The sequence below is a fragment of the Schistocerca nitens genome, chromosome 2 (assembly GCF_023898315.1).
Source record: "Schistocerca nitens isolate TAMUIC-IGC-003100 chromosome 2, iqSchNite1.1, whole genome shotgun sequence".
Lineage (NCBI taxonomy): Eukaryota > Metazoa > Arthropoda > Insecta > Orthoptera > Acrididae > Schistocerca > Schistocerca nitens.
In genome coordinates, this window is record NC_064615.1 from 705,005,408 (window position 1) to 705,077,496 (window position 72,089).

At 42.2% G+C, this 72,089-nt stretch overlaps 1 protein-coding gene across 1 annotated transcript; it reads left to right on the plus strand.

The window, feature by feature from the left end:
• The first annotated feature begins 20,438 nt into the window (after window positions 1–20,438).
• On the plus strand, window positions 20,439–55,024 carry LOC126236866 (lysozyme-like). Its single transcript, XM_049946486.1, has 4 exons — window positions 20,439–20,547; window positions 41,267–41,464; window positions 46,032–46,105; window positions 54,613–55,024. The coding sequence occupies exons 1-4, from the start codon at window positions 20,472–20,474 to the stop codon at window positions 54,769–54,771; spliced, it is 507 nt and encodes a 168-aa protein (XP_049802443.1). The 5' UTR covers window positions 20,439–20,471; the 3' UTR covers window positions 54,772–55,024.
• The last annotated feature ends 17,065 nt before the right edge of the window (window positions 55,025–72,089 follow it).

The window sequence follows — 72,089 nt, forward strand, 5'->3', positions numbered from 1 at the left end:
TCCATGTCACGTCGTGTTGCGGCACTTCTGCGTGCTGGCGGGGCCCTATGTGATATTAGGTAGGTGTGATAGTTTCTTTGGCTCTTCAGTGTATAACTGTAAATATCATTTTGATATAAAGCGTGCCGGCCGAAATGGCCGTGCGGTTAAAGGCGCTGCAGTCTGGAACCGCAAGACCGCTGCGGTCGCAGGTTCGAATCCTGCCTCGGGCATGGATGTTTGTGATGTCCTTAGGTTAGTTAGGTTTAACTAGTTCTAAGTTCTAGGGGACTAATGACCTCAGAAGTTGAGTCCCATAGTGCTCAGAGCCATTTGAACCATTTTTTTTTATATAAAGCGTCATTGACCTACTTTGTTATGTATTTTAATGGGCATACTTGGTATTATTAAAGAAAAGTGCATGTCTAAAAGGATTTTAGCTTTTTCCGTTGTTATGAAGGAAAACATTCCTCATTACATTTTATTGCATTTCATTGCACACTGAGGGGACAAAAGTAATGGGATACCTTCCAGTATCGTGTTGGACCTTCTTGTGCCCGGCGTGGTGTATCAGCCCGACATGGCATTGTATCAAAAAGTAGTTGGAAGCCCCCTGCAGGAATATTGAACCATGCTCTCTGTATAGCCGTCGACAACTGCGAAATTTTTGCCAATACAGCATTTTATGTCCCATAAATGTTTGATGGGGTTCATGCTGGGCGAGCTGGGTGGCCAGATCATTCGCCTGAATTGTCCAAAATGTTCTTCAAACTAATTACGAATAATTGTGACTTGGTGACATGCAGCATAGTCCTCCGTAAAAATTCCATCGTTGTTTGGGAAAATAACCTTTCCAGTCAACGATCGGTTCGGTTGGATCACAGGACCCAATCCATTGCCCATCAACACAGCCCACAACCGTTGTGGAGCGTGGCTTGTTGACAGTTTGGGTCCATCGCTTTGTGGGATGTGCGCCTCACTCGGACCTTACCGTCAGTTCTTACCAACTGAAATCGGGACTCATCTCACCAGGTCACGGTTCTCCAGCCGTCTAGTGTCCGAGGGATACGATCACTAGCTCAGGAAAGGCGCTGTAGGCGCTATCGTGCTATTAACAAAAGGCCCTCTCATTGGTCGTCGGGGGCCATAGCCCGTTAACGCCATATTTCCCCTCACTGTCCTAACGGACACGCTTGTCGTACGTCCGACAGTGACTTCTGCGGTTATTTCATCCAGTGTTGCTTGTGTGTTAGCACTGACAACTCTACTCAAGCACCTCTGCCAGCTATCGGTCGTTAAGTGAAGGTCGTCGGCCACTTTGACACTGTGGATCCCGGAATACTGAATCCCCTTACGATTTCCGAAAGGGATTGTTCCATGCGTCTAGCTCCAACTACCATTCCGGGGGCCAAAGCCTGTTAATTCCCGTCTTGCGGCCATAATGTCGGGAACCTTTTCACATGAATCACCTGACTGCAAATGATATCTCTGCTTTTTCTATTGTTTGACATCGTTGTCTACAATTCACAATAGTCATTGAAAACTATCTTTAAATGACAACTAGGAGCGTCAAAATGTATAAGTATAAAGCACCGAACCGAGCGAAGAGATGCATTAGCAGGGCACTTGATTCACATTCGGGAGGAGCAGAGTCCAGATCCCTGTATGACAGTACAGATTACTGTCGTTTTGCTATATTGCTTACAGCGAATCCAGCGTGGCTTCCTTTGAATACACCACACCCGGTTTCTTCTAGAAAACCACCACCAACACCAACAACAATAATAATAATAACAATAATAATAATAACATTTCTTCAATATAATGAGTTACTTCATTTTCCAAAGCTTAGTACGACCCTACGACAGAGTGTGGTGAGAGCCGTGGCGTATGAAAGAAAACCATCCTGGTATCCTTCTGGGTGTAACAATAAGTTTCTCTACATTAATTCCAGGATGCTAACTGTGGTTAAAGTGAGAAATAAGCCTTGATTATTTGAAAAGATATTTTGCGGGGAAGAATCTCAGCAGAAACTGGTGTGAGACCATGCAAGGCCCCCCTGCCGGATATGTGTGGTTGGAACATGCGGAAATCCAGGTGTTACTTGGTCATCGGTTTCCCCGCCACTGTACAGCTACACCGCACGGATGAGTTCTTCCAGAGGTCACGGCATTCGTATTACATAAGGAAGAACGCAAGCGAGTCGCCGCGATTACACACGCAATGCCTCGGTGTGGAAGAAGCAAGTGCGCCGCTGCTATGATTGTGAGTTGCTGATTACCCTGAAGAGCGGTGGCACGATATACAGCTGCTGAAATGCGGCACGCCACCACTGCGTCAGCATAATTAGCTGCCGGATGCTAGGGCCAGGCCACAAAAAGTAATCAAAAATTATATTTCAAGCATAATTCACAATTAAATATGGGGACAGTTGGCCTTTCTAATCTGGTCCCTTCAACCCTCACAAACCAAACAACCAATTAAATATCAAATGGCTCTGAGCACGATGGGACTTAACATCTGAGGTCATCAGTCCCCTAGACTTATGGTTCAAATGGCTCTGAGCACTATGGGACTCAACTGCTGTGGTCATCAGTCCCCTAGAACTTAGAACTACTTAAACCTAACTAACCTAAGGACATCACACACAGCCATGCCCGAGGCAGGATTCGAACCTGCGACCGTAGCAGTCGCACTGTTCCCCCTAGACTTAGAACTATTTAAACCTAACTAACCTAAGGACATCACACACATCCATGCCCGAGGCAGGATTCGAACCTGCTACCGTAGCAGTTGCGCGGTTCCGGACTGAAGCCCCTAGAACCGCTCGGTCACAGCGGCCGGCTAAATATCAAAATTCATTAAACATTCATTATAAAGAATTAATACACAAGTCACTGGTAATGAAATTATTTTAATCTTGATTTTAAACTACTTACAGACAGTAAAAATTCGGATAAGAAACTTTAGAAGGAAGGCTTTGACTATAGGGCAACCGGCGGACCCAGTCGTCGTAAGAGGATCACCTCACAGGCTCGGGTAGAAAGGCAGTTACAATCAATCACCGCAACAGACTCAAAATTAAGATTACATTTCAATTATAAACCGAGCCCCAATAATATTTTCTTTTTTTAACAAAGCTAAAACACGTTAAAATCTTAAATCATGGCACGTTAGGCAGATAATGTAAATATGGAAAAATGTTGGACAGTGAACCTGGGTAAGTATAAATGTCCACAAGTCATTTTAACCCGTTGAACGTTCAATTTCTTTAAGAAAATTTCAATATGCTTACAGGAGACTTACTGTTTCAACAGCACGGATCGTAATGAAATGTATGACAGTTATTTAAAAATGAGTAACTGAAGAAGAAATAATTGCTTGGGACATTTTTTAATTTTTTTATTTCGGAACTGCCACGGTCAGATATGCATTTAAAGTTGTATTTACTCGGTTAACCCCAATGAAATTAAAAGAAAAACGTCCGTGTAGTAGCCCTTGAGCGGGAGCTGCCGTTTGTGAGTTAACCTAGTTAACGAGATGGGAGTTCAGTCCTCAGCAAAAGGCACTGTAGTCACTCTACATTGTGATTCAGACTGTGCAGCAGCTCTTAAACTTAAGAAGCTTCATAGTAGCTAAGACTATCAAGGTCGAATCGGTTTGCTCTGAGTGGTACAAGAGAATGTGTTTTACTTGCTCTCATTAAGCACAATGAAACCTGAGTAGAAACACTAAGAAGGGTCACTCAGCGTTTCGGCATCGATGAACGTTCAAAGGTTAATTACGAAAAGGCAGACACGCAAAGGTTACCATGCAGTTGCCTTGCCATGCTTTCACCCAAACTGACGACTTCCGCTAGAAAACAGACGAGAGCGGAATCAATCAGCATATAAATTATAGTGGTTTCTGCAATACAATAGAACGATCTTTTATTGCAGATTTTACAATGAATCTAACCTTGAGTGAAACACAGGCAAGCATATAAAAACTACAGCGCCACGTTATACAAACAACAAAACTGCTCGCTAAATAATATATGGTCTTGACAGATGGTCAGGTGAATTAATGTATCTACATGCTCGGCAAAGGCAATTGACATCAGGGTCCAGAACAAGGCGTTCCATCAACCAACGCCGCACGGTACATCCCAGTAACAAAGCAGGTGATTCGGCCTACGAACTCTGGCGGCGAACCGTCCAAAACGCAGGCCGGCATACAGGCCACAACTAATGGCCTCGGCTCGCCGCGTTTGCACTCCGTACTGCAGCCTGCTTCCTCGCGTCTGGCCGAGCCGTCCTCCTACAACTCCTCTCGACGGTTCGACACCCGCTAACCACATCTGCACGTCCGCGTATGCCCTCTAGCTCCGCCTGCGAGGTGCGCAGTCAAAGATTACAAATGGTTCAAATGGCTCTGAGTGAGCACTATGCGACTTAACTTCTAAGGTCATCAGTCGCCTAGAACTTAGAACTACTTAAACCTAACTAACCTAAGGACACCACACACATCCATGCCCGAGGCAGGATTCGAACCTGCGACCATAGCGATCGCTCGGCTCCACAAAGATTACAACTCCCATTGAAAAACAAGATCGACAGGGCCTCGCACGTCTCAGCCACAGTAATGAATTACGGTGCTGCACAGAAATTTCAATTAGCTCCTCCGTAACAAGAATATAGTGTCACTGCCACAGCGACACCCTAGAAACTTTTGTCTCAACAACACACCAACACTTTTTAACTAAAGTACGATGATATGGCGTATCAAATGATATTCGAGAATGGATGGAGGATTTCTGGCTAGGAAGGACACAGCACGTTATCTTGACTGGGGATTCACCTGCTGGTACAGCCATAGCATGCCACAGCGTGTCCTAGAGAAGTGTGATGAGGCCCTTTTTATTTTCGTTGTATTTAATAACCTAGCTGACGATGTTAATATTAATCTCACAGTTGGTTGCAAATGATGCAGTTATGTGTAATAAATACTGTCTTAAAAAATCTCCACAAGATTCAGAAACTTAGTACCCTACAACTAGAACATCAATGAGCCATAAATGGATCGAAATCGTGTGGGATCATTTGCAGATAAAGCAGGTTGTGGTATCACGTATTGATACCACCACTCAGGTGTCGCGTACTTGGCAACGGAATTGTGAGTTTCCGTCAGATGGCTATGGCAGTCGTGTGGGGTCCAGCAGACCCACGCCCACTAAGCCACGGCTCCATTGGCTCTGGACTATGAGCGTGATATAGGACGGCTAGCGGCAGTCGCTCACCCCACTCGGAATTGGGGCCTCTTCGCTAGCGCACTATCGCTCGTGCTTATTTCAGGAAGCTTCTTCCTTGTTAACATTATGCTACCTGAACTCTGTTTCCCGTGCAATGTTTGTGATGAATATTCATTCGGTTGGAGAAATACAAGTAAATCTTCTGTTTACTGTGATAACTTACTATTAATCATTCCTGCTCCTATCCAGCTTTACTGCGACGACAGCTGCCGCACCACTCGGTTGCCCACCTCTTTTTACGATTGTGTACGAAGCCGTACCAACAGGAGACAGGTTCTGGTTCATTGCTAAGATACTGGGAAATACAATGTCTACATCGGAGATTGATTACACGGTACTCGTGCAATCCTTCTAGGAACGTTCCTCAGGTGTGTTGAGCCCATGCGAAATAGAACAATAAATATTGAACATGTGCCAAAGAGTTCAGGTAAAATGGTCCAAGGTTTGCTCCCCCTGTGGCCGAGTATGACGCTGGAAAACACGAACTGACAAACACTTGGAGAATGAACGTCACCAATCCCATGAAAGCCGACTTGCAAAATTAGAAGAATCAATATGACTGCGAGTGTACTACACTCTGTAGGGATTGTGAAGACTACTTTAGATAAACTACAGCGCACACAGACGAATCTGAACATTAATTTTTTTCAATCTCCGTACACTAATAGAATTGGATGAATCGCCTGCAATGTGTTTTAGTTTAATTTAGCGTCAAAGTATCCTGTGGTCTACAATCACTGTCGAGCTTACAAACAGATATTGACTAGGAGGCATTTGAATAGATACTTGGTCGTGGTATTCGTTAGTTTTCGTAGTAGGCCACAAGCGCTGACAAACAACTCCTGATCTAGTAATTTCCGCAAACATGTTTGGTCCTGTCACTTTCCTTAATTCGTCTGCAATTACGCATTCAAGCAAATTAATTGATTATTTGGCACACCTTCTTGGGAAGTGAGCGTGACGACTGTGTGACAGGGGTGGCCTGAGGGTGGTACTGTGTACCAAACCAATAGCCAGAAGACAAAATAAATAAATTCCGTATACAGACTAAAATCTAAACTCCTTCGGTGTTTTATTGGTAATACATTGTCGTGAAAACAGCTACGGGATAGCAATATGCTCATATACAGATGGCGGTAATATCGCGTGCACAAGGTATAAAAGGGTCAGCGTATTGGTGGAGCTGTCATCTATTCTCAGATATGAAACGGTGTCCGATGTGATTATAGCCGCACGCCGGAAATTAACAGACTCTGAACGTTGCAGGTAGATGCATGGAATATTCCACTTCGGAAATCGTTAGGGAATTCAATCTTCCGAGATCCACAGTGTCACGAGTGTACCGAGAATACAAAATTTCCTGTCATTACCTCTCGCCGTGGACAACGGAGTGGCCGACAGCCTACGCTTAGCGACCGACGCGTTTTGTAGAGTTGTCAGTGCTAACAGACAAGCAACACTGCGTGAAATAACCTCATAAATCAATTTGGACAGTGTGCCAAATTTGGCGTTAAGGGGCTATGGCAGCGGATGACCGACGCGAGTGCCTTTGCTAACAGCACGACCTTACCTGCAGCGTTTGTCCTGGACTTGTGACCATATCGGTTGGAAAACTGTGACTTGGTCAGGTGAGTCCCGATTTCAGGTGGTAAGAGCTGACGATAGGGGCCGGCCGCGGTGACCGAGCGGTTCTAGGTGCTTCAGTCCGGAACCGCGCCACTGCTACGGTCGCAGGTTCGAATCCTGCCTCGGGCATGGATGTGTGTGATGTCCTTAGGTTAGTTAGGTTGCAGTAGTTCCAAGATCTAGGGGGACTGATGACCTCAGATGTTAAGTCCCATAGTGCTCAGAGCCATTTGAACCATTTTTGGGTTCTCACGTTGCAAGAAATTGGAAATTGGTGGTAATGTGTTATGGGACCAAACTGCTAAGGACATCGGTCCCTAAGCTTACACACTACTTAATCTAACTTAAACTAACGAACACCCAAGGGAGGACTCGAACCTCCGACGGGGGGAACCGCGCGGACCGCGACAAGACGCCTGAGACCGCGTGGCTATCAGCGCGGCTCACGTTGCAAGACTGAACAAAAATCAAGACACGTTCATAGGATTTGTCGACCTGGAAAAAGCGTTCGACAGTCTTAAATGGTGCAAGATGTTCGAAATTCCGAGAAAAGTAGGGGTAAGCTATAGGGAAAGACCGTTAATATATAATATATAAGAGTGGGACACCAAGAACGAAGTGCTGGATTCAAAATAGTGTAAGAAATGTAATCCTTCGCCCCTACTGTTCAGTCTATACGTCGAAGAAGCAATGACGTACATGGGAGGACGATTGATGTGCGGGATTAAAATTCAGGGTAAATGTGTATCATTGATAAGATTCGCTGACGATATGGCTATACTCGGTGAAAGCGAAGAAAAATTACAGAATTTGTTGAATTCTAATGGGGAGAGAATATGAATTGAGAGTAAATAAAAGAAAGACGAAAGCAATGAGAAGTATCAGAAATGAGAACGGCTAGAAATTAACACCAGAAGTGCAGATCATGAAGTAGACGAAGTCAAGGAATTCTGCAATCTAAGTGGGAAAATAAACCATGACGGACGAAGCATGGTGGGGGGGGGGGGGGGACATAAAAAGCAGACTAGCGCTGGCAAAAAGGACACTCCTGGCTAAGAGAAGTCTACAAATACAGGCCTTAAGAGGGAGGCAGTTCTGAATGTACGTTTGGAGCACAGCACTGTACGGTAGTGAAACATGAACTGTGGGGAAACTGGAAAAGGGACGAGCCGAAGCATTTGTCATGTGGTGCCACAGAAGAATGTTGAAAATTAGGTGGACTAATAAGGTATGGAATGATGAGGTCCTCCAGAGAATTGGCAAGGAAATGTATATACGGAAAACACTGACAAAAAAGAACAGGACGATAGGACATCGATTAAGACACAGCAGTAACTTCCGTAGTACCAGAGCGTGCTGTAGAGGGTAAAAGCTATAGAGGGAAATAGAGATTGGAATACATCCATCAGATGATTGAGAATGTGGGTTGCAAGTGTTACGCTGAGATGGAGAGTTTGTCACAGGAGAGGAATTCGTGGTGGAGTGCATCAAACCACTCAGAAGACTGATGAGTCAGAAACAAAAAACACCCCAACTACAAAGACAAGACTGAAGAATTTTTTGTGTAAAAAAGAACAGTTATTTACGAAGGCAAAAAATTATAACGCATGCAGTCTAAACTGTGAATGAAGAAACCACAGAGGCATCGTATTTGGTCAGCTATCGCGCTGTACAAGCAGTTTAAGCGCACACCATTGCTGAGAATTCAATAAAGACGTGTCTGGCAGACATAACACTATCTATGCACAATGAACAATCTGCGAACATCTTTTTACTGTGCCACTTTCGAACAAAACTGTTTTGTGTCGAATTAACGATCTCGCAGGCTGTATCAAACAAAAATTACTCGGTCGCTTCCAACACAACAAATTCGTCTTGCAAATGGGTGAGTCGACTGATAAAAAGTAATTTTTAACTAGATTAACCATTTTTTAAAATAATTCAATTGGAACGACTATGTCGACATTTTCCCAGATGGCACCAAGGCAATGACCGTACAAGAGCAAGAGCGGTATCACTAATAAAAGTAAAGCGCCGAAATATATTTCCAGCCATTGTATCGTGCATAGACAAGCACTGGCGATAAAGAAGTTCCTACAAAATATAAAACTGCTTCTTCATGAAGTACTAAAAGTAATTAATTGCGTTAAATCACGCCCTCTTTAATGCCGATCGTTTTCAATATTGTGTGAAGATTTTTAGAGCTGGCGTATAACAGTTCTGCTTCACATTGAGGTTAGATGGTTATCTCGGGGTAAGACCTGAAGCAGATTATTTGAACTAAGAGTATGACTGACATTTCTTTTAAATTAAAAGACTGAGAGATGTGACTCAGTTGTTCACAGTAGCTTTCTTAGCGGATAGAAGAGGCGTTCAAAAAGTTTTCGTCTGAGGGCGTTGCTGCATCATATGACAACGTAATGCGACTTCGAAGCGAGTATACAACCACTGAGATATAGGCAAGGAATTAGTGAGGCATTCGTGACTTTCCGGCGTGCGCGCACTAAATGTGAAAACGTGAACTATGGCGACAGTATTATCAAATGCGTCCAAAATGGTTAAACCTCTAATATTCTTTTCTGGGATGCCTAAGGACAAACACCCTTACATATCCATCGAAGAATGAAGAATGTGTATGGGGCAGCATGTCTGTCACCGTTGTGGAATTGTGCCCGAAGTGCCATGCTGGTGATGGTAAGGGACGTCCCCATCTCGCAAATGTTGTAACATAGAAGTTACAACCACTTAAGTGGGAGACACTTGAACACTCGCCTTATATCATGATCTCTCCCCACGCGATTATCACGCCTTCCATCCCTTAAAAAAAGGCTTTGAAGGGTCGGCGATTCCTGTCGGACGAGGATGTGCAGCAGGCAGTTACGGACTTCTTCATGCATCAGGACACCGTGTTTTTTCAAAGGTTATCTTCAACCTGGTGCGTCGGTGGGATGATTACCTCAGTGCTCACGGCGATTTTGCCTGATGGACATGCCGATTCTGGACTGACGGACATCGAACGGAAACCTTTTCGTTACCCCTGCAATATTTGGAAAAAGTAATGAATTGAATATACATTTACAAGGAAAACAGACAACAATTTTCAATACTAATAACAAAATAAACGCCTTAAAATATATTTTTGGATTGGTTGTGTTGGCAAGAGAGGACTGGAAAGCTTTTAACACTGAATGTTCAAATGGTTCAAATGGCTCCGAGTACTATGGGACTTAACAACATCTGTGGTCATCAGTCCCCTAGAACTCAGAACTATTTAAACCTAACTAACCTAAGGACATCACACACATCCATGCCCGAGGCAGGATTCGAAGCTGCGACCGTAGCGGTCACGCGTTTCCAGACTGAAGCGCCTAGAACCGCACGGCCACACCGGCCGGCTACTGAATGTTCAAATGTTTCAAATGGTTCTGAGCACTATGGGAGTTAACTTCTGAGGTCATCAGTCCCTTAGAACTTAGAACTCCTTAAACCTAACTAACCTAACGACATCACACACATCCATGCCCGAGGCAGGATTCGAACCTGCGACCATAGAGGTCGCGCGGTTTCAGATTGTAGCGCCTAGAACCGGTCGGCCACCGACACTTAATGTGTTCGTGTTTCTGAGACTGCAGAATTACCAAGATACGCGCGAATCTTTTGAGACGTATTTTTCTTACAAGGGAACCTCCCCATCGCACCCCCCTCAGATTTAGTTATAAGTTGGCACAGTGGATAGACCTTGAAAAACTGAAAACAGATCAATTGAGAAAACAGGAGGAAGTTGTGTGGAACTGTGAAAAAATAAGCAAAATATACAAACTGAGTAGTTCATGGGAAGATATACAATGTCAAGGAGACTGAGAACACAGGAGCGCCGTGGTCTCGTGGTAACGTGAGCAGCTGCGGAACGAAAGGTCCTAGCTTCAAGTTTACCGTCGAGTGAAAACTTAAATTTTTTATTTTCAGTTTATGTGACAAACTCTTATGTTTTCATCACTTTTTTGGGAGTGATTATCGCATCCACAAGAAAACCTAAATCGGGCAAGGTAGGAGAATCTTTTTACCCCTTCGCCAAGTGTACAAGTTAGGTGGGTCGACAACATATTCCTGTCATGTGACGCACATGCCGTCACCAGTGTCGTATAGAATATATCAGATGTGTTTTCCTGTGGAGGAATCGGTTGACCTATGACATTGCGATCAAATGTTTTCGGTTCCCATTGGAGAGGCACGTCCTTTCGTCTACTAATCGCACGGTTTTGCGATGCGGTCGCAAAACACAGACACTAAACTTATCACAGTGAACAAAGACGTCAATGAACGAACGGACAGATAATAACTATGCAAAAATAAAGATAATAAAATTTTCACTCGAGGGAAGACTTGAACCAAGGACCTCTCCGGTCAGCAGCTGCTCACGTTACCACGGGACCACGACGCTCCTGAGCTCATTTTGTCCATGATGTTGCCTATGCGACCCGTGGACTACTCAGTTTGTATATTTTGCTTATTTTTTCACAGATCCACACAACTTCTTCCTGTTTTCTCAATTGATCTGTGTTCAGTTTATCAAGGCCTATCCACTGTGCCAACTTATAGCTAAATCTGAGGGGGGTGCGATGGGGCGGTTCCCTTGTTAGAAGCAGAATATAAAACTGAAAATGAAGTCATGGTTTTAGAATACTTGTGTACCGAAGTTTGAGAAGCCAAAAAATATGTCAGACGAAAACTATGAATCCTTTTTAGAATTGACACCAGTTTAAAGCACAGAATCACTGTTCAAAACAATGTCACCTGGTACTTTTGGTGCAGGGTCCGTGTTGGATACCCACAACTTCCCACACAGCTTCTGATTGTTCTTTCCCGTTCCCAACAACATACCTGCAGTATATGTAGTACAAAGACAAAATAACGCAGTAAATTGGATGCTGAATATCACACGCGTCTTCAACTTTCTTGTATGAAGCCTGACATTATAGGTTTGGTCAAACATAAGAAACAACTTCATACCACACATTAAATGGAAACAATGTTATCAATTTCCAGTGGAATCAATACGGTGTTGTTTTGTGTATTGTATTATTGTGTTGTTCTGGATATTGTTGTAGAAGTCAGTGGTACATTTGGTACCTGTATAAATGATTGTAATTGAAGAATGAACATGAAACCAGGTTTTGCTTATTTTAGGGCTCTGTAGAATATTTATTGTTTCAGAATGGTTCAGTCGGCATAAAAATTTGAGAACCACTGATCTAGGCTGATATCGGTTAAATGCCCTTGTACACATCTGACGGGTGGCGCACAGATATATGTAACACCTTAGAATCTCTCACTAGGTCTCGAGCTTTACATCTGTTTCTATACATACTAACACACACACACACACTCATACACACACACACACACACACACACACACACACACACACACACACACATCTGGACTAGAAAATGAACTCATGTTCGAAAACTAGTAAGATTTTCTAACCTGTTACGAGTGCGTACTGTAATCTACTAGTACCTCCTTATTTCCTCACTTTTTTTATAGCTTCTAATTTTTATACAACGATAACAAGTATTAAAAACCCAAACATTTCAATAATAGTCTTCAGGCTCAGTTTCAATTACAGTTTACCAGTCAGACATCTTTGCTTGACAAACACACAAGAGATTGAGAAATACCAGGCTTAAATGTCGGAGCCTGATATTAAAATTTATGAAAATCAACCAAAGAATTTTATTGCTAAGAATTGTTGTTTACGATAAGTGCATCGACAGCTCTCATTTACAACTTTACTCTATGTAAAAGAACAGCACGGTCAATGTAACATGACGAAGCTATGCTAAAACGAAGTTCTTTCAAATCACTGAAGAGGCTCATAGACAAATTGTAAGAAAGCATTACTCAGCAACGAACAGAATCTAGGATCAAAATGAATTGGGCACAAGATGAAGTACAGAAAACCAAATCGCAATACTGATCTTTTACGCAAGGAATTTCTGAATTACTACTGACGCAAAACCGTAAACACCTATTTACAATAAATAAACTTTGTTTGTAGTGCAGACATCCATCAGAAATGTAATCCTATGTAATGCATAGTCCCGGTCTCTTCCTTTTTTTATAGGAGTGATGTTTGTACGCAAGCAAAGTAAGTTTTAGTTTCTGTTGCTCCTACTGTTTTCAGAGTACAAGCCCTATGGCGAAGAGGAAAGGCAAATCCGTCCTCAACAGCGGGTACCGCGGTAAGGATTTTCTCTACATTACTCTGATCAGTTGTGGACGCAAACACACTGATCAAAAAATTAGTCACCACCAATGGACATCGCACTAATAACGTATAACGTCGCCTTCAGCCTTCATTGTGGGTTTAATGCAGCGAGGAAGGGAGTCTTCAAGTTTCTTTAGCTATGCCCTATGAATCTGAAGCCACTTACTGATGACTGGATCCCGCAACGTTACCACATTCTGGAGGTACTGACGCGTTTTGCTCGATGTTTCAAATAGTCCCAGACATTTTCTATGACATTAAGGTCGCGTGATTTCGTGGGCCAGTCAAGGTGCGACGAAGGTGTCGGAGTGTTCGTCGAACTAGGAACATATGCGTGTAGCCTTTTGAACACGGCTGCTGTCATGTTGGAAAAAGGGAAATTACATCATGAAGGGTATAAGATGAACATCAACAAAAGCAAAACAAGGATAATGGAATGTAGTCGAATTAAGTCGGGTGATGCTGAGGGAATTAGATTAGGAAATGAGACACTTAAAGTAGTAAAGGAGTTTTGCTATTTGGGGAGAAAAATAACTGATGATGGTCGAAGTAGAGAGGATATAAAATGTAGACTGGCAATGGCAAGGAAAGCGTTTCTGAAAAAGAAAAATTTGTCAACATCGAGTATAGATCTAAATGTAAGGAAATCGTTTCTGAAAGTATTTGTATGGAGTGTAGCCATGTATGGAAGTGAAACATGGACGATAAATAGTTTAGACAAGAAGAGAATAGAAGCTTTCGAAATGTGGTGCTTCAGAAGGATACTGAAGATTAGATGGGTAGATCACATAACTAATGAGAAGATATTGAATAGAATTGGGGAGAAGAGGAGCTTGTGGCACAATTTGACCAGAAGAAGGGATCGGTTGGTAGGAGATGTTCTGAGACATCGAGGGATCACCAATTTAGTATTGGAGGGCAGCGTGGAGGGTAAAAATCGAAGAGGGGAGACCAAGAGATGAATACACTCAGCAGATTGAGAAGGATGTAGGCTGCAGTAGGTACTGGGAGATGCAGAAGCTTGCACAGGATAGAGTAGCATGGAGAGCTGCATCAAACCAGTCTCAGGGCTGAAGACCACCACAACAACAACAACAACAACAACAACATGAAGATGTGGAAGGAAGGGCATCGAAAATGAAATAAACATCCTCGATTTCTTCACGGTAACCTAAATGAGTGGAAAAAAAGAAAAGACTTCCAGAACATCATGTAAGCACCTCAACACACACACACACACACACACACACACTCACGCACACTGCGACTTAATCGTATAACTGGGCCGTATGTAGACTGATGCCTTGCTCATTATAAAAAGAGGCAAAATCGCAAATCGTCGGATCATGCGACAAAACCTTCTTTCAGCTACTATCCAGTTTTTGCGGTTTGACTAATTTAAGACGTTTTGTGAAGAGCCTAACTACAAATTTCCATTTCACGCAGTTTTGTACGTAATGTTCGCTTGGAAACGGGTTTAGATGTATTTGCATTCACTATTGTGTTTGAAAGTGATTGTCGTTGACAAGGCACGACCCTGGTCTTCGGCTCCTGTCGGTTACAGTCTTTTTACGCCCACTGCTCTTACGCAATTTTACATCGGTGCGAGTGTTACACCATTCACTGTACACATGTTTATAAGTCCGCATTGATATAGAAACAAATCGGGCAACTTTATTCACAGCGTGGTGATTGGCGCCACCAAACAAAATAGCACCTTTATGCCATTCTGTGACATGCCAGTGTCGACTCATCTTACTGCGCTGATTCCACACAGCCTACGGGCACTTACGCATCACTTCACTGAAACTACTTACGTCATACTTGAGGGCCTGGTACCAACTGTTAAGCATCTACAGCGCTTGAAAGGAAGCGAGTGATTCTTTAAGGGTCTGACAAATATTTTGTCCGGTGAGCTTATTTGAAAGCCGCAACTGCATATTGGCTCCGTTATTGCTCCAAATGTCATCGACTAGTCAAACAAATACTTCATTAAGCGATTATTATATCTAACTGGTTATCTTTACCAACTCGGTACTCATTCTGTATAGCAAACATCTAGGTAGCCTGAGGTTGATAAAGACATGGAAGTAAATCGGGTAGCAAGCCAAACGCAATAGTTTGTATTCAGCCACTGGAGACCAATGGCTTTTTGTATCTTTAAGTTTGTGGGCACTTTTATAAATCACAACAAGCCATACAATTCTTTAAAGATATACCTTTACCGTTTTCGGACTTGAAAACTCTTCTAGCTGTGATTCCACATGTATTTGTCAAGGCGTCGTATGTCCATGTGTTAGTGGTTTCATTCCGTGAACCATATTCCTGGACGACGAAATCTCCATATATGAAGACTACGCGTTGGCCTAATTGAACAGTGTGTGCATTGTTTTTCTTCTCAAGCTATACACTTCAATGTATGTAGCAAGCACAAGTCCTGCTTCCTGACACCACACGTCTTCAAAAATCAGGCGATACTGTCTTCAAAGTAACGTTATACAAAAATGCAACAGTGAGTGTACAGTTCAGTGTTCATATGTACGCTCTTAATATATAGTGATTTCATGACTAAGGACTATATTCCATTATATCGTGCTGCCAATTGAATGCAAGAGACCTCAACAGGTAATATAGCTAGCTGAGAATAAGAACTTGTGTTATGTATTTAAAGAAAGTTTTTAATCAACTTATAGACGGTTGCTGTTTTTACGTGAGAGATCACTACCTTAAGAAAACTGTTTATAAAAGTGTTAAGTCAGTATGCAGACAGAACATCAAAGATCAGATGATTCCGACAGATTTTACAAGCCAGCAGAAGTTATTCAGTTATAGAGATACATCCGTTTTTGCAGCATCCGTCGTGGTTTCCATGAAACTTTCTGCGTTACTTCCTGAAATGTCACCGGTTATTAGCATACTGTACATACATGGAATAAGCAATATTCATATTTTACAGACATAGGCTGCAAGAAATAATTGAGGAAAAGTCGTATAATACTGCTCCACATTCAGTATGGATGCATAGTTCGAGGAATCACAATTTAAAATAGCAAGAAATTCCCGGGACGAAACGACCTGCCTCATTTGCGTAGCCTGATGGTACACTGGGTATTTCAGAATGGAAGCTTAAAGTTCCGGGAGGAGTCGTAGACATTTACGTGAATCATAAAAAGTTACAGTCGTTGATGAGACGTTTAACTATCGCGTCATAAAATATTCACATTCAAATGTGAACGCGATTAAATATTTATGTTTGTTATTTGAGTCTCACAACTGTTAAAATAAAATTTTAAAAAACTCCATCTCCAGAATCAATGTGTTTGCGCCGTCTTATTTATGCTTATTGTCTACGTATAAACTCCATGACAGCGTCTACGATAAAATATATCTATTTATCTCGTTTCTCTGCTAACTACCAGTCAAATATTTCTCCTGCATGTGGCGATTTTATAGTGAGAAAATAGTAGTACTACCATAACCACGAACCATTTAGGAAAAACTACGATTAAGAAGTTCTTCTTGCCTGAGACTGTGCTTGGAACCGCTATTTCGTAGGGACAACACACGTTATTATGTGTCTTATTATTCTGTCGTACTTCCGAGTAACGGAATGCGTGAAAATACTACCCCGACTGTTATTTTGGGTGTTAGTGAAAAGAGTTTTCCCAGCCGTAAGAGATCCACTATTTTTCATGATTTGACAAATTTATTTTATATTAACTTTGTTGCAGGATGCCATTCCTAACGCTACGGTCGTCAGACAGAGTGTGTCGTGTAAACTTTGTTCTCTGTCACCGTACTTTAACTGTGTATCGTATTTTATGAGATGGAGAGGGGGAACTAGCTCAAAATTTGCATATGCGAGCGTGGAAAACCACCGAAAGACCATACTCATTCTGGCTAGTGTACCAGACCAACGGTCGCTAATCCTCTGCGCAGTTTCGATCGCGGTCTGACTCGCAAGCTAGCGTCTTGTACGATAGGTATACAAGAAGGGCTGTTGTGATTTCAGGTCATCTTGTTACATTCCTCGTTCAGAAGATAAGACATCTTATCACTTCGATTTGTAGGAATGTGGGGAACAGTAATTCTCAACAGCCAGGGCGGCAATCGCGGAGTCACTTTGTTTTTCATTGGGGAAATCACCTGACAAATTTAATGGACACTGAAATCGTTTATAAGTAAACTACTGTTTCTCACTGTCGCATGTAAGTCTCCAGTACTCTTCCAGACACAAGAAAAAAAATGATCGATAACTGTACTGCACAGCTTAATGAAACTAAAGCGATTAAGAACATACAAGTAGTAAGAAAATAGTGGGTTGGCTAGTAGAAAATTGTGACTTACTTGACAGAAGACGTAAATGAAATGATTCCTACACACATTTTCTGTTTGAACCCTTTGTATGCCGAAAGTCACTTAAACATATTTAAGGTAATTATGTACACTACAATTTGTAAACAAAACTAGCAAGGAGAAATAATTTTTACGGTACTGAGAATGATTCATTAATTTAAAAAAAGGGAATAATAGATCTCTAACGCTGAGCAATGAAACTTCAATCCAACTAGCAGCAGGAGATCGTTCCCATGATCGAGAAAGAGCTACAGGTATTTTGTGAGAAACTATAATAGGTGCTTTTGAATTTTCTGTTGAGTAAATCAAACTATATTCTTCAGCGTTCTCTGCCTCTCTCCGTTCCGTTCAAAACTCTAAACGTTTACTTTTTGTTTTTAATTCAGACACTAATGGCAATAATAGCTGCCGTAGTGGATGAATATAAGTGAGTTTATACTTTGGACAAAAGACAGATGGTTCTTAGAATGTGGAATGTGGACCGTGAGCTTGGGGAACTCACCTTTTTTATCTGTAATACACATCTTTTTATGGCGTTATGTAATTATTTCCTTCGGTCTTCGTACTTTATTTGAAGAAAGGCATCTATTAACTATTAGCTGCACACGTTCAACCATACTCTTTGCCGGTTTCACTTATTACGACAAGCATCATTGGAAAAAAATTGGTACACCGTTGTGTCATTTATTAGTAGTATGCTTTTTTGACGAGCGTCATAAAAACCGAAACCAGCAAAGAATAATTTGAATGTATACAGCTCACGTTCAAAAACTGCTTCTCTTGAAATATTTAACAGCTGTAGAAACTTACCAATATAAAGTAATACTTCATAGTTTACTTTTCTTAGTGTAGCACATTATTATTTTTTATACATTTCTTACTTCTTTTATATGCGAAAGTCGTATCAAGATGTTTCATTCGTGCCCTAGGCTATTTCCTTCTCCTCATTAATCTAATTGTTCCAATGCAGTTAATGAAAATACGTGTGTGAAGTAAATTCCGAGTCTTGCCAGTTTCCCCGCCTCGTCTGACGTATCAGGTCTCGACCATTCCCCTGCGCGTAGCAGAAACGTGATAGTGGTCATTTACACATTATCCCATCCAGCCTACGAAAAACAAAATCTACGACCATTCCTACGTCTTTTTGCAGTAATTACGATTTTTCTTTATACAAGAATAAAAAGAGATGGTCTAAATTGCAGTTTATATTCTTTATGTTGATACTAATCGAGTTCGATTTTACTAACCGTAGTCAGACAGCAGTTAATTTTCCCATCCATTGGGAACCGGTGCTCTGAGCTGCTGAATACGTCTGGAAACGGATTCAAATCCTGGTGCACCACGGAATATTTCAGTCTGCCTCTCCTGTTAATTGTGCGAATATTTTCCAGGAACTACACATAGTTCGGATTCCACGTCAAGTTGTAGGTCCCCTTTCTCCAGCGGAATTAGTGAAGTAGGTGAGGGAAATGCAAATTGCCAACGTGCATTCCAGTGAAAGAGTTACACTAGACCATTAAGCCCCACGAAGGTACTATTATTACCATGAGCTATCCATCACCGAATGAAGTCTGAGCTATTGGTGACGGATGCCTCATAACAGAACATTACGGCTCCGAGGACCGTCTCTTCATGTCGTCTGGGCAAATTAATTGTGGTCTGATGATGGTTGTAACAACTGAAACTTGTCATTACCGACAGGAATAAAATAAACCGCGATTTAGACTGGTCGTTTTTAGGATTCTGTACCTCAGTCGGTAGAAACGGAAACCGTAAAGTACCGCTTTGTTGTCCGGCTGGCTGTCTGTCTGTCGGTCTGAGTGTTAAGACTCCTTTTACTCATGGACTAATAGAAGTACCAAGTTGAAATTTATGTCACATGCTAAGGTCTCTGGTCTCTTGGCGGTTTACAAACTTCAGCTTCCAAGGCAAGGTAATAAAAAGATACAGACATTTACGTCACGTATTTTAACACTCGCAAACTCACTCATCATAATCTGTAGGGTGCTTTCTGTTGACTCAGGAGCATGAAACCTCGCAAGAAGCAAAATTTAATAGTACAAGTAAGGGCGGAGATCCGAAAATCGTTAATTTTTATTTATCGCACACGAAAAAAAATTGTTTTGTCACCTGTTATCCGACTATCAGTCTATCCGTCTGTTAAAACTTTTTTTTCTCAGGAATCACCGTAACAAATGCGAAATCACACAAAAATTTAAACTTAAAACTTAAAATTAATAATTCTTGAAAGTCTTGGAATTCCCACGACCGAGATCTTGCCAGTATATATATCGATAACAGGCAAAATCGTCGAGATTCTCGATACACGGGATGGCTGGCTCTGAGCACTATGGGACTCAACTGCTGAGGTCATTAGTCCCCTAGAACTTAGAACTAGTTAAACCTAACTAACCTAAGGACATCACACACATCCATGCCCGAGGCAGGATTCGAACCTGCGACCGTAGCGGTCTCGCGGCTCCAGACTGCAGCGCCAGAACCGCGCGGCCACTTCGGCCGGCCACACGGGATGAATGAACTATGTATATACGTAATTATGTCTATGCACAACCCCACAGCACGCGAGTCCTAGTCGCACTTTGCTAATTTTTATTTTTGCAGTCACCTAAACGGCTTAACACTCTGGCGATGAGAATGTGATGCCTTCCATAAATGTAATATAACCCATCCGGCCAGTATCATAACGGCAGCGATGTCTCACAGGTGAGGAGCAACGCCTTCACAGAAGTCTCGGGCACGGCGATGCGTGTGGTCACCGCTATAATGTGGGCCAGTGTCCCTACAGGCCGGCCTGGGAATTCCGTGGGCGGCAGCCGGAGACTTCGACGCGCGGTGAGGAGGGGATCCCTACAAGGTCCGCTAGCGCCGCCTATATATACCGCTCGCTGACGCACCGGCCGCCAGTTCTCACTCCGCCAGTCAAACGCCATGGCGTGCTACAACACGACGCTGCTCACCACTGCCACTGTTTTGTGTGTGCTTTCCTGCTGGGCTCTTGTTGCTGGTGAGTATCGCTAAGGACCAATCATATCGACGCCCACGGATATCGATCGATCATTCTTGATATCATTGGACTCACCATTTCTCCCCTTCTCCGACATTATCTTGATGAAATGACTCGTAGTAAGTGTCCTAATATAGTCTGAAATAATTAACACCAATTTTAATGTCTAATGAAAAAATGGCGTGTGCTTGTATTTCTGTGGCGAAGCGCGTGCCTGGAAACCGAAAAGACTGCGGGATGGAATCCCGTCGGTCCGTGGAATATTTCAGTCTGCCTTTAACCTAACCTTCACCTTTCAACAATGTGAAGATTTTTCAGGAATGACACGTGTTTCGGATTCCACGTTAAACTCTTTGACCAGTAGGATTATGGGGTAGGTTAGGGACACCCAAGTCAGCGAGGTGACGTCAGTTGAAACACTGGAACCAGTCCGTTGAATATCAAGGAAATCGGTATGCATCGATAAAAAGGTATTGTTGATGAAGTAATAAATGTAATTCCCGACGTTTTCCCTGCATAATGAGTATTTTATGATATTTAGGGCCTGAGCCATATGACGTCGACCTTTTTTCACGATATTTCGGCGGAAAGGCAGTCATCTCGTGGTGGGTGAGTGTGTAAACTCACCTAAAGATGGCAGAATGGTTGTCAGCCCAAATATCGAGGCAAGGTGTCGATGTCATCCGACTGCAGCCAGAAACCTAATGGAAGAGATAAATGTATGTCGACAGAAGATGGATGGAAAAGCGAATCTCATCATGGCATAAATAAATCTGTATAAAGAGCGATAGGATGTTCTATTTTTTCAAGTAATTTAATGAAAGGAGTTTTGTAATCTGTAACTAGCCTCATACAGTTTCTATTTAAAGAGCACATGTCCAATTGCCAGATTTAAGACAGTAAGAGATCATCATATTCAAAAAATTTTACTTGACAATGTAGTGTTCTTGCTTCATGACAAATTTAATTCCGCTGTTACTCATTGTTCTTTTCTCCGTGATCAATGAATAGTGTTGAATCACATTATTAACACTTAATGACAGTGAGAAGTATTGTTGATTGTAAAGTAGCAAAGTTAGTTTTGTTTCGAAAATCGTGACAATTAATCAATTTCTTAGTCCCTGCATTTTTTTTTTTTTTTTTTTTTTGAGTAGAAGGTTGTGTATGAAATTCCACAGCTACCTTAAACAAGAACCAGGCAACGCTTCTCTCTCTCTCCTCAACATTTCCAAATGCCAGAAAACATTATGGGTTGAGCGAGTGATGTATCATCGGTCACGACTTTTTGGAATAACTTTGCCTGCCATTGCTTAGCTGCATCTGAGACTTTCATCTTGATTAATATTATTTAACAATGTTTCTGAAACACGTTCCCTTATAGCACCTTCTTTACGGACGATAAAAACCATATAAATATGCTTGGGTGGTCAGAAATAGTTTGAAAAGCTTGTTGGAACGTGTAAGGATGTTGTAGGGTAGGTTGTGCTACGAAGTAAATATGAAGAAAAAATTCGATACGTTGCACCGTTTTGGAGTTAATTGTCATCGAAGTTAGCCAAATCGGCCGTTGCGCTCGAAATTCAAGCGACCTGTCACGTACAGTTAGTCACAGTTGTTCTCATAGCGCAGATGATAGCGCACGGGACTGCTCAGCCTTTGGCTCGGGTTCGATCCTTACTACCATCCCAAGTCAAATTTTTGTATGGCTCTCTGTTTTGGTTTTAGGAAACCAGACGAAGATCACGTTTAGCGACACAGTCTCTGGCTGGCCTCTTGAATCTGCGCGCGCAGCAGCCTGATTGGCCAACTTCTACGCTAATTAAATCGAAAACGGCGCAACGTATCGAATTTTTCTTTTCCTAAAAGTTATTTCACGGTGCAAACTACCCTGCAAAGCTTTACAAGCTATTTCAGGTTTTTATATTTGTATTACGGCCTTATAGGGATTGCAGGAAGGACTTAGTCGATAAAGTTTTGATAAGAAAGCCATATCCGGAAACTTACCGTTTGGATACAAAATAAATTTAATCGGACCACTTTTAAATCCCCCACTTCACAGCAAGCACGCAAACTGAGGAGAGTTGTGGTGGAGTTTCTTGAACGATTAGCCACTGTCACTCCGTCACCAAATGAGATCCAGTATGATGGCGCATCTGCGCATTTGGCACCTGGCGTCCCGGGACATCTCCACCAACCATATGCTGAAAGGTGACAGGTCAAGGTGGACCAACTCTTGACTACCACGGTCTCTAGATTTTCCCCCTATTGACTGTTTCTTGTAGGGCGATATGAAGATTCTGGTGTAAGAGACTCCAATACAAGTGGAAGAACTTCTTGCACTGGTTGTAGCGGCAGTAGACATTATTCAGACCCACCATAATGTGCAGATCGTGTGTAAGAAATTGTGATTCACATTACACCTTGTGTAAAAATTAGCATGGTTTTCACATGGAGCAACTCCTGTAGAGCACATGTCTCAGAGACCATTGTCTCTGATCACCAAACTTATTTTACATTCAAACGGTACATTTCCGAACATGGTTCTTTATCAAAACTTTATCCCCTCTACAACTCCTTGAAGCCTGTAATAGAACTTTTGAAACACCCTGTCTATGATAGCAGAAGAGTAGGTTTCAAAATCAAATAGCCCTATAAGACGACAGCTGAAAACTTATTGCTTCTATGTACTTAATCGTCTGAACACAGAAAATTGAGTATGCAATCGTGTGAATCCTCAACCGGCTAGCTACCTTGGAATGCATCTACCTTATTTACCACTGTGGTAAGGCTTTTGTGTTGCCCATGATGACTCGCGTTTGGAACGTTTAATATATCATTACTTCGTCGTAAACTGTCATTTATTATAAGTTTAGAACTTTTAGTAAGCACTACTCGTAGAAGTACTCGTGTATCATACTACCCACAGAGCAGAATTTTTGTTTATCATTGGCTGTAGAATGCACTCCTGGAATTTCCAAGTTTTCTTGCCAGATGTTTTGCAGACGATGCTTCGTTATGGTGCTTTGGTCTGCCCGATGCGTCACAAAAGTGATGAAGTATCAGTTCAGGTCATTAAAGATTCAGAGCACAAGTTCAACTGGACGAAACATAAAAACGATCGAGAGCTTTTTGAGGAAACAAAAATCGTCTGAAGTAATTTAGGGGACACGCAGAGACGCTAAATTCGGAAGATTCGGCAATGCTTTAAATTCTAGACAGGCAAAAACCGTGAAACGGACGTCGCAAATGGGAAAAGCTTCAACAGACGTACAAGAAGTAGTTGGTTTCTCCTTCGATAAACCTCTGATTCTCAGCGCAACTGTGCTGTGTGTAATAACACAAACTGACATTAGTTTCCATGCAGTAAGACAGTACTTGTACTAAGTACCCTCCCATGAGCAGCAGCGAGCTCTCTTTGATGTTGTTAAGAATCACTGCAGGCTAGACTTGAGAATGACCTGGAGAGAGCGTCATCACGTTAAAAACGAAGTATATAACGTTAAATGCCCCCAGAAAACAACGGAAAGTTTCTCCTTTAAAAGCGCTCAGTATAAGTAAATTTTAACAGAGCAGTGAACCACAGCAGTTGCTAACAAGGCATGCAACAAAGTGTTTGACTGTCGAGTTCAGGAAGAGTAAAAAGACTTTTCACTGCTTTCAGTTTTGTTGTTTAGCTTCCTGTCATAATGAGTTCGTTACATAGCTCTCTCTAGTGCTGTTGGTGTAAACTATTGTGGCTATTTTGATAAAACTACTCCCTCACTGCTGGAAGAAATACAGCAAAAGCACGGGTAAATTACATTGGTATTTCTAGAAAATAACTTGTACACATCTATACAAGGACAATGTGTGACTGAAATGCCCATCTACGCTAAAATTCGTGAGTAATGAAGGCGTCGTACAAAGAGTTACAACTCAACTTTTTTCCGGAATACAATTGTTATAACAACCTCCAAAGGTGTATACACCTTTTTGATTGTGAAAACAGTCATACCTGTGTCTTTCCGTACTCAAACCGCAGCACATGTGTCATGGAAATGTCGTATTACATTAACACGTATAATCGAAAAGATGCAATTATACGCCAAACTGAATACTGGATAAGCTTTTCTACTTTAAATCGCCTCAGCAAGAGCCGTGATGGTCTACGAAATAATCTCACATACTTAATAGAGGTTATATAGTGATTACAAATCGCAAAATAGTTATTCGAATATCAGTCTTGCTTATCCTACGACTTCACCTATTGTGGAACATAATTCGAATGACACATCCTGGTAAATTAAAGCTATGTGACAAAGCAGAATGCTAATGCACATGCACCGAAGTAGGCATTATAAAAATGCCATGCTTGTGCCACATGTTACGACAAATTCGTCCAGTTCAATAAACTACAATTGTTTTCCGACAGTGCCTACATTTAATTGTTGAAATTATTCAATCTTGTTCGGTTGTCTCTTCTTATTTCATCTGCAACATCGATGTGTGAGTCTCTCAAGGCCTCTTCTGAACCATTTGAACGTAGCTAACTCAATTCGTTCAGTAGACTAGGTCGCAGTTTTTGAAAACTTAGATTTTTATTTGGGATAAATTTTATATGGAGGAAATTTATTAGCAGTTACGAATATGAACCACCATCGGTTGTATATTAGAATGACGACAGTGAAAATATGTGCCGTTCCAGGATCCGAATTCGGATTTCCCGGTTACCGCGAGCGGTCGGCGTATCATTAGGCTATCCGAGGATGCTGCACGGCCAAACCCGAACTTCTGTATGTCGTCAATCATGTGTTTACAAAACCTGCTCTCGCACATCCACTATGCGTATACCCGAGCAAGGGAGACATTTTCATTCAGAGTAGCTTGCCCTGTGTCGACAGATATATGCCATATCGCAGTGCATATGTTGTTCAAAAGTACGATGCAATGTTAATTCGGGCATGTATTCACGACCTCACGTTAGTCAGTTAAGAGACCAACATCACATTTTCATCCGAGAGGTTATAGACACATTGTATTTTCTTCCTTTCAGGAAACACGATCAGCGTTCTGAAAAACTGCTTTATGACAAACGCAAATTACTGTTGCAGTTTTCCCTTGGAAGCGTAATTAATATAAAAGAAATGTGAGAGAAAACTTCTGAGAGTATCTTCGTTCTGACGTTGCAGCTACGAGAAAATGCGTGTTTTTTTTTTTTCCACCAGATGCGTTCCGCTTTATCGAGGTAAAGCATCATCAAAGGTCTATAATTAAAGTTGTTTATAATCTGATTCGTTTTTCCGATCGAAAAACAGTTCGTTAACAATATTTTGCTTTTTACTTATGGTGATTTCCGTTTGGTTTCTCGCCTACTTCGGGAAATGCAAGCTGCTAGCGCATCTTTGCAGTTTTTCGTCGTTAGACACTGGTACTTGTAGTTTAATTTTTAGTTGCTCTGCAGAACTACGCGTTTCTCACGTTTTACACAGCACATTTTTTCGCACACCGCTGTTTTCTGTTTATTTTTATACTTCTAAGTATGTATTGTGGTTTGTGATCTGTACAGTTGCCAACAGAACATTACCATTAGTTTGTGCATGACCTATACTGTTTTTTTTCTTATTTTATTTAATTGTGTGTACGTGATTCTATTTAATTATGCTGCTGTGCATTTTTATACTGTGTAAGAGTAGTAATTTTTTTTCATTTGTTTGTATGGGTGGAGGCGGCGGGTGGGGGGTAGGGTGTGGGGGGAAGGGAAGGAGAAGCCTTGATGAGTGGTGGACATAACTCTATAGTAGGGGGAGGTGAGGAGCAAGAAGTGAAATGAAACAGGGAGGGGGGAAGGCTCTTTTCTTTTTCATGTATTTTCCCCAGTTATTATATATTGTGTCTGGTTTGTAATATTTATTTGATCATTGAGCAACTGTTTATTTTATGTTAATGCTTTGTGTATCTGGAAATTTTCTTGGAAAGGGAGGAGGTGTCTGTCTTTACTGATTCTTATGATGTTCATATCTTTTTCAATATTGCTTGGTCTATGGTATTTTTGTTTTTGATGATCTGCAAATGTTGAATAGTTTGTATCGTATTTAAGTGCTCTGACGTGCTCTCTGTATTCCATACATAAAAAGCAAAATGTTGTTAAGGAACTGTTTTTCGATCTGAAATTAATTATAGACCACTGGTAAAAAGAAACGCGTCTCGTGACAAAAAAAAAAGAAAAAAAACACGCATTTTCTTATTTTCTTGTAGTTGCAACGACAGAACGATAATAGCCATAGGAACTGTAAAGCAGCTACGGACAGTATGGCCACACGAATGAAAAATCTGCGGGGGAAAAGTATGAGAAAACATTTTGATAACATGTATAATAACAGTGTTTGTACTAGGAAGTCACGAGTAGTTTGTCATTACGTAACTCATAGGTATTTTAATCACTACAGTACAACTGATTTCTATAGTTTTATTTGTATTTATTAACATGAGATTGTCAAATTTGTTGTTTCCCTGCAGTAACACACGAATTTAAATGTGTAGTCAAGTATTCCTTGCACGCAAGAGAGTTAGCAGAGTGATTTGTCTAAATCGCCTGAGGCTATGTCGCCATGTTTCCTTTGAAAACAGACAGCCGATTTCCTTCCTCAGTCAGAGCTTGTGCTATACCTCTAATTATCTGGTCGTTAATCAGATTTTAAATGCTAAATTTCCCTTTTCTTTTAAGTGTTCATATGTTGCATGCACTGGATACGTCACTCACACCAAGACTACGTTTGCGAAGGAGACTCTTTTCCAAACGTTTGTCGTCAAGGTGCGGAAATGTCGTAACTTCCAGGAGGCTATATTATGTAAGTGCGCGTGCACTGAGTTTCAGATGGGAATCTGCGGATGTAATTCAAGCCTCGCGTGACAAGCGATCCTGTTTTCTAGACGTTAATGAGTTTCTTACAGTGTAAAAAGTGGAGACTAAATTGGTTGAAATTGAGCAGCTTCCGAATTCAGTTTAATGAATAACTGCCAGTAATGAGTGTCCGCCACAACCAAATGCGGCGAAAACAACTTTTTGAAGGAGACCTTGACGGGTACGAAGAGAAGTGCGGACGCGTCGCCGCTTGTGGTGGAAAACAGCGTTAGGTGTGGAGGTAGAGGCTGGCGGTCGGCCGGTCCAGGCAGGTCCGGTCCGCGTTCCAGTGTTTTACGACACAGGTCCGCGATGACGCCAGCAAACATCCGGGAGACGCGTCCGCGTGCATAAGTGGAGCAGACGCGCTGTCGCAAGGCCGTCGGCCTGGCCGCGCGGCCCTGACATTTGGCCGTCGCACTGCAGCAGCCGCTCAAGGGCTCCCAGCCCAGCGTCGCAGCTGTCGCAGTGGACGCCCAGTAGCCTTCTGATCGCTCAGCGGAACTCCTGTACGTTGTCAACTTATTGGTTGTTCTCTCTCCGTTCCCTCTAGTGTGGGGAATCCGTGATGTACCAGCTGACGCAAGGAAGTAGACATTTGTCTCCACCTTTGAAAAAGGCTTCCGAAGCATCTGTGGTAATGGCCGTAGCACACCCGTGCTCTCCGTGGCTGGCAAAATTTTTGCTAGAATTCTGTTGATTCGCCTCCAGACTGTTTCAGAGACTGTACTTTCTGAATATTAGTGCGGGTTTCGCCCCTGCACAGGCACTGCAATATGTCGTGTTCATCCGCCGATACCGGGCAGCGACGTTCAATTAAAATTTCCTCCTCTGTACGGCAATTACATAATCTGTGTACCTGTACAGATTGTGACGCAAGAAGAACGACATATGGAAGTCTGGGTCAATTTTGTAAAGGAGACCGTTTATAAAACACATACGACCTATTCTTGAGTACTGCTCGAGCGTTTGGGATCCCTATCAGGTCGGATTGAGGGAGGACATAGAAGCAATTCAGAGGCGGGCTGCTAGATTTGTTACTGGTACGTTTGATCATCACGCGAGTGTTACGGAAATGCTTCAGGAACTCGGGTGGGAGTCTCTACATGAAAGGAGGCGTTCTTTTCGTGAATCGCTACTGAGGAAATTTAGAGAACCAGCATTTGAGGCTGACTACAGTGCCATTTTACTGCCGCCAACTTACATTTCGCGGAAAGACCACAGAGGCATATAGGCAGTCATTTTTCCCTCGTTCTGTGTGGGAGTGGAACAGAGAGAAAAGATGCTAGTTGTGGTACGAGGTACCATCCGCCACGCACCGTATGGTGGATTGCGGAGTATGCATGTAGATGTAGAAGTTTGGGTCTGGCCGTGAGTCGCGCACGGATAGCCGAAGCGGTTAGTGCGACCACTTTCGTAAAGCGGCACAATTTTTCTTTGTCGTCATTCCGTTTTACAGATGATGCTTTTTTCGTATACGCAACAGCGAAAACATTTCAACTATTGATATGATCTGTGCGCGACAAATACAGGAAAACTGCAGAGAACAATATAAGCCTTTACTATTAGTGTTCCATATCTTGGAAAAGGCCTTTGACACGGTGTCCAGAGAATCTATGTGTGAAGTCCTAAAATATTTCGGCTGCCGTGAATGCTTTCTCGGCCTGATTCAGGCTCACCCTGATGACATGCTAGTGCTGTGCCAGAATGAAGCATCTGACAAGTTCTGTATTACTAAGTGCTCAAAAATGATAATTCTTCGCACCAACATTCTTCGCTCTGTAACTCGCGGCCATGCTTTATGAGACTCAAACAGATCACAGATATTTCAAGAATTACACTCGAAAGTTGGCAATATCATTCAATCTTTGGCAATAACATCCGACAGTCGACAACACAAACCGAAACATTGCATCAAAACAAGTTTCAGTTTCTGTTGCTGTGAAATGTGGAAAAACCCCAAGTGGCAATTAAAAAAAGATAAACGGCACCAAAAATGTAACAGAAACATAATATGAAGAAAATCGTCCATGCAGACTGTAAGTAGAATTTAAAGTATTACTGCATCATAATAAAAACCAACTACCTGAACTGTTTATAACTTATAGGTACATTGCCCCAAAATGTAAACTAAACAGTAAAAATATGTTCATATTCCAGGCCACTGAAGATGCTTTGCAGAGAATAAAGGCGATACGCGTATGGCACGAAAATTGTGTTTCATTCAGTTGTAGTCAGACGGCCCTAAAGGTAAAAATTGTCAGTGTACCGTAGTAATGGAGGATAGCTAGTTGCTGTGCTGCTCACACCGCAATCTAAACAACTCGCTATATTTTTCTGTAGACCTCCCGGTATTTCCATCGTTTAAAGTCCTTAGTCAATCAGTGGCTGCAGTTTCCGGGCACGTGCCATATTCTTAAAATCATGTCGAACTCTGGGCTTAGGCGTGAAGCAGTGTTCACTTTTGTACGCACTGATGTAAGTCGTAGAATTAGTCCACACACTTCTAATTTTGAAATTGACAAGGTTACGTTACCGTGAGGAGCTAACATGAGATTCGAACGGGCAAACAACAAGCTGACATTGTTCGAAGGTACGCAGTATGAGATCTCCTATTAATGACTTTGCTATGAAGCATGGACTAAGAGTAAATCGAAGAAAGAGGAAAGTAATGAGAAGTAGCAGAAATGAGAACAGGAAAAAACTTAAAATCAAAACTGGTGATCACGAAGTAGATGAAGTTCAGAAATTCTGCTACTTAGGTAGCAAAATAATCCACAGGACGACGTAATAAGCAACTCAACAGTGGCAAAGAGAGCATTCCTGGCCAAGAGAAATCTACTTGTGTCAAACACAAGCCTTAATTTGTGGAAGAAATTTCTAAGAACGTACGTTTGGAACACACCAGTGTATGGTAGTGAAACATGGACTGTAGTAAAGCCGGAGCTGAACAGAATCGAAGCGTTTTGAATGTGGTACTAAAGAAGAATGTTGAAAATTAGATGGACTGAGTAGGTAAGGAATGACGAGGTTCTCCGCACAACCGGAGAGGAAAGGAATGTGTGGGTTAGGATTACAGGACGTATTTTAATACATCAAGGAAAAACTTCCATGGTACTAGAGGGAGCTGCTGAGTGTAATAACTGTAGAGGAAGACAGAGACTGGAATGCATACAGCAAATAATTGAGGACATAGGTTTCAAGTACTACTCTCAGATGAAAAGGAAAGCTTGGCAAAGGAGAGGAATTCGTGGTGGACCGCATCAAATCACTCAGAAGAAAAAAAAATTACCGATGCTTCACTTGCATCGCACACATCGAGTAAGTTTACAAAGCCTTATTGGTCCTATGATGTGCACCTGAGCAGTTTGCAAGAATTTGAAGCTCGGCGTAGTAACGTCTATTTAACTAATGTAAGTGACGTTGCTCTGCCCGACTGAGATCTTACACGTCTTATGTTCGACGCATATCGACTTGTTTTTTACAGCCCTATCCTTCTTCCTGCAACTTCGCACTTCATGTTCTCCGTTTAGGCGCAGGAAAAACCGGCTGCTACTTCTCAGTTTCTGTTTTTGTTCAGTGATGTTGGTAATTTTATTACGTTCTTGGACCCAATGGCCACATTCTTCGAAAAAAAGACGCAAAATTGACAGCAATTTTTATTACCCTTCGGCAATGTTTGCTTTTGGTTAGCGCAGACGTTAAAGGCTGCTACCTTTGGAGTGTAAGTCAACTTTTGTGTCAAAGTGAAACGAGAAATTACCTGTGACTTTCTTCCAGTAATGATCAGTACCAATTAAGAGCTCAGCAGGCAGATATTCCTGGAAATCTGTCAGTGGATCAGCTAACTGCCCCTTAGACAGATTCCGGCGACGTTTCTTCTTGACAAACTCCCGGAAGATCGTCAATAGAATAGGGGAATATGATCATCTGGCAGTTAGGTTCTTATGAACATAATCTGTTGGCATCACACCACACAGACCCAAAAAGAGCGTCATCTTTCCGATGGTTCCGTCTTCGCCTTTTTCTGCTGATATGAAGCCACATGTTTCCACTGCTTGCGTCGTTCCTTCGTCTCGGGCTCATAGTGATACACACAGCAACCGTCTATGGTGATTAGGCAGTCACCCGTTTGGCCTGACACACTGCAACGTTTCAGCTGCTGCCTCAATTCGGACTGGGTGTAATCAGTCACGGAACCCAACGAACGGTGGCCTTCGTGTCGTTCAAAATGTAGCTGCAGAAAACTAATTCGTAACTGATTTTAATTTTTTCCGCTATCGCCACAATTGTGATACGCCGGTCTTCGAGCGTCAGGGTCTCCACATACGGGCTCTTCACAGAGAGATGGCTTGCCACTTCGTTCTTCGTCAGTAAGATTTGCTTGTCCACACTGGCAGCGCCTGCTCCACTCGACTACTATGCCATATGATATTACTCTAGGACAAGAAAAGACACAACGAAGGAATCGGTAGATGAGATGTACTGGTACAGACAAACCAGTTAAAAAAAGAAATTGGTTGATTTATCCAAGAGAAGGAGCTTCACAAACTGAGAAATTCAGTAACGCCTTGGTCCACTTCTGGCCCGTATGCGAGCAGTTATTCGATTGAAAGGCTTGTTAGATGTCTTGCCGGGCGTCATCGTGCCAACATCTGTCCAAATGGCGCATTAGATCATCAAAATCCCGAGCTGGTTAGAGGGCCCTGACCATAATACTCCAAACGTTGTCAATTGGGGAGCTATTTGTGCTGGTCATCGGGGCTCAGTTCGAAGCAGGACGTATCACTAAAGATAATTCTGCACGAGTCAATGAGATTCCAGGTCTAAGACATTTCTGGAGACGCCCTGGACAGCGGTGGGAAACCAACCTGACTGTCTTCTGCCGTATGGCCCGACAACCAGGAGTGGTAGTCTGGGGTGCCATTTCTTTTCACAACAGGACCCCTTTGGTTGTCATCTGCGGTACCCTTACAGCACAGTGGCATGTCGACGACATTTTAAGCCTCGTTTTGTTGCCCTTCATGTAAAGCCATACTGGGCTTACATTTCAGGAAGGTAATGCCCAACCAAACACATCGGTAGTTTCGACTGCTTGTGTTCGTGCTTGCCAAACCCCAACTTGTCCAGCAAGACCAGAGTATCTCTCCCCAGTTGAGAAAGTTTGGTGCATTATAGCCAGGGCCCTCTAACCATCTCGGGATTTTGGAAGATCTAACGCGCCAATTGGACAGAATTTGGCACAATATAGCTCAGGAGGGCATCCACATGTCTGTCATCAATTCCATGCCGAAAAGCTGCTTTCAGAGGAGCCGGAGGTGGATCAACGCGTTATTGACTTGCTCAATTTGCGAATCTCTTTCTCTAGAATAAATCATCCAATTTTTTCTAAAATTGTAAATGTTTGTTTGTCTGTACATGTACATTACATCTACCTTATTTTCCATTCGGGCGATTTCTTCGTGCTGTGGTTTTTTCCCCCTTAGAGTGTATTGTAGCGTGTCTTCCACCAACTCTTTATGGATTGTTTCAGCGTCTTTTCCATTCATGCTCTCACATTATTACTGAGCTGCATCATTTTGTTGTGGCTCCTCTACCGGCTTTTTGCGGTACTTCGGCACGGAGATTTCAATACTGTACTATGACTCCACACATGTACTTGCAAAGAAACAAACAAATAACAACGTAACTATATTTTTTCGGGTTTATACTTAATCTTTATGACTACACTAGTATAACATCAGTTCCACTAATAATTTTGTATCATTCACGAGAGTTGGGTATTTTATTCTGTTACGTGAAACAGTTATTAAACCATTTCCATTATTCTCCTTCCGGACGCTGATGTGCCAAATCACGCCATCGACAAAAAGGAGTCTGTCGACATAACAGTTTTCTGGGTATGGTTCCGCGTCATAATGTAAAAAAACTACTGCTTCTTTTTTTACATTATGACGCGGTACCATACCCAGAAAACTTTTATGTCGACTGACTGGCCACGGAAGTCTACGCAATTAGAAAAGGAGTCTGTACGTATTGCCAAGGCAAAAACGGAAATAACATTTGCTGCAGCCAATGTTCTTTCGCATAGCCTTAGTAATAGGTTCCTTAGAATTTAAGTGATATTTTACAAATTCTGTGAATCATGCTGAGCCACTGACGGGCTGTTAGTTTCAGTGCTTGCGCCTCATACAGTAGAAATCCAGGTCCCAGTAAGACATCCGTTGCCTTGCTTCAGTTCTCAGTAGCCGATGCTAACTGACGCGTCTGCTGCCGAGTTCACCGTAAGCAAGAAGCCAAGCTCATTATATGCGGTTCTACGCGAAGGTCATCTTCCATTAACGTGGCCTTTCCGGGTAACCAATGACAAGGTTGCTACGTCGCTGAGACCTATCCCATCTCCTGGTATTGTCACAGGTTAGCGACGCGCAGTGTTTAAGGACACGGAATTGGCATTCGACTGAGCTTTCATACGCAACACTCAGGGCGGATTACTTCATTCATTCTTGTCCAAACATCTTACTGTTCCGCATCTACAGGAAAGGTAAAAAAAATTCTTGATCCGATACTTCGTTTAAAGTAACAACTTAGCAAGTTTTTAAATATCCGTAGTAAACTGAGATACATAGCTCTGTAAAACAAATCTCAGCTTCATTCCTATCATTTGAGATTAGTCTTCTTCAGATCATTAGGTATGGGACCAAAAGCAAATCCGTCAATTCAGTGGATTTATACCTGAAGCGAAGATCATGCAGTTTTGCAGAAACTATCACAAACGTTTGAGAGGGCGTAGTGAAAGGAAACTTTTTTAGTTACACGATGAGGACGTTCAGCCCGACTAGGGCCCTTGAGTCTTTCCGGTTCTGAAGCATCGCGCAGGTCAGGATCCCTGGACTATCATGCGAATATGGAATCGGCTGCATTCATAATTGTCCCAATGGAGCAGTATTTGCCTTAATGGTACGAGATGCCGCTCGAAACACAATATAATGGCCTCTAGTTCGCGTAGTCAGTAATTTGGACAGCAGCCGTTACATTTATGACGTATTAAGGCTGTTGGCTGTGTCCTAACTTCGAAGTCTTTGTGACGTTATATTCCAACAAGATAACGCAAGACCGTATGTTGCACGCGATATCCTGACCCACATCGATACTGAGGGTGTACTACAGTTGCCCTCGCCTGCACGTTCTCCATATCACTCACAAACTAGAAACATCTGATCACAGACGTCCGAGAGACTGGGGTGCCATCATTATCCAGGCATTACGGTTGGTGAACGTTCTCACAGTTGGAGAAGCATTGCTCAGACCCTTAGCTCTTATCCATTTGATGCACATCTGGGTAAAGCTGTCGTTGCTGCCAGAGGTGGCAGTTCTGTGTATGGAATTTCGCGTCCTCTCCTCTCCAAATATCCTACAAATTTAATCATTTATTCTCCTGGCTACAAGCGTAAAATTTCGTTCTTTGCTATCCTTCATGGTGTTGCCATTCTAATGGCCAGTGGTGCATGACCTTTTCTTCCACTTGCTTCACATCATTGTAAACCACCTGCCAGCACCTAAAATTACTGTTAGGCGAACACAGACACGAAATAAACACATTCTCAGTTCAGTTTGGTTTCTCGTGAACTTGTAGTGTTAAGTTGGTAGAGCCAGCAGGTGGACAGCGCGGCCACACTCTGCCGTGCTGTGGTAGGGCCAGTACCGAGGCGAGGTCAGGCGCTCCCGGATGCCCGCCGCCGCTCGCTCAGGTCCCCGCAGACGTGCTCCCCGGCCGCTGACCCCTGCCAGCGAACGTCGACCGCCACGAGCCGCACCCGTGTGGTGGTGGGGAGCGCCAACACTGCTCAGAAGCGTTTGCGCTGCTAACAGCCTCACGCTTTTCAATATCTTAGGCCGTCATCTCAGACGCCACAGCCCACAACTTTTCCTCGCGCTTAATCAGTCCAACCTGTTCAAAAGATGTACTACAATACTTGAGGGATCGCGCTGCTCATAGATAAGCGTTTTTAGGACAAAGAAGTTTAGTACACATCAAAATGAAACAAAGATAGTTTCTCGGTATTATACACTATACTGGAATACCTAAATGTTATTGACTTATTTATATTCCACTGGTTCCGATAATACGGAGCATACAGGGTACAAAAGGAAGACGTAACACTGACCTGAGAAGTCAGAACCAAAATATAAATATAGGAGATCCTCAAGGTAGCATATTTGGTCCAATACTATTCCTCATATATAAGGGGCGAATAAAGAGTTTCCCTTCGAAAGTACAGTCTTGTTGTTGTTGTTGTGGTCTTCAGTCCTGAGACTGGTTTGATGCAGCTCTCCATGCTACTCTATCCTGTGCTAGCTTCTTCATCTCCCAGTACCTACTGCAACCTACATCATTCTGAATCTGCTTAGTGTATTGATCTCTTGGTCTCCCTCTACGATTTTTACCCTCCACGCTGCCCTCCAATGATAAATTTGTGATGCCTTGAGGCCTCAAAACATGTCCTACCAACCGATCCCTTCTTCTAGTCAAGTTGTGCCACAAACTTCTCTTCTCCCCAATCCTATTCAATACCTCCTCATTAGTTACGTGATCTACCCACCTTATCTTCAGCATTCTTCTGTAGCACCACATTTCGAAAGCTTCTATTCTCTTCTTGTCCAAACTATTTATCGTCCATGTTTCACTTGCATACATGGCTACACTCCATACAAATACTTTCAGAAAAGACTTCCTGACACTTAAATCTATACTCGATGTTAACAAATTTCTCTTCTTCAGAAACGATTTCCTTGCCATTGCCAGTCTACATTTTATATCCTCTCTACTTCGACCATCATTAGTTATTTTACTCCCTAAATAGCAAAACTCCTTTACTACTTTAAGTGTCTCATTTCCTAATCTAATTCCCTCAGCATCACCCGATTTAATTTGAGTACATTCCATTATCCTCGTTTTGCTTTTGTTGATGTTCATCTTATATCCTCCTTTCAAGACACTGTCCATTCCGTTCAACTGCTCTTCCAAGTCCTTTGCTGTCTCTGACAGAATTACAATGTCAAGTACAGTCTATAATCGATATATCGCAGTGAGCAATGGGACAATCATCGCTCTGGCGCACCAGGTCGAAGGTACCCGTTTGGTAAAACACAGTGTCCTACTCCGTCTGTAATTGGCTGCTGCACTTTGTATGACAGGAATCATCGACGCTTCAAGTCCTATTTTAAGGGACCGCAGTCGTGATAGTCACGTGGGGAGAGACCGGGAGTATAGGGCGGGTGACCGAATATCTCCCAGCTGAGTTGGTGTGACTAATGTGTCATGACATTGGCTGTGTGGGGAGGTGCGTTATCATGAAGCAGCCGCATCCCTTGTCGTACCATTCCACAACGGTGGTTTTTGACAGACATTCTTCCTTCTCTGACCGATGTCTACCGGTTTTATCCTTCGGCAGCCAAGAAGAGAGTAACAGTACGTTGGTCCTGCCTGGACGCATTTGGTAATAACCGTACCACAGTCCACGTTTCCGTATTTACAGCATACAAGTAGGAAAGACGCGAATACCACATTAGCTCCTTGCCTACATGTCGATGCTTATACAGCCGCATCGGAGTGGCCCTACGTTACATATATGCTGTAGCACCGTCTTTAAACGGAAGCTTTTTCATTGCCCTTACACCGTTATTGGTGTTCCCATTGGACAAAAAAAATTCTCTTCGCTGATGGCAGCAGTATAATAGTCGTAGGGAAAACAAGAGATTCTTACAACAAAACAAACGAAAGTTTCCCATTATGTTATCCGGAACACAATGAAAACAAATTCCGAGAATTTCAGTCTGAAAGGGGAAAATTACACTGTTAAATTTAATATATTTTATGTAATTGGTGCCTCTACAGTCTGAGTAACAAACACTTTTGAAGGAATGAATATTGATTTAGTTGAAGTGCTGCGAACAAAGATACTTCCAAACGGAATGTCATTAGCACGTTATGCCCTTACAGTCAAAAAATGGTTCAAACGGCTCTGAGCACTATGGGACTCAACATCTTAGGTCATAAGTCCCCTAGAACTTGGAACTAATTAAACCTAACTAACCTAAGGACATCACACACAGCCATGCCCGAGGCAGGATTCGAACCTGCGACCGTAGCAGTCCCGCGGTTCCGGACTGCAGCGCCAGAACCGCACGGCCACCGCGGCCGGCCCCTTACAGTCCTATTATCAGTAACGGCCAAGTCTTTTAGCAGCATACTATTCATACGTAACTCAGTTCCTAGCTATGGATTCTTTCGGTGAGGAAGAAATGCACAAAATATATGGACAGTTTTCAAGCTATAGAAAAGAGCCATGAGAATCTTATCATCATAGCGATCATGCTCATTGTAAATATCTGTTCAAAATATTGGGAATTTTAACACGAGTACATTTACGTCTTAAACTGTGATAGCATGATACGTCCAATACCCTTGTAAAAGTGGCCCCCGGATTAATGAAATTAGTACAGTATAGATCAGGTGCCTTGAAATACACAAATGATTATAATTACGAAATTGTACCTGGTCTCTGACTTTGAAAATTCAGTATGATGTGAAGGTTCTGTCATCAGAATCTCTCCCTATTTCAGGGCAGGGGGAAGAGTTTCTACGAAGGTACGTTTTGTACAGTGTGTCCGAAAAATCCCCGCGCCCTTAGGGCAAAATAATATATTTTGTGCTGAATACTGGACTACTCAAATATAGACCTTTGTATCCGGCGGATCAGTAATTGCACTGCCGTACCTTATACCGAGAGCTATGCGTCTCCGTATTTTCCTTGACATTTTAAGGCTTGTGTCAGCAGTTATGCTTTCAACGACCTTTGCGTAATTCTTCATTAGTCTTGTACCAACGTTGAGCCATATGGGAGCTAATTGTTCCCCACAATGAGCTGTCTTGTGCAATAAGGAACGGGCTCCATGATGGCCATTTCAATGAGGCTGGAGATGTTCCTAGACCACACCCAATTCAGCAGCCTGGAAACTGTTTATCAAGGAATTGACACACCTCAGTAGAAAAATGAAATGGAGCTCCCTCCTGCTGATCAATGATTCCTTGTCTTTGAGATGAGGTATTAAAACGATGTTCGCAACATATCTAGACAAAAATTTCCATGCATGTACTTTCAAAAAGTAATCGACCAAAGAGGAATCATGATAAGATTGCTGCTCATGAGATGGTTTCCTTCCAGCTTTTACAGATAAGAAGGATTCTTTTTAATCCAGAAGGTCAGATTCCAGTAAGAACCGCGGTATGTCGTACATTCATAAGAAAATAACACTCTTGAGCGAGACATGGTATTTTGAAATTGTCCCACCAAAGCATGGCAGGTTGAAACTCACTGTTCTATGTTGTTGTCAGATAATTCTTTCATAAAAACTGAAGGAAAGAAGATAAGGGATTAAAGTCCCGTCGACAGAGCCAAAACACTGGTCTAATTCAATCCATACTCAAATCATTCTTAATGTGGTCATGCATTGGTCATGGTATTTGAAGTTCAGCTGTTTTTTTAAGAGAGAGTACATTCTCCCGATTGACTGAGCGAAAGCGGCTCGTCTTACTCTCGCATCCACTGCACATCTGAAACAAAAACACGTTTCTCCCAATTAAGCAGAGCTGTTTTAGAGGGCGGGTATTGTTAAAGTCTTCTCTAAACGCACATAAAATCGTTGTAATTATTTAGCCTGTCCGTGGACATTCGTGCACCCACACAAACGCAACGAATCGCTCATTAACAGCGTTGCTAACACCTGCCAAGGCTTCACAACTGAAACAATCCAATACTGAGACTAAGTAATATAATACCACAGAGTAACATAACAGTCGTGACTTGCGCCTTGTTTTTCTTACCTATTGCGATAACAGCGCGCCAAGCTGGCAGGAAGTTAAACTATTGAGTTCGGTGTAAGCTTGTGAAAGCGAAAGAGAATCGTAATTGCTTATACTGGCATGTAGAATGATTTTTAAAAATAGCATCGTCTGTAGCCCAATAAATTGCAGCAACAAGAAAAAGACACCACATTTGTCTATTTTTTGCCTTCCTCAGGGCACTGGGAAGTGTGAACCGCTACGTTACATAAGTTTTTTTTAATGATTTGAGGTAACCTGTAGATATTTATTGAAGAATGTCGTGATTTTTAATACCAAAAAATTGCTAGTAAAAAGCAGAAAACCTCACCATTCGTAGAAATATGTCGCGTATAAACTCAACAAGATAAAGTTTTTTTACTGCACATCCTGTTAAATCAATGAAAGTGAAACGTAGAAAACTTGTATGGAATGCACGTTGTTTAACGTACCAAATAAGCCAACACAACTGTACTTGAAGGAAAAAACACACAGACCGATAATAAAAACAGCGGAAGCAATAAAACAGTTCCCAAGAAGAGGAGAAATCTTCAACAGATTCGATTTTGAAGCAAAAATAATTAGATTTACAAAAATATTCAAGTATTAGAAAGTCGAATGTGGTGTAAGAACATGCAAATCATTATACTCCATACAAAATTTTTACAAGTTAGGAAAGCGCCTATCATAACAAGAACAGACAACAAAAGAAATATATCCTTTTTGTGCATGAAATATGTGTTTAGTTTCTCGTGCTTTCAACCTAGTAAGGTGAAGGTATATTGGAAAGTATTTCTTCACGAAAAAGTTGTAGCCTACGTCACTGAATCACTGAGTTTCCGTTGTTTTTACATTTACTTCACAATCATTCGTGTCTGTTGATAAATTATTAATGCTTGGAAAGCAAAAATAAAAAATATATTTCGTTAATTAAGCATATAAATTATTAAAGACAAACATTAATTTTACGGCTGCTTTCTCGCCGCTTGGGACGCTAGTGTCGTACCGAGCGTCACACGGTAACACTTTTTGCAGCAGTGAGTGTCGCGACCGTTCATGTTAGACTGCACCAACACTGGAAACAACGTTTTTCGTCTCTATCAAAGTGCAGATATCAATAGAACTGTTATTTCCCCAAATGAATGTTGTCAAGAGGGGTACAGCTTCTCGAACACCTAGAAAATAATAACTATTGCTAGAATATTGGAAATAAATTTTCATTTGTAATTGTAACCAATATTACTTTACCTATTTGTTTTACGTGTCTTCAGTCGTTTACAAAGCAAGTAATTATTATAATAATTATTTGGTTAACTGTAAGCTTAACTTCAGCTTCTCCCGGTGTGTTGAATGTTCACATCACTTACGGGAATTCTGCCAGATTACTAATTAATTTCTTAATGTTTCACTATCGATATCGTCCGACGGCCATTTCTGGTTGTGTGGTGACGCTAGTTCTTTGGAATGTGTTGTCTTTCTGTATATACTATATTTAGGTTCATGATTGGCTCGGTCCCGGTCATAGAGGAGCAGGTAACTTTCGTAAAATTTGTCACTTTAACATGATGGCGTGTTCGATTGTCGAAATATCGGCGGTTGTCTACTACGTTACCTGGTTGCATTTCCGTGTAAGCTCGAGTTAGATGTGTTTCGTAGCAGCTCTTTAAAAAATTTTGAGCTAGCAACTGAGGAAGAATAGCTGCAAATGTTAACAATATACAAATATATAAACTAGTACGATGAAATCTTCCGTGTATTCTTCTATAAGTGTCTCCTAACCGGTAAAGAGAAATGTGTTTTACTGCAGTTTATTCCTTACACACCCAATTCACTAATGCTTGTTTCTTATGATGTTAGTTCTTAAAATAGTCATACTGTGAGTATGCTCCCTGCTGCCGTGGAAGGTCCTCCGTAAAGACGGCGGTGACGTGAGGGCTGTGGTTGTGTGCCAACAGGCCAGCTGCCGGCGACGGGCAACCCGCAGGCGCCCGTGTCCGACCTGTGCCTGGGCTGCATCTGCGAGGCGGTCTCCGGCTGCAACCGCACGCTCGGCTGCAACGGCGACGTGTGCGGCCTCTTCCGCATCACCTGGGCGTACTGGGCAGACGCCGGCAAGCCCGTCATCGCACAGGACGACCCCAACAGCGACGGAGGTACGCACGGTTCATGCCCTATGTAACTGCACACGCGCGAGTGTAAATAGGTTGCTAACACTCGTTTTGTAAACAGCTTCCCGGGTTTCAGGGATAAAAAAATTATCACGTACGGCCACTGTGCGAGCTACTGAAACTGTGTATTTAATATTTTTCCTCTTACTGATTTAATGAGTTTAATACATCTATCGAAATTACATGAATGTCAGGCCTATAAGTCGCTGGTCAGTGTAGTGAAGTAGGTATGAATTTGCCATATAACACTTTTGTCTGCACCACTGTACGATAATACATCAAGTTACTTATTTGTTATTAATTCTTTCAAATTTGACTTTGCCTTATTTAAAACGCAGTTGTGGTGTGCGTACTGTAAGACCTTCAGTACACACACCATCACATTATTTCACTTGTCGCTCTAACGAAGTAGGCGAGTGTCAGCAATATGTCTCGTGGTCTTATCGTGGCGTGTTTATCTTCTGCCGTTAGGTCAGACGATAGAAATGCCACTTGCACGCTTAGAGTACTTGATTAATTTTCACACACATTTATTAAAATAATAACAAGCATAAAAATTACTTAACTTGGTTCTGGATGCTATTTTCAATTGACAATCTGAAGTTCCTTTGGTATTGGTACGTTAATCTTATTCTCACATATGTCTGATACTTGAAGAAAGTGTCTATACATTTATCTTCATTGCTATGTACAGGAATATAGTAATCTCATTACGCGCAGACTGAAACTTGACTACAGACTGGTACAATTAAATGTATAACTCGTACAGACTGGTGCAGACAAATGCAGACTGACTAATCGGAGGTCTGTACACTCTTTATAATACCTCGCGCGTTCATGTATCACTGCGCGAGTGTGATCCGCGAGGAGAAAAGGTTCTACGTTAGCAGCAATTAGATTGGCTGCGTTACATATTAATACGCGGATGGGCGGAAGCTGAATTTAGTCCGTCTCTATGGCAGCACCATCTCGTAGTGCGGAGACGGACGAGCGTTGCGCCTGCGCTGTTGTGCTTAGTGGGGCGCTCTCTATTGGGAAAGTTGTGTACGCGCTGACTACGCGGAACTATGTACACAACAGTAGTCTAAGGCAACTGTCAAACTAACTTTATTACTAAGTAATGCTATGAAGTTACGTTATAAGGCAATACTAAAAACATCTCCGAAGTAACAGCAGTTGCGCATAGACAGTAGAAGTCAGTCGTCAAGAGTCAGCGCTCGACATTAGTTGTTTGTTGTACGAATACGATTAACATCAAAGTAATAACGTCTAATTCACCTGTGAAACGAGTTAAACGGCTGTGTATGTATTCAGAAAAGTGTGATAATTAACACATTATTTTAAACTAAAGTGATTGATGTAAGTTTTCTGCGTACTACTTGTGCATGTACTTCCCGAAATGAAATAACAACTGACCTTAGTCAAAAATTGAACTTGTCATTGGCGTCCCTCACTGAGGTGTTGAAGAAGCTGGCAATCCTATGTGAAAACTTCGACTCAACGAAAAGTACATTTAGACCGGGCGGTTCTAGGCGCTTCAGTCCGGAACCGCGTGACTGCTACGGTCGCAGGTTCGAATCCTGCCTCGGGCATAGATGTGTGTCATGTCCTTAGGTCAGTTAGGTTTAAGTAGTTCTAACTTCTAGGGGACTGATGACCTCATACGTTAAGTCCCATAGTGCTCAGAGCCATTTCATTTCAACGGCAACATGAGTATTCAGCTATTCTGCAAAAGGGAAAGTAGTATCGAGTCAGGGAGCCTAGGAGTGAAACAACTCAGTGGCAAACCCAAGTAGATATCTTTTTATTTTTATTTTATTTATCAGCACGATATGATATGTACACAACTATCGTTCAGAATCGCGGTACCCACCTGATTTAGGTTTTCCCTGATTTCATTGAAAGAAGAAATTGAAGTGCTCCGCTAAAATATTATTCACTTTTCTTTATTCACAACATCTACATATTTTAACAGCTCTGTCGTTGTCGATATGTTTCACATCCTCATGCTCCGGTGGAGTGATACCGCCATCCTGACTCCTGGAATATTGAATACGCCGTTGTTGTGGTCGTTAATCAAACTAATGTTTTAATGCAACTCTGCACGCTAGTCTGTGCTGGGCGCGATTCTTCATCTCTGAGTAGCCTAATCTGCACCCTCCATCCATTTGAACCTACTTGTTGTGGTGCCTGTGATTATATGGAAACTTTTACACCAGTCGGAGTCCGGTATACCGCATTGACCTTAGTATCTGTTACTTTCTATCATAAATACATCATTCATTGGGCACCCACTGCTCAATAACGGCATCCTCTTGATTTCTCCAAATACTCTATTTGATAAAAAAAGTTGCCAGATGCCCATAGTAGTCAGAAATTGACTACCATTTATAACGAAAGGCGGACCGGCCAGTATACAAGTAAGGGGGGGGGGGGGGGGAGTATTGTGTTACTAGTAGAAAAGCAGCAACATCTGAACTGCTGTGTCAGAAGAGTTCAGTGGTTTCGAACGGGGAATAGTCCTTGAATGTCACCCAGTAAATCCATGAGGGACTTTTCAAACCTTGTAACTCTGTCCAAGTAGACTGTTGATGATGTGACTGTGAAGTGGAAACGCGAGGTAATAACCACAAATAAACCAAGACAAGGCAGACATTATGTACTGACGAACAGGAGCCGTCGAACATTGCAGACGTTCGTAGTAAAAAATCTCGTGAAATCAGCAGAAGTGATCACTCGTGAGTTCCAAAGTGCTACCAGCAGTCCAGCTGCCACAGTGACTGTGTGTAGGAAGTTAAAATGGGTTCGATCATAGAGCAATTCCTCATAAGCTACGCATACCTGTAGTCAATGGTAAGCGACGCTTGAGGAGGTGGAAAGAGCGACGTTGCTGCACAGCGGATGACTGAGAACGAGTGACTTGGAGTGACGAATAACGCTGTGGCAATCCGCTGGATGTCGCGAATGCCTGCAAGACATGACATCATGTACGGTACCAGCTGTGAAGTTTGGGGGAGTGGTGCTACACGGTATGGAGGTGATTTTCGTGATTAGAGTGTGTTCCTTTTTCAGCGCTTAATGAAACGCTAAATGCGGAAGGATATTAACACATTTTACAGCATTGTATACTACGTACAATAGAGGACGGTTCGGAGATAATGACTAATTGTATCAGCCTGATAATTTACCCTGTCAGAAAGTAAAATCTGCTAATCAGTGGTTCGCGGACAATAACATTCTTGACAACATCAAAGAAGGAATGACGGAAATAAAAGAAAAGTTGAAGAGTTGGATTAAAATTCAAGTTGAAAGGCTGTCAATGATAGGATTCAATAATGGCAATGCTATCGTCAGTGAAAGTGAAGCAGAATTACAGAATATGTTGAATAGATTGGTTTCAGAGTACGTAGAAGAAAGACGAAAATGAGAAGTAGCAGAAATTTGAACAGTGAGAAACTTAACGTCAGGATTGCTGATCACGAAGTAGATGAAGTTAAGGAATTCTGCTACCTAGGCAGCAAAATAACCCATGACGGACGAAGCAAGGAGGACGTGAAAAACAGACTAGCACTAACATGAAGGACATTCCTGGGAATGTGAATTCTACTTGTATCAAACGTAGGCCTTAATTTGAGGAAGAAATTTCTGAGAAAGTAAGTTTGTAGTACATCATTGTATGACAGTCGTGGACTGTGGGAAAACCAGAACAGAAGAGAATTGATGCATTTGAGATGTAGTGCTACAGAATAATGTTGAAAAATAGATGGACTCATAAGGAATGAGGAGGTTCTCCGCAGAATCAACGGGGAAAGAAATATATGGAAAACTGCCAAGAAGAAGGGGTAGGATGATAGGACTTGCTAAGACATCAGGGAATAACTTCCGTCATAGTAGAGGGAGCGCTAGAGGGTAAAAATTATAGAGGAAGACAGTGAAAGACCGTTTCTGAACTCACTGGAACATCTTCGGGATGAGTGAGAACGTAGACTTCACGTCAGAACCCAGCGTCCAACATCGCTACCTTCACGTGTTTCGGCTCTTTAAGAAGAATGGGCTACCATTCCACCACAGACATTCAGACACTTCACCGAAAGGGTCCCCAGCAGAATGAAAATCAACATAAATGCGAAGGGTGGACACATCCCTATTATTGTCCAGTGGTAGGTGTCCGGACGCTTTTTATCAGATAGTGTATTACCTTCTTCACGTAGGCGCGTCCATGTTAGTCCCTGCATATTTTGTAATATCTAATGTCTTCCAGTACGTCTTTGTTTCCGTCTGCTCTTACAATTTTTCAAATCGTCTATAACATTATAAGGGTACTTGTCGATGATGTTAAGGTTCACGTTTTATTCTTCCGCAAGGTGAGAATGTCATGGTCTATTCACAATCTGATCGTGAGAGTAAATAAGGTCAACTAAAGGAAAAAAGTGTGGATAATAACTATGTGATTGACTAACAAATGACAGGTGAAAGTTGCTTGTCGTCTGGAACTATCTGCAGCTGACAGTGAGTACGACTGTTAGTGACGGCTGTCTTTTTGCTGTTGCAGCGTACGTGCGATGCGTCACGGAGCCGTTCTGTGCAGCGCGCGTCGTCCAAGGCTACATGTCCAAGTTCGGTCAGGTAAGTGAAAAACGCATGCCCGTAGTTTTTTGTGCAGTGTGAAAATGCTAAACGATTACTCTAGGCGCCGTCTGTCTGAGTCTGTCCACCCGCGACCGTGTGTTTCGCTCTATTCTGCCAGTGTTACAGAGAATAAGACGAGGAACAATTTTTATTTCTTGACGAATACTTATTATTCCGTAGCCAGTCTTCCTGCTTCGATGATTTTACAATAGTTTTACTGCATTATAAATTTATGACAGTGCAAAATCAGTCAATCCTCCTCTGCACATTTTACGTCTGCTAATCGAAATGGACCGCCAACACCTTTACTATTATCACATTTGACCTTATATTCCAAGAAACAGACTACAATTTTATAGACAATACTCTGCGAAGTTATCTGCTGACGTATAATACTGTAGCTATGAAGTAAATTTTTCTCTCTCTCTATTTCCCATGGATGGCAATGGATAAGTTAACGTTTCATAGGCTGCTTCGTTATCATATTACCTATCGAAGACTATTCAGGGAATTAACAAAAAAGATAGAACAAAGTAATACGATCAGAATTGAAGTACAGCTGCATATCTATTTAACTGCTAATTACAGAGATCCGGACGAGTACGAATTCCGTAAGGTAGACGGCCTGTTTAACTACTAGCGACAAGGACCGTGAACCAGTACGAATTCCTTAAGGTAGACGGTAGACGTTTTTGTTTTGCTATTGCAGTTTCACCGTTATCCCATAGTCAAACATAAACAATTGGTGCCATGATATGGAACTAATAGTTATGACTGACAGTAGTGCAGCTCTGAAATTACAGCCTTTGACGAAATATGTCATTCACTTAATCCGTGTCTCTTATTACATGCAGGCGACAGTGGCATAGTATGTGAGCATCTCCCTCAGTTGACTTACAAGTAATGTCGACCTATAATACTGTGTTAGTCAAAATGATCTTATAACTTTGAAGTATTTGTAAAAATGTTTGTATTGACGTAGGGTATTGTGTCGATATATGTATAGGAACAGGAACTCGAGAATTTTTTTGTCTCATGTTCACAAATGTTCAATGTGTGAACCGTTAGTCACACGACACATATCCAGTCTATAGTCCAATTCGGAAAGTTTCCCTGACCTTCTCAAGTGTTCTTCAGACGTTAATGGCCACGCTCTGTTTTTGCATTAACAAAGAAACCTTCTTTAAACTTCTGCACCAATTCGTAAACCGATTGTCTGGTAATTCGAGCCTTGTTAAATGTGTTCCTGAATTTCCGAGGCTCTGCAGTTGAAGACTCACTCTTGCAGAATTCCATCACGCAAAATTCCTCCACCGTTGGTCTGGCAGCCATGTTGCTGGAACTAACTGTAGCAAAAGAAACTTCTTGGGTTTCTGTATCCATAAATATAATCATACTATACCATACGTCAGTAGAAACATTTTTTACAATCACCTGAAAGTGTCTAGATCATTTTCAATAACGCTACATCTACAATTTTTTGTTAAGTATACTGTACTTAGAGAGCGTCTGTGAAACGACCTACACCAGGAAATATTCTTCAGCAAAATGCATAAGTCTCACAATTACCGACAGGGAAACATCGTGCTTTGTCGTTGTCGCGGTTAACACTTCCTAACACGAAACGAACACACAGTGGCAAACACTAAACAGGTTGTATAAAACACGTCTTACAAATGTGTTACAGGTTATACGTTGAGTACCGAATAAACGTTTTCGAATTAACTATTAGTTTAATACTCGGTTCAAGCAGTAAAAAAGTGAATCTGCATTACTAATCATTATTCGATAAAAGTTCCACATTATGTTTTGCTCTACATACGAAACCTCGTTCATGTGGGTTTTTTTTTTTTTCTGACATGCCTGCGGCTGAAGATGTCATCCTCCGTAGAGCAGCGTGCATCGCGAAAACTTTACACCAGAATGTTAACAAGGTTGACACATCGACGCAAAGCGTTTTCGGATCTGATGCTAAGCACTGACAAATTGAACTTGTAAACAGAACTGGCCGCCAGAGCTAGCTCCAAAGAATCTCTGTTTCACGTATTTAATGTAACGTAACTACAGGGTGAGGCAAAAGTCCGGATACACCCCTGTAAAAGTCGAACGGTGTGAGGAATCATAATGGCATCTGGTATGGGGTGGCTGTAAGTGGGGGCCCAACTTCTAGAAGCTATGTCGACAGCGGTGGCCATTTTGAAATCAGCCATTTGGATTTGAGTCACGTGTTCCAAATGGGAAGCGGTTCATGTGGTACATCATTTTGAACTCCCTCTTTCTCAGGAATAGACACGTGCAATTAAGATATCTTTATTTGTGGCGAAGTTATGACCTGTTAAAGTATAAGACACTTATCAGAGTCGGCATTACAGCATATGCACCATATGACCTCCATTGCACTGGACACACAACCTGAGTTTTTGCCAGTCCTGCTGCACGCGTCGCAGGATTTGTGGGTCAACAGAGACACACGCCTCCTCAACACGCCGGCAAAGATAGGTTCCATTGTTGATTTTTACGTCATACACAACTGATTTCAAATGACCCCACGGATAAAAGAGGTGTAAGGTCAGGGTACCGTGATGGCCATTCGATAGAACTGCTTCTTCTTACCCAGTGACCTCCAAACTGTTCCTCCAGAAATTCTTTGACTTCAGTGCCATAGTGGGGAGAAGCACCGCTTTCTTGGAAAAAGGTTGGGAAATCACCGTGCAGATTCAACAGTGCATGTTAAGATACCTCTCCCCATTCAAGGTTACATCACTAAACAATGGACCCACGATTTTAGTGTCCCAAATCCCACACCAAACCATCGCTTTTTCATCACCAGCGCCTTTACAGGGACACACTCACGAGGGGTTTGAATCTGATCAGTAACGATGATTCTGTTTATTTACATCTCCTTGCACATAAAAATTAGCTTCGTCACTGAACAGTACCTGTCCTACGAAGTTTGGATTCCTGTTTCCCTGATCCAGGACGGATTCTGCAAACTGCACCTGCCTATCAGAGTCATCCTCCGAGAGATTCTGTTACAACTGTAACTTGTACGGCTGCCATTCGTGCGTGTGCAACGCTGACTGACACCGCATATTGTTGATGTGGACTTTCACAGACGACGCCACAAATTGCTGTTGCAGTCTACTCGTAGATGGCTGTTATTGGACGTCCGTTGTGTGACTTGTCCACCACAGAAGCTCTTGCACGAAATTTGTCCAATAACTTGGATACAGTCATATGTGAAAATTATTTCTTTCAGAATACTGGGCCTTGAAGTCAGCAGTAATCACTCTGGAACTTCATCCACCACTCATTAACACAATTTAAATGCCTTCCTGCTGCGTTAGAGCCCCTGTGGGTCACCTGTAACAGTAAACAGAATTAAACACCTCCTTATAATTTCAAACTTTAACAGGTCATAACTTCTACACAAATAAAGATATCTTAAAACAGGTTTCACCTACATATTCCTGAGCCCGCCCGGTTAGCCGTGCGGTCTAACGCGCTACTTTCAGGGCGGGAAGGTATGCCGGTCCCCAGCACGAATCCGTCCGGAGGATTAGTGTCGAGGTCCGGTGTGCCGGCAGTCTGTGGATGGTTTTTAACGCGGTTTTCCTTCTGCCTCGGAGAATGCGGGCTGATTCCCCTTATTCCGCCTCAGTTACACTATGCCGGCAATTGCTCCGCAAACACTTCCCCCATGTACGCGTACACTATAATTTCTCGGCCACGCAAACATTGGGATTACACTCGTCTAGTGTGAGATGCTCCCGAGGGGGATAGGGGGAGGGGGTGTCCATTTTTTCTTGTGTATATCAGTGACCTTCCATCAGTAACATTACCAGATGCCAAGTTCGTTCTATTTGCCGATGATACAAACATTGCAATAAATAGCAAATCAAGTGTAGTCTTAGAAAGATCAGCCAATAAAATATTTGTGGACATTAATCACTGGTTCCTAGCCAATTCTTTGTCACTAAACTTTGAAAAAACACACTACATGCAGTTCAGAACTTGTAAGGGGTGTCCCACGAGTGTATGTCTAGCATACGATGACAAGAAGATAGAAGAAGTGGACAGTGTTAAATTCTTGGGATTACAGCTTGATAATAAATTCAACTGGGAGGAGCACACCACAGAACTGCTGGAGCTTCTTAACAAATCTCTGTTTGCACTGCGAATTTTGTCAGACGTAGGGGATATAAAAATGAAAAAGCTGGCATACTATGCTTACTTTCATTCCATAATGTCATATGGGATTATTTTTTGGGGTAATTCATCAAGCCAAGCTAAAGTTTTCCAGGCACAAAAACGTGCAGTAAGAGTTATATGTGGTGTGAACTCAAGAACATCCTGCAGAAGCCTGTTTAGGGAACTAGGGATACTAACTACTGCGTCCCAATATATTTATTCCTTAATGAAATTTGTCATTAAAAATATATCACTTTTTCAAACCAACAGCTCAATTCATGGAATCAATACTAGAAATAAGAATAATCTTCACAAGGATTTAAAGTCACTTAGTCTTGTACAAAAAGGTGTGCATTATTCAGGAACACACATTTTCAATAACTTGCCAGCAGCCATAAAAAGCTTAACAACCAATGAAATACAGTTTAAGAGAAGCCTAAAGGATTTATTGGTGGGCAACTCCTTCTACTCCATTTATGAATTTCTCAGTAAAACCAACTGATTTGTATATAAGTACAATATAACTTCTGCACAATTTCAGTGCAGTTATGTGTTCATTGAAAATGTGTGTGTGTGTTTGTGTGTTTGTGTGTGTGTGTGTAAGTACAATCTAACTTCTGCACCATTTCAGTTCAGTAATGTGTTAATTGTAAATAAGTATTGTAGTAGTTGTATTACATGTTTATTACGTTATAAATAAATAAAAATCTTTTTTATTTTAAATTCAGTGCATCAGTATTTCTAAAATGACTCTTTCATATAGTGTTCATTAAAAAATGACGATCATTCCACTTGGGATCTGTGGAATGGTACATTAGCTTATTTGTTTTAGTTGTAAATATTTGTCATGTATTGTTGTTTTTCTGACATGTCCCACATCCTGGAGGACCTCCTCACTACGGATCAATTGGAATGAAAGTAAATCTAATCTAATCTAATTGGGGGGCCCAATAACCCTGGGTTCGGTGTGGGGTGGCGGAGGGGTGAGTGGACTGCTGTAGCCTGTTGTGGGGTTGTCAACCACTGCGGGCTACGGCGGGGACGGAGCCTCTCCATCGTTTCTAGGTCCCCAGTATCATACAATACGCTACAATACATATTCTTGAGAAAGAGGCAGTTCAAAATAATGTGCCACATGACGCCCTTCCCAGTTGAAACAGGTAACACAAATCCAAGATGGCGGATTTCAAGATGGCCGCCGCTGTCGCCATAGCTCCTACGAGTTGCGCCCCCAGTTACAGACTCCCCATACCAGACGTCATTATAATTCCTCAGAGCGTTCAACTTTTATTGGGGTGTTTCCAGGCTTTTACCTCACCCTGCATAACCATTCCAAAGACGAGGTTTTACATGTTAGCGAACAGACTGTCTTATCATAAGAATAAAGTCATGAATAACTAAGAGTTCCGGCATATTTTTAGTTTTCTTCATCTTGATCTCAGAAAGTAGTTACCAAAAAGAATATAGTAAAATTCTGTCTTTGATCATGCTGCGCATTAAACTGATGTCGATTGTTGCAACCATGAAAATTTGCTGGAAATGTGATTTTCGTAAAATTTTGTGTCATTTAAACCACAAAAATTCGTAAAACAACCGGGATGTTGATTCGCACAGTAATACAAAATTCCATTTATGCTGCCATCGTTTGTTATTTCTGTCTAGTTTCTTTTTTTTTACAATTTGTGCTTAATGTTATGAAATATCCTGAAAATACATGTGGCAGCATTATAACGCTATGTAAAGCTGACGCCGATATTTTATAAATCGATCAGATACCGAAGCTAGGTTTCCGACTAGTGAGAGTGTAAAGAGGCAACTAGTATGCTGAATGGTTAAATTCACGACTTCTTTATTTATCAGAATACTGAAGCAACTACGGGTTTAGTAAATGCAACTACGTACTTTCTATATTAGATAGCTCTCGAGAACAGGAATACAGCGGTATAGCACGTTTCAGTCGTCGTAGTAAGCGATTCTTCCAACATAATCACTCTATGCGTATTGCTCAGGGTTACCAGTAAAGAGAACTTCCACTTCTATCGACAAGTGAACATAGTCCTCGTATAACTAGGCTAGGATCACCTTGGTAGAAAGAATAATACAGCCTATATGCATCCGAATGTTGATTGAAGTATCATCTAAAAATATGAAGTAAATCGGGCAATATATTTTTGAGACTTTTGTTAACAGTTTCCCCCTTGACATATTACATATGTATTTCTGTATTTTAGATGACAATCGAGTACGTAAACAAAAACATGCAGGTATTAGAATCCAACATTGTGTCAAAATTTCGAAGTACTCTTTGAAGAACTTTTTTTTTGAGATTAAAGACTTTGAACAAACGAACATTTATATTTTTGTGTATATAGATGAACGAAGCCCAAATTAGAGCATCTAAAGAACTGAAATGTGGAGGGGATGTTAACTGATACCTGAAGCCACTGTGCTGTGTTACTATCTTCCCTATATTTTAGAACTGAAGTTGCCATAATTAAGCCGAAACCGTTCATTGTAATGAAAACTATATCGAGATTTTTCTCTTTTGTTAAAACTACATAATTACTTTCATTTTATGACTCTTTTTAAAACCCAAGCCTGCCTCATAGGTACTCTGTTTCTATCATAATCAGTTACGTTATCGACTTACACCAACTGGTTAACATTTGCGCATGAACGCTTTGGTTTGTGCCAAGTGTACACTAAATGACAAGTTTGCGAGCAGACACGCAGACATGTTTTGTATCGTTCTGATCCCAAAAAATGAATTTTTAATACACAACAGACATGGCAGTGAATTACAGTTAAATGATTAGATCATGGTATCCGATAGATCCGTATTGCAATCATCGTTATGGTTGTGTATTTAAATATCTATTGTTTTTAATATTCTCATTGTCTACAACTGTGTCTAATTGGAGTACACTGATATGAGGGAAAATAATTCATTACCATAGCTGTGTTGAATAGGCTTTTATTTTTTATTTGATTTTTTTGAGTAATCAGACGTCTGGCTGGTTTGATGCGGCCCACCACGAATTCCTTTCCTGTGCCAACCTCTTCATTCCAGAGTATCACTTGCAGCCTACATTTTCAATTATTTGCTGGATGTATTCCAATCTTTGTCTTCCTCTACAATTTTCACCCTCTACAGCTCCGTCTTGTACCATGGAAGTTATTCCACGATGTCGTAACAGATGTCCTACCATCATGTCCCTTCGTCTGTTTAATGTTTCCCGTATATTCCTTTCCTCGCCGATTCTGTGGAGAACCTTCTCTTTCCTTATCTTATCACACAACCTAATTTTCAACATTCTCCTTAATAGCACATCTCACATGCTTCGATTCTCTTCTTATCCGATTTCCCACAGTCCACTGTCCATGTTTCACTACCACACAATGATGTGCTGCAAAAGCACATTCTCAGAAATTTCTTCTTCAAGTTAAAGCCTATGTTTTATACTAATAGATTTGTCTTGGCTAGGAATGTCCTTTTCGGCAGTGTTGATCTGCTTTTCATATCCTGTTTCCTCCGTTTGTCATGGATCAGTTTGCTCCTTAGGTAGCAGAAATCCTCAACTTCATCTACTTCGTGATTGCCAATCCTGATGTTTCCTGCTGTTCTCATTTCCGCTACTTCTCATTACTTTCGTCTTTCTTGGATTTACTCTGAATCTATATTCTGTACTCATTAGACTGTTCATTCCATTCAGAGGTACTGTATTTCTTCTTCACTTTCAGAAGATGGTACTGTCATCAGCGGATCATAACACTGATATCCTTTCATCTTGAATTTTAGTTGCAATCTTGAACCTTCCTTTTACTTCCGTCATAGCTTCTTCGATGTACGCAGTAGATTGAACAGCAGTGGTGAAAGACTACATCCCTGCGTTATACCCTTTTTAAGTCGAGCACTTCGTTCTTGGTATTCCACTCTTATCGTTCCCTCTTGATTTTTGTACATATTGTATATTACCCGTCTTTCCCTATAACTTACACTATTTTTTGTCAGAATTTCGAACATCTTGCATCATCTGACGCTGACGCAGGCTTTCGCCAGGTCAAGAAATTCTATGGATGTGTCTTGGTTTTTCTGTAGTCTTGTTTGCATTATGAACCGCAACATCACAACTGCCTCTCTGGTGCCGTAACTTTGGTAGGCTATAAACGAATTAATGCATCAAGGTACAGCCAAACAATTTCCTGCACGGGAAACGTTTTAATGTTAACGCACCTGAAGGATATTCGTACAGTGTTGCTCGCTGACGTATTGCGACATCCCCATCAACAGAGCGCTGTCTGCTGTGTTGCAGGACTGCAACGGTGACCAGCGCATCGACTGCTTCGACTTCGCGGCGATCCACCGGCTGGGCGGCTACGGGTGCTCGGGCGCGCTCGACTACAACTACCAGAGCCGCTTCATGCTGTGCCAGCAGCAGGTGGTGCAGCTGGTGGGCAACGGCCAGGGCTGAGGTGCAGCTCACCTGACCCCACCTGCTGGACGTCCAGTGATGACACACACACACAGCGCAGCGGGCGCTTCTCCTCCTCACACGTAACCACTTCAAGACTAAGAAGACTGTGCCAGTTTCTCTCGCCTCATTCCATCTAGACCATAGGTCAACAGTTTGACATATACGCTTGCATCTCCATAATCACTCATGCTTCTTTTATTATTTATGTATTTGTAACGCTATATCATAGCCAATAAAGTGAAAAGTATAATTATTGTTTTATTAAATCATTCAACATCTTTGAATGTTGGAATGCATGCTATCACTGATCAGAGACAGCTACTGTACAAAAAATTTGAAAAAAGGAAAGAAAATATGTGGAGAAGATGCTGGAAACAGCAGTCACGAAGATAGGGCACAGCCTCCGACTTTAACACGCCAGAAACAACGCCCGGTATCGAAATTACCTGCTGTGCCAATGAGAGGTGGTCGTATTACATACACAATGGCATTTCACATCACCATGGCAATACGGGGCCAGTTTGACGAAGACGAATGCGATCTGGGGCATTCGTTCTTCACGGAAATTCCACATATGCATACGTCCATCGTGATGCCATACGCAGAACCAGGATGACATTGTGCTGTCACTCTGATGTTTTCGTTGGACGCACCACTGACGCTCTCCTCTCTCTGCTGCACAGCCGAAGGAAGCCGCAATAATTGGTGCAGTGTTTGACATTTCTGTGTGGCCGGCCTGAGTTGCCAAGCAGTTCTAGGCGCTACAGTCTCGAACCGCGCAACCGCTGCGGTCGCTGGTTCGAATCCTGCCTCTGGCATGGATGTGTGTGATGTCCTTAGGTTAGTTAGGTTTAAGTAGTTCTAAGTTCTAGGGGACTGATGACCTCAGAAGTAAAGTTCCATAGTGCTCAGAGCCATTTGAACTTGTGTGTGCTTTTGACAAGCTGTGTCCCCTCGCGGGCGCTAGTCGCGTGGGGCCGTTCGAGAGCTTACTTTGCGTTGAGTACGGCCCTCCTGAGCACATCCACTCGATATTCGCATAACAGCTGAGAACTCCTGATCAAGGCGAGGTGTAGTATCGTGGATCGATAAACTCTGCGCCACGATCCTGCTGTTGACGAATGCCGTACCCTAGTAGACCTTTGTCCTTCTTACTCGTACATTAGGCACAATACAGACGACTCACACTCTGCATTCAAATGTGTATCCTAAATTAGAAACCCGCTGTAAAATCTTTCCTCATATATAGGATGTAGATTTTTGGTTTCTTTGTGCAGCTGTGTTGAAATATTACATATTTGCTTATCCAAGAATGTTCTATAATTCCTGGTAATTTGAAATGCGCTGCTTCAGGCCTTAGTGGTATTCCTATTTCAATAGCCAGCAGTCTACATAAGACATTAAATAACTCAAGCGCGAATTATTTATTTTTATTTTTATTTATTTATTGCCAAATTATAGACCTGTTACCTGATGTTTAAAACAGGTCGTACATCTTACAATTTTCGTTTTTCATCTTTTTACAGTTTTCTTTCCTTTTGTTTTATCTACAACATTTACAAAGAATGATTCAAAATAACAATAATTTGAGGTTGAAATATAAATAAAATTTTGTTGTTTTTAAGAAGAATATAAAAAGAAGATAGGATAGATGAGAGATATGTTAGTACCATCACCGAGTGTGATTGACGGTGAATACCTCGGAATGGTTTCATCGAGCCGTTGACCGCCAGTCACACACACACAAATTGTTATTAGTAGAGAAATAATGTTTCTTATCCTATTTGTTGCTAATCCTATGTATTAACTACATTAGGTGCGCATCCTTGTACAGCATTTGGTGTTTTCTTGGCTAGATTGCCAGCAATTTGCTTATTTACTGTCACATCTCAGCTTCCTCCTCCTGTTCCTCCTCATTGTCACTATTTTCACTGTCACTGTGGGTATCGCTGTCCATCCTCTGGAGATTTCTGTTACGCTGCACATAGGCATGTCTGTGATGTCGTGTCCGCATATACTCTTCATGTGTTGTTTTTGAAATACTGTTTGTCAGTGCGTTTAATTGTGCCCATTGTTCTTCGTCTCTTATTGCTGTGTATATATCTATGTCTGTATCTGTGTAATCTAAGTGTAGTGTATGTCTATTGTTCGTGTATTGCCCGCAGAAAAAGACAGTGTGTTCTGGGGAACCTTCTTCCCCGCATATGCATGTAGGTGTCTGCCTCAGACTCACGCGGTTTAAGTGCGTGGGATAAGGTTCGTGCCCGGTTAAGAAATGTACCATACCGCGGCTGGGATCGATATGTCTCATTCTCAACCGCTCCCTTACGTCAGGGAGGAATTCGTGCAGCCTACGTCCCTTATCACTTACATCCCACTCACCTTGCCATATATCCAAACGCCAACTTTTAAGGTGACGTATCGTCTCTATGGGCACACCGGTTATTGTGTCTACCTTATCTAGTCTCCCCACCTTTAACCAGTACCTCGCAGCTCTGTATTTGATCGTGATATCTATGGGGCATATTCCGAGCACCACACACAGTGCATCCGCTGAGGTGGTACCGAAGGCTCCAGATAGCCTAACTAGGACACTTCTCTGCCCTCGTCTGACGGATGCTTTGTTGGTGACCACGTTCAGTCTATGTGCCCATGTGCTAGCTGCAAAGCTGAGCACTGATTCGAAGAGCGCACAGTGGTATGTACGTATGACTGGTAGAGGTAGTTTGTACTGTTTTGAATTTAGCCTCACCAGTTTGTGGAGTATTTTTTCTGCTTTGTCTGTTGTCAGCCTTATGTGTTCGTGGAAATTCAATTTTTCATCTATGTGTACCCCAAGATAGCGCGTAATGCGTGCTCGTTTGATGTTTGTGTCCCCAATTTTAACCGAAGGATTCCTTTGGAATGATCCTTTCAGTAAAGTGTATGTTGTTTTGTTTTCGGCTATCCTGAGTTTGTTGTTGTGACACCACTGAGTAATTGTTTGAAGTAATCCACTGGCTTTCTCTTCTAACTGGGCGCTGTTGTTTGCAGTGACTACAACTAATAGGTCATCTGCGTAGGCGACAATTCCGTCTGACCTGTCATCCCCATCCAGAAGTTGTAGGAGGGGTTCGATTGTTATGTCCCAGAAGATGGGGCCGCAGATCGACCCTTGAGGACAGCCTTTGGTAATTCTTTTAATTACTTTCCGGCTGTCCATCTGCCATTCGACTACTCGGCATTTACAGTAGTCCAGAAAACTTTTATACAGTGATTGCGGTATCTCCAGATGTCTTAGCCTCTGAAACAGTGCTGGCCACCAAAGATTATCAAATGCTCCGGCAATGTCAATCATTATTGCCATGGCGTATTTCTGTTTTGTGGTGTTAACTATGTGCAAGGCCTGGTTGATGGCATCATCTATTGATCTGCCAGATCTGAAACCGAACTGGTGTTGGCTCATACCCCTGAGAGCTCTGTGTGTTTGCAGGCGCTTACACAGTAGCTTCTCCTGAATCTTTGCTAGGGTGTTTATTAGGCATATTGGCCTGTAAGTCTTTGGATCTGAAGGATCCCTGTCCGCTGATTTCTTAATAATGACTGCTTTGGAGGTTTTCCATACTGTAGGTACCCTGCCCAGCCGTAAGGCATTGTTCAGTAACGTTGTTAGGAACGGGGTGATCTGCGGTGCTAGTTTTTTCAGTGTTTCCGAGTGAATACCATCTGGTCCAGGTGCTTTTTTGTTTTTGAGTTCTGAGATTGCTAGCGCAACCTCTTCTTGCGCAAAAGGACAGGTGACAGTTGCAGTGTTGTATGGTGTGTGTAGGTTTTCTCTTAGTGTTGATTGATATTGTGTGTTTGTGTCGATAACGTCGTCAGGGAGCAGTTTATACAGCAGAAACTCCGCTGTATTCCTCCATCCCCTCGTCATCGTGCCGTTATCCTGCCTTAGCGTTCCCAGAACTAGTGGGGTTTTTATCTTCTCTGTCAGTATTTTGTATGGTTGCCCCCATATATTTTGCTCTGTTTGTGTTGTTACAAATAGCTCCCATTGTTGTCTACGCGTGTTGTATAGGGTCTGTCTGTATAAGTCTTGTGCATGCCTATACGCTTCAAGTCTTATTCGTCGGTCCCTATCGGCTATCGCCCTTTGATATAATTTTCGTTTGCGTCTTGCGTCTTGTTTGAGTCTCGTAAGTTCGTTGGTCCATGGTACTGGTGAGCAATTTGTGTTCTTTGCTGTCGGTATTGATGTGTTTTGTGCATGTTGTATCACCTGTGTTAACTTGTGTGCTCTATAATCGATACTTCCATTGCTGTTTTCTAGATCGTGTCGTTGGATAATTTCCGTTAATTTGTTACAGTCTGCTTTGTGCAACAGCAAGTGTCTGGTGAGTGATTTGGTCATTGTGTTCTGAGTGTGAGTTAGTGTGTATGTTATGACATTATGATCACTACTGGTTATGTTGTCGTGTACAGTCCAGTTTGTTACGTATGCCGTTGCTGCATTATTTGCTAGCGTGAAGTCGATATTACTGCGCGTACCATCGAACCCTGCATATGTTGGTATAGGTCCTTCCGTATTCATTACATGTAATTGTGTAATGAAAGGGAAGCAGTGGTTGGGAAAGGAGTGAGACAGGGTTGTAGCCTCTCCCCGATGTTATTCAATCTGTATATTGAGCAAGCAGTAAAGGAAACAAAAGAAAAATTTGGAGTAGGTATTAAAATTCATGGAGAAGAAGTAAAAACTTTGAGGTTCGCCGACGACATTGTAATTCTGTCAGAGACAGCAAAGGACTTGGAAGAGCAGTTGAACGGAATGGACAGTGTCTTGAAAGGAGGATATAAGATGAACATCAACAAAAGCAAAACGAGGATAATGGAATGTAGTCAAATTAAATCGGGTGATGCTGAGGGGATTAAATTAGGAAATGAGACACTTAAAGTAGTAAAGGAGTTTTGCTATTTAGGGAGTAAAATAACTGATGATGGTCGAAGTAGAGAGGATATAAAATGTAGACTGGCAATGGCAAGGAAAGCGTTTCTGAAAAAGAAAAATTTGTCAACATCGAGTATAGATCTAAATGTAAGGCAGTCGTTTCTGAAAGTATTTGTATGGAGTGTAGCCATGTATAGAAGCGAAACATGGACGATAACTAGTTTGGACAAGAAGAGAATAGAAGCTTTCGAAATGTGGTGCTACAGAAGAATGCTGAAGATAAGGTGGGTAGATCACGTAACTAATGAGGAGGTATTGAATAGGATTGGGGAGAAGAGAAGTTTGTGGCACAACTTGTCTAGAAGAAGCGATCGGTTGGTAGGACATGTTCTGAGGCATCAAGGGATCACAAATTTAGCATTGGAGGGCAGCGTGGAGGGTAAAAATCGTAGAGGGAGACCAAGAGATGAATACACTAAGCAGATTCAGAAGGATGTAGGTTGCAGTAGGTACTGGGAGATGAAGAACCTTGAACAGGATAGAGTAGCATGGAGAGCTGCATCAAACCAGTCTCAGGACTGAAGACCACAACAACAACAGTTGTGTTTCTTGTATTAGATCGGTGATGATGCGTCCTCTGTCATCTGTTCTGTCTGAGTTCCAGAGGGTCGATCTGGAATTAATGTCAGCACTTATCACTAATTTTTTGCCTCTGGCATACATTACTAGGTCTCTGATGTAGTCTGCATATGGCTGTATTTGATGGCTGTATTGGGCGTACATGGATGCAATAACCCATGTGACGTTCCCGTTAGTTATCTCTATGGTAACCAAGTGTTGATTGCATAACTGTGTTACCTTAACTATGTTATAAGTTCTATTTAGAATTACTATTGCAGCCTTACAGTCATTGCTGCCTGTTATTGTGGTAGCATGTTTTGGTAGACATATCAGTTGCCCGTGTCTGTTATAGGGTTCTTGTAAGCACATGATGTCTGCCTGCAGGTCTTGTGCTATTTTAGGGATTTCCGCGCTGACTGTCGTACTGTTTTTTTATTATGTTGTAAGATATTCATTTTTTGTCTGTGTTCTGGGTGTTTTACGTGTACAAAACATTTACTGCCAGTCTGTGAGTAATCAAAATATGTTCGTCCGTGTGCTCTTACATGATCTATATATGCCAATTTGTACCAAGGCCGGAATTCGAACTCGAATTTCCCGTTCCTTAGACAGGTGCGCTAACCACTGCAACCCCCCTGGCACGGCGGCTGTGCATAACTGAACAATCTACCATAACCCGCCTCCCTCCTCAGTCGAAATTCCTTTTCACGCCCCAGCTCACTCGGTATTCTCCGTAAATTCTAAAAGCGTTGCAGAGGCTGTCCAACTGTATACGAATAGCACCTCAGCATCTAATGAAATGGGTTATCCTTCCTGAAACCCAGACATAAGTGCTTTAATGGAAAGAAACTATATTATACCAGAGATCTCAAACATCTGTGATGTATGCATACAGACTGGAGCGACGAATGAAAATTTATACCAAGGCTGGTGTTCGAAATCAAGTCTGCTGCTCACTAGGCAGATATGCTAATCACGACGCCACCCTGGCTCAGTGACTCTGCGGAACTACACGGAATACTATGTGGGCTGAGCTGTGAATGGCAGTTTGGACTGAGGAGAGAGCCCAAACTCCCCAGTTCAGAGCAATGCCCTTGACATACTTTCTTTGATTGTAAGATGAATACTATAACGGAAATATTCTCTGAAGTATTCCCAAATATTATCATTTTTGTCCAACATCTAATACGCCTGAATGCGTCTGAACAAAGCGGTGGATAGTACATCTGCCTGTCATGCACAGTTCGTGTAGGAATGAAAAGAACGAATAAAAAAAGAAACTTAAGAAAGCGGTCGAATTTCTTTTTCAGAATGACAAATAGGTACCATCACTAAGTGCAGACATTTTTGTTTGATCTCATAATTAGCAACATGGATTAAAACGCTTCCGGCTAGTTCAAGTCTCAATTGTCTTCGTGTGGCCATATTTTCTTTGGTATTCCCCTTGCTTTGACTATTCAGTGTCTCAAATGAAACTGTATGGTACCAGAGACATTTTCAAGTTTGAAACATCTGTGATACATACACGCAGACTGAAGTGACGATTGAACATTTGTACGAAACACAGGTTTCGAAAGCGGATTTCCTGCTCGCTAGCCATGTGCCTAACCAGTACGTCATCCTGCCACAATGACTTTGCACAACACGACGTCGTATGCACTCAAGAGGTCGTTGGGAGTCGTCAGTTGAAATATTGAGCCATGTTCTCTCTGTAACGATCCACAACTGCGAAAGTGTTCCCGTCCATTACGTACTAAAATGTCAAATAGGATTCATGTCGGGCGATCTGGGTGGCCAAATCATTCTCTCGAATTTTTCAGAATGTTCTTCAAACAAATCACTAACAAATTTAGGCCGGAGACATGGCACACTATCATCCATAAAAATTCCACCGTTGTTCGAAAACATGAAGTCCATGAATGGCTGCAAATGGTTTCCCGTTGGTTTAGTTGGACCACAGGACGAGTTCATTCCATGAAAACACAGCCCACACTATTATGGAACCAGCACCTGCTTGCACAGTACCTTGGCACTTGGGTCCATGGCTTTATGGGTCTGTGCCACTCTCGAACCCTGACACCAGCTCTTACCACCTGCAATCGGGACTTATCTGACCAGGCTAAGGATGTCCAGTTGTCTAAGGTCCAGCCGATATGGTCAAAAGCCCAGGAGAGACGCTGCAGGCGATGTCGTACTTTGAGCAAAGGCACTCGCGTCCGTCGTCTGCTGCTACAGGCCATTAATGCCAAATTTCGCCGCCCTGTCCTGTCGGTCACGTATATCACGTCCCACATTGATTTCTGCTGTTATTTCACAGAGTGTTGGTTTTTTGTAACCACTTACAAATCTACGCAGACGCCACTGCTCTCGGTCGTTAAGTGAAGGCCGTCGGCCACTGCGTTGTCCGTGGTGAGGTAATGCCTGAAATCTGGTATCCTCGGCATACCCTTCACGCTGTGGATTTCGGAATTTTGAACTCCCTAACGATTTACGAAATGGAACGCCCCATGCGTCTAGCTCCAACAATCATTCCGTGTCCAAAATCTGTTAATTCCCGTCGCGCGACCATATCACGCCGGAAACCTTTTCACATGAATCACCTGAGTATAAACGACAGCTCCGGCAATGCACTGCTCTTTTATACCTTGTGTACGCGATACTACCACCGTCTGTATATGTGCATATTTCTATCCCATGACTTTATCGCCTCAGTGTATAAATTATCCGGTCTGAGGCGCTGCAGTCATGGACTGTGCGGCTGGTCCCGGCGGAGGTTCGAGTCCTCCCTCGGGCATGGATGTCTGTGTTTGTCCTTAGGATAATTTAGGTTAAATAGTGTGTAAGCTTAGGGACTTATGACCTTAGCAGTTAAGTCCCATAAGATTTCACACACATTTGAACATTTTATAAATTATCCGCAATATATTGCTCCTAACTGGCAAAATAGGACTTGATTTCGGTTATTACTTTATTCATGGTTATTTCATTGTCTTGAACCATTTCTTCAAAGCGAGAGGTAATCACTTACTAAATATCTGTTAAGAATAGGATACGTGTTCAAGGATGTCAATTAAGCGTAGTTGCAACATTTATAATTGCAGAGGTCTCTGGTGAACACTGCCCTGACAAAAAAATAAATGTTTGTGCTATAATGTCATTTGCTATTTAGTTTCTCTGGAAGTTAGACGAAGAGTGCGGATTAATATCGAAGGGTAATTAGTTTTGTATTTTTCGGCTGGGTTACTCAATGGTTAAGTGCCACACTACGGATCCAAAGGTCTATGGTTCTATATCCGGAGAATCATACGATTTTCATTGGTCAGCTGTCACTTCTCTCGCCTCTAGCAATGTTTGTTGATGTGACAAATGCTGAGTTACACCGTGATTCGGAATCCACGTCAAACTGCAGGTCTCCCCATCAAGGGCGCCCACACGATGGTTTGCAGGGGTGGGGGGTGGGGGGACTCGACCTGGGGAGTGGAGTATTTTTAATATTTTGCAATTGGTGACTTGTAAGTGGCCATAAAAAAGTTCCATTTCCGATCCCGTTACAAACCTGAGTAATGTCGACTTCTAAATCATTTTCTTGAAAGAAAAACACCTGGATACACTATATTTTGATTTCTTCCACTGAGAGCCAGTTGGTGGGGGTGGCCACACCCTCCCTTGCCCCCGTGTATGAGCGCCCCTGGCCCCCATTATGGGCTGGACGAGCCAGTACAAAAGCTAGAGGAAGGTAACGATATATCACCTCCAAACATAACACGCCTAGTAAAGCACTGTCTTTAAACCACCTTTCCCGCTTGATCATAGCTTTTTCCTTTACCATCAGAAAGTAGATAAATTAATGCACTGGTAAATGCTATATACTGTAGCTGTGAAACGGTCGTAGAGACGTAAAATATCACCCTGGAATAAAGCGTTCAACGTTACTTCCATCTGTAGCAGAAGCTAGTCAATGAACGAAACGGGGAAAATAGACAACACTTGACGATATCCAATGATGTCCGACACACACTCAAGGAGCCCAGCTCTGGTAATCATAGTGGCGACACAGGTCGGCGAAAAAAGTTGACGACGTAACTAGCACAGTCAACGAAGATAATAAAATGTCGAATAGCGGACAAATCAGTGTTCTCGCAATTGTTTTTACAGTGGTAGGATGGAGTGTTATGAACGGCATACTAAAAATCTGCCCGGTGTTCTGCGAGCGTGTTAGTGAGAGAGGGGGCCAGCGTTTAAAAGTCATTTCTTTATGTTTTTCTTCAATGACTCGAAAACCACGGCTTCTAGTACAAAATTAAACTATTTACTAAAAATATATCCTATTCATTTTTTCTTTAAGAGTAATAGTTTTCGCGTTGCGGGGGAGGGAAAAAACTGCACATTATTGAAAATAGTGTCTTAATACAATAAAATTACTGTTTACTGTTGAATGAAGTGGGCTAAGAACAAATATTACATCGTCTAAGTGCAGTGAAGCCATGTTAAGGAATATATTGTTTCTGGGGAAATAACAGGGTGAAAACAGTGTGGGTGGAGGGTAAAAGTGCGAGGAAAGGTAGGTCAATGGATTGTAATCACGCGCTTCCCTTCGTCATAGGTCTGCAACTGAAGAGTGTCTATATGATTCCCCACTCTGTTTACATTATTACGTCACAATAAGCAACTGCAGGGAGTTTCAGAAAGTTATGCCTAGCCTCCGCAGTGAGCCTTATGAACCACTGTTGATGAAGAACGCAGACATCACTGGGAGTGTTTATATTCCCCAAAATGCGTTGACACTACATGGAATACAGAATCTGCGTAGATCTCTACACATTGTTCTACGCTGCTAGAGGGAAAATTGCCTCTTAGTTAACCGGTACGACAGCTGTTGCGTTCTTCCGAGAAAAGCATCGTTCCCACCACGTGTGCTGCTCACTTTTCAGTTTACAGGCAAACTATCCTCCCCAGCAACTCTTATGTTAGTAGACAAAATAAACTTCACGTAGTTCGCGTTTATATGGTGAAGCTAGTTTCACTTTATGAAATGTACACTTATCTCCTGTTATTAAGTGAACTACCATGTAAAAAGTTCAACAGCTGGAGCTGTCAACTGTCTACCACCTTGAAGAGTCTGTCCCAAGTGTAACATGCTTCCAGTATGCATTAGACAATGTCGATTTCATTGTATTCACTATCACTGGTTTGAATACTTTTTACAGCATGAGGGTCATCAAATGCATCATCCCAACCTCAGCTCTCCCACCATAGGCGGTGTCCCTTATACTTAAAATGGCTCTCTCTGCATTAGAAGTTGTTCACCTCGGTGTTACAGAACTTGAGATATTTCATCAAGAGTCAAGCATCGAATCAGAACAGCTATGAAAACTTGCTCAGTAGAGGAGATATGTTTCACATTTGCGAAGATGACCGAATGGTCAGCTCCTCAGATATGAAATTTAGAGCCCACGTTTATTGGACATTTTTCCCGTTTTTGTCCACACTACCACCACTGAAAGTTACCAGCCCTACATTCTTCGCAGCACGAGAACCGGTACATGTATTCAACTGTCAACTTTCGACTCGTTCGTTTCCGGCACAGGGATCCTTACTTCAAATTAATACATTTGTCACTCTCCATCATCCTAGAAAGTCTGTAACATCATCACGGAATCACCCAGTGTACACGTACATTTACAGACGCCCGCGCCTGTAACTTTGACGCTCTGCAGTCTCGTTGGATGACGTTTCCGGACATGGGTTCCTGTTCAAAAAACGATGTACTCACTCCCATCTACAAGTTCAGGAAATCTGTAACGGGAATTTCCGACCATCCTTTACAACCTCGAGCCCAGATAAGTTATTTTGTCTACTCACATAAGAGAATGCTGGGGAGGACAGTCTGTTTGGAAAGCGAGCAGCACTCGTCGTGGGGAATGTTGCCTTTCCCGGAAGAATGCTACAGCTGCCGCACAAGATGACAAAGAGTGCTTTCCCCTCTTCCAGCAGTGTAGAATACTGTGCAGAAATTTGCGTGGATTCTGTCCATATGCATTTCTTGCTTTACTGTTATTAGAAACTCGCATCTGCATTCTATGTAATGTTAATGCACTCTGTGGGAAATAAATACCCCCGGACATATTTGCACACTGCGTCACCAGCGATTCATAAGGCTCGCTGCGGATTGTCGGTATGACTTTGTACACACCCTGAAGTTGCTTCTTGTGACGTAGTGGGGTAAAAAGAGTGGGTAATCACCTGCTCTCTCTTCACTTTGCAGAGCTATGAAGGAAGAAAGTCATCATCAATGTTCTGCCCAAAGACTCCAAGCTCTTGTGTCTTCTGCAGTCCTCTTCATGTCCGCCTGACATCCTGTATCCCCTCCTTCCACTCAATCTCATCCCACAAACTAGACCTTCCAAAGAGTCTGTCAGCAAGCACTCCCCTCTCATCGAATGTCCCACCTAGTACTCTTTTCTTTCTCTCACAACCTCCAGCTCTTTTCGTATTTCACCAACACTTTCCAACACTCTTATCCTCTCCATTCTTCTTCACATCCACATCTCAAATACACGATCCTCTTTTTCCATCTAAGCCTTTCACAATAATATTTTCCAGGTATAAATTGGACAATAAGGGGGAGAGGTAACAACCTTGTCTAACGCCCCTTCCAGTGCTCCTTCCTTCAAACTATTTCATTTCCAATTCTCATTCTTACTTCCTGTTGTAAATATATGCTCTGCAGCAACTGTCTCTCCTTCCAGTCTACTCTTTTCCTCTTCAAAATATCGATCAGTTTGTTCCATTATACTCTGTCAAAAGCTTTTTCCAAATCAATAAAAACAGCATACATTTCTCTGCCTTTCTCAGATATCTTCCCATTATGATTCCTAAAAAGCCAATAGCATCTCTTGTTCATTTTCCTCCTCTGAATCTGAATCGTTCCTCTCCAATCCATCCATCCAACTTTCCATATAGCCTTCTGTTCAGCACTCTCAGCAATACTTCAGTTGCATGAGAAATTAGGCTGATGGTCTTGAGCTCTTTTTCTCAGTTGGTATCATTAACGTTGCAAGAAACTTGTCCGGCCATTCCCCTTTGTCATATATCTCATTACAGAGTTAGGCTACTTCCTTCTTTCCCCTGTTTCCCAAACTCTTCAACATTTCTGCTGGCTAGTTATCGATTCCGTATGACTTCCGATTCTTCTTCAGCTTCAGCGTCTTTTCTGCTTCTGCTTCCAAGATGTTGTACCCCTTTCCATCTTCCGACACATCTTCCTTCTCTTCAAGATTGATTTCACTTGGTATTTGATCCATCTTATACAGATTTCTATAAACTCTAACCATCTACTCAGACATCCTGTGATTCTACAGCTAATGTACCACCCACTCTTTCTCTTTCCATGTTAGTCTTCCTCCTTTTACTTTCAAAAACTGTCCCCATGGCTAATCTGTGAATCATTTCATACATTCCCTCTACCTCGATTTTCTCTCTTTCCTCGCATTTCCCTTTCAACCTTCTTTCTATTGCTACTTAATTAATTATTCAGTTTCTTGTGTCTCTTTCTGTCTTCTTAATTTTCCAAATTTTTCCACTTTCTGCTTTCTTTCATCTTTCTCAACATGTTTCCGTTATCCATTGTTTCCTGATACTTTTTGACACTTTAATCTTAGTACTTCTGCGTCAGAATCCATGAATCCTTGCATTATTTTTATCCATTTGTCATTTACACGTTCTTCCTTTCTACCCCTCTCGCGGGTTTCCATAAACCTGTTTTCCAACTCTGAAACCTTACCTACCTTCTTGATTACCTCCAAGTTTAATCTTTCTTTTGCTTTACGTCTCCACACTTTCTTCAACTTAACTTGTATTTCTTCCACTATGAGGTTGTGGTCTGAGTTTATGTCTGCCCCTAGGTAAGCTTTGGCATTCTTCAAACAATTCTTAAGCATTTTTTGTTTCAGAATATAGTCCAACTGATACCTTTCTCTATTCCAATCTGAGATCCATGTATAACGTCTCCTTTTGTGTTTTCAAATAATGTGTTACCCATTATTAGTGAATTCTCTTTGCAGAAGTTAATTAGCCATTCCCCTCTCTTATTTCCTACTGTATCTTCATCTCTTCCTTTAGCCACCACTGCATTCGAGTCCCACACAATGGTGATGTAGCCTTTTCTACATTCTTTCTCAATAAGTTCTTGAATCTTCTCGTAATATTCTTCCACCTCCTCATCTCTATGCTGCCTGGTCGGCATGTGTACCTGCATTAATACCACATCTTTCGAACTACCCTGCTGTTGGAATGAGAGGAGGGTTTTTCATCTCTAAGCGGATTGATCGAAATGTATACCGCATTAATACCATGTCTTTCGAACTACCCTCGATGTTGCATTAATATATTAAACCTTTATTACGTCGTTTTTCAGTTTCTGTACTAACTGTATTCCTACCCTGTTTTCACCATTCTTGATTTGGCCTTAATAAAAATGTTTGTAATCAGGTGTTTACACCTCTCCATTCTCTCCCCATCTTACTTCACAGAATTTGAGCCCGTTTAATCTTTTCCTGTTCACCTCCTGCTTTGCATTTTCTGGTCTTACTGTGAACATTCAATGTTCCGGTCCTTATGTTTCCTTCCTTCATCCTCTCCTTCTCCCTTTCACGTACGTTTCCTCTTAATTTGTTCCGCTCCCGGAGATCCGAGTGAGGAAAGGATTCAACTCAGGACTCTCACAAGGAAAGACATACCATGTACTGCTTGATAAATTGATGTGGTACTATCCCGTTACTTTTCAAGTAGTTTGTAGGTTGCCCAGTGTAAAATCAGCCGCTCACTATGAGTCAGACGCTGTTTGTAGCAGTTGTTACTTGTCTCCTATATCTACCTAAAGGGAAAAGGTGTCCCTTCCTCCAGCTTCACCGTTCCGAAAGAGTCTTTCTCCGCTGTCTCTGCCGTTGAGGTCTTAACTTTAACTTGGAAATAGGCTCTTACATGGTACTATCAACCGGTGCCGGTTAATGAAGGTTCTTTTAACGACATGTTACTCCTTCGACTCCTTCTTCCCCACTACTTGCGAAATAGGGCCCCCGACTTGCCACCAGCTTAGCGGAGTTAGAAGGAAAGTGCATGATCACAACCCTCAGCACTTCTAGCCTCCAGCCCCACTTTATCAGCCTGTTACATCCTCAGAAGACAATTTATCCGTTAATACAGCGCTGCTGCACTTTGCCGTGGCACACACATTTAATGTTTGTCCGCAGCTCGTGGTCTAGTGGCCAGCGCTGCTGCCTCTGGATCACGGGGTCCCGGGTTCGATTCCCGGCCGGGTTGGGAATTTTCTCTGCCCGGGGCTGGGCATTTGTGTTGTTCTCATCATTTCATCACCATCATCATCATTCGTGACAGTGGCTAATTGGACTGTGTAAGAATTGGACTGTGTCAACACTGGGACTTTGTACGGGCGCTGATGATCGAGTAGTTGAGCGCCCAACAAACCGAATATCATCATCATCAGCTGCATTTAATATTCGACCTAACTCACTTCATTCAACAGTAAACCGAAATTTTGTACTATCAAAATACTATTCTTTATACTGGTCGATTTTTCCATCCCATGCACCACTAAAACTATTAGTCCAAGAGAAAAAATGAATAGAACATGTTTTGTAGGAAATATAATGCAGTTTAATTTTGTGCTGGCAAACATTTTCTCTACAAGACCCGGTTTTCGAGTTCTTCAAGAGAAATATTAAATAGTGACCTATAAACGCCCCTCGTCCCTCATCTCGCCCCCACGCTCTCGCCTCACCGGTGGGGATTTTTTGTATGTCTTGACACTCCTTCCTACCACTGCACAAAAATTTATGACCAGTGCTATTACTCCCCACGTCATGATTCCCGGAGTTTATCCTAAACGTAGGTCATTTGCAAACCTGTGTACATCGTACTGTTCTGGTGGACGCATCACTCATGGACAAAACTCACTAACACCAGGACTTAAAGTGCTCACTTAACGAAATGCAGCTTTATCCTACTCAAATCTCCATTTACGTCTTGTCAGCATTACCGGAGACGAGCCGCTCGGCGCTGTCCGAGTTTCAGGCAAGCGAGAGTTACTCTTGACAAACTGTTGGTTACCCGTGTGACGAGGATATGTGTGCTGTAGCTTTTTGGAAGAAAGACAACGAGCTTAAGCACCTTCTTTGAACCAAGTAGACCAAAAGTGATGTACAACTAACGTGCGCCGTCTTCCGTAACTGATCTAAAGGAGCACCCAGTTTCCGCCAACCCCTGATACGACCGCGCTCGACAACGCACAGATCTTAGTCAGTTATAAGTAGTCCTGTTCGAAACAACAGACCAATCTTTGAGCAAGTCGGGTGGAAATGTATGAACCGAACGTTTATATGCAGATGGTTTACACTTCATTTAGAAGACCACTTTCTTCAGTTATTGCTTTTACTGCCCGTTATGAACCTTCGTCGCAACGATGTTTTGGCGTGACAGCTTTAGAGATCACACTAGTTCCACTCCTGCATTCCTGTTGCTCGGGCAATTTGGAGAAGCTACTAAGGTGCACTAAGGAAAATTGGACGTTAAATGCAAAAGGGCATTGTGAAAAATCTTTCACTGACGACAGTGTTGCCACAAATTATCTGTACCTTCAAAACCATACTATATATTAACAAAATGGTTTCAACATGTAATAAAATAACTCAAAGTTTTATTTCCTCATTCATACACATCAAGGTGTGCAACGTTAGTAGCACGGATAGTGCCTAGTCGGAATTTCATTTCTCCCCACGTACGATTCAAGATCTCCACGGTGACACGATCAAATGCATTGCGAATGTGTGCCTTCAAGTCCTGAAAGCCTCTAACATTGATTCATTACACCAGATATTTGTGGGGACGGTGGTTCCCTTTCATATCGTGTTCGAATGTTTCGTTATACTTGGGTATCGGATGTCGTCCACACACCGAATTACCTGCTGTAGTGGTCACATTTTATCAAGATTTCAAATTCAATTTTGAGTTAAATTGCGTCACGTGGAATGGAAAAAAAACTTCATAATTTGTCTCAGCACCCAGAAAGTGGTGGCGTTTGCATCAGATACGCAGACGTCTGTAGAATTTTACTGTCTACATCTACATCTACATTCATACTCCGCAAGCCACCCAACGGTGTGTGGCGGAGGGCACTTTACGTGCCACTGTCATTACCTCCCTTTCCTGTTCCAGTCGCGTATGGTTCGCGGGAAGAACGACTGTCTGAAAGCCTCCGTGCGCGCTCTAATCTCTCTAATTTTACATTCGTGATCTCCTCGGGAGGTATAAGTAGGGGGAAGCAATATACTCGATACCTCATCCAGAAACGCACCCTCTCGAAACCTGGCGAGCAAGCTACACCGCGATGCAGAGCGCCTCTCTTGCAGAGTCTGCCACTTGAGTTTATTAAATATCTCCGTAACGCTATCACGGTTACCAAATAACCCTGTGACGAAACGCGCCGGTCTTCTTTGGATCTTCTCTATCTCCTCCGTCAACCCGATCTGGTACGGATCCCACACTGATGAGCAATACTCAAGTATAGGTCGAACGAGTGTTTTGTAAGCCACCTCCTTTGTTGATGGACTACATTTTCTAAGCACTTTCCCAATGAATCTCAACCTGGCACCCGCCTTACCAACAATTAATTTTATATGATCATTCCACTTCAAATCGTTCCGCACGCTTACTCCCAGATATTTTACAGAAGTAACTGCTACCAGTGTTTGTT

Bases quoted from the DNA above. Each gene is read 5' to 3' on its own strand.
- LOC126236866 (XM_049946486.1), top strand. From the start codon at position 20,472: ATGGCGTGCTACAACACGACGCTGCTCACCACTGCCACTGTTTTGTGT. The intron at 41,465-46,031 runs GTACGCACGGTT...TTGCTGTTGCAG, and splicing joins CGACCCCAACAGCGACGGAG to CGTACGTGCGATGCGTCACG. The intron at 46,106-54,612 runs GTAAGTGAAAAA...GCTGTGTTGCAG, and splicing joins ACATGTCCAAGTTCGGTCAG to GACTGCAACGGTGACCAGCG.